General features: G+C 42.8%; 1 protein-coding gene across 3 annotated transcripts; it reads left to right on the forward strand.

The window, feature by feature from the left end:
- The first annotated feature begins 1395 nt into the window (after positions 1-1395).
- Positions 1396-59686, forward strand: frem2a (FRAS1 related extracellular matrix 2a). Of its 3 annotated transcripts, none has more exons than XM_071899318.2 (24): positions 1396-6370; positions 9285-9374; positions 22856-23002; positions 30138-30368; positions 34900-35025; positions 36554-36805; positions 42775-42924; positions 43088-43297; positions 44180-44377; positions 44709-44873; positions 45302-45484; positions 46516-46646; positions 48029-48187; positions 49806-50109; positions 51098-51229; positions 52060-52391; positions 55797-55989; positions 56105-56230; positions 57621-57748; positions 57899-58033; positions 58193-58319; positions 58447-58634; positions 58779-58925; positions 59138-59686. In XM_071899318.2, the coding sequence occupies exons 1-24, from the start codon at positions 1396-1398 to the stop codon at positions 59684-59686; spliced, it is 9378 nt and encodes a 3125-aa protein (XP_071755419.2). The 3 variants fall into 3 exon arrangements, with proteins under 3 accessions (XP_071755419.2, XP_071755420.2, XP_071755421.2); XM_071899319.2 differs by having other exon boundaries at positions 56105-56212; XM_071899320.2 differs by having other exon boundaries at positions 56105-56203; positions 57615-57748.
- Positions 59687-61123: the final 1437 nt, after the last annotated feature.

The following is a 61123-nucleotide window of genomic DNA, read 5'->3' on the forward strand; positions in this document are numbered from 1 at the left end:
AGATGAGGAAGAACATTAGAAAAGATCACAAAGGAAGGAAAGGGCAGGCCAATGATTGTGGCGCCCATTACCACATACTGTACATTTAGGGAATAAAACCTATAGGCTTAAAGAAGCATTTCACCACAAATTCATCTCAACTGTATTTTGTCCCTACCTTGGTCTTTTGTGCTTATGGTCTTTTGTTCATTAGATGTTTGGTTGTAATGCAATTTGATTTAAATTATTACAAAACCCTATTTGGTCATCTAGACCGATGTCACATATAATAGTTACTGCTATAGTCATAATAGTCACACAGTGTAATAGTCACTGAAACCTATGATTATTTTTCATCTGCATCATTCCCTGGATGACACTTTGTGGACAATGTAAGACTCAAAGCTGTCAAGAACTCAAGAAGTAAACGAAGTTGTGCAAAATTGGCTATAGATTCTTGTGTAAAATAATGTATGGAATATATGAGCTTGGACATGTAGGCAAAAGATTAAAAAGTGTCAGGTATTAAGAGCTATAAGAATTTATAGAAAATTGGGACAAACTAGCCTGACAGTTTTTCAGATGCAAACGCTGTCTATTCTTAATGTGCAAAAGTTGATTTTTTTTTTTTTATTGTTCAAAATAACTGAAAAAATAGTTTTGTTAAATTGTTGCAGATTCCTTCATTTATATTTCACCTCTAGTGAGGTAGGATACATCTTCAAATCAGCTGCACAACAGAAGGTGCAGAGTGGAAATTTTCCAGCATGAAAAATATTGACTTTCTACTAATTAAAAATAAAATGGGCTGTATAGCCCCGCCCGGGTTAAAATCTTGACCCTTCTCCCAATTATTTCAGTGTGTCTTTATGTCCTCAGATGACACACTGTGGGTCTGTGTTAAGGACACATGCACAAGAAAAAAAATCTTTGTCCTAAGGGCAGTAGATTATCTTTCAACATTTGTTACCGAATACATATTAAATCTTGCAAAGGTAGTAATAATTGGTGAAACTCACTAATTGCACTCTGTGTAATGAATCAAACCTGTGTAGTAATTCAGCACATCTTATCTAGTCCCCACCTCTCTGTGAATGTCAGCTTTCCCACCCACTGACAGCGCGGCTGGGGTAACAAGCCCTCAAAACCCTCCAATAATCAGCACAGATGGGCGGTGGTACTTTTACGCAGGCTCTCAAGTGCCTCAAGTTAAAACTCCGTGCGCGCTATTCTCTCTGAGCATGTCGCGGGTCCAGACGGATAGATGCATGGGAGTCACCGCTTAGGCATTCAGCTGACTCCCCTCTCTTTGGGGATTTTTTACCTTATCGACTAAAAAAAAGCCCGGATCATTCTCCAACATCACTTTGGTAGATTGACTGTTTTCGGATGTTTTGGATCACATCCGTTGCCACGATGTTTTTCTACAGACTTCTCCTGTGTTTTTCTGTAACAGGTATTGTTTCCTCACAGCCAGACAGCTCTGGATTATCTTACGCACTGAGATCTGAACTGTCAGAGGATGCAATTTTGGTGGCAAACAACGGAATACGCGTGCCTTTCGGGAGATCCGTCTTCATCGATCCCATCAATGATTTGGTGATTCAGACGCAGCCGGGGGACCGGTGCAGCATCACCGTGCTGGATAACGACCCGCTGTCACAGAGACCCGGACAACTCTCTCCCAAAAAGTTTCCGTGTGATTTCGGTCCCAATGAAGTGACATACTCCCACTTCGGGTCGAGGAGCCCGGCTAAAGACAGAGTGAGGCTGCAGCTCAGGTATGACGCGCAAACCGAAACCGTTATAATCCCGTTCATGATGGAGGTAGAGGTAGTTTTTACGCAGCTAGAGTTACTTACCAAAAACATGCCTCTCACTGTTGATAATCTCAAGGGGATCAGTAACCCTATTGACAAAAAGATTTTAGAGTTTACTTATGACAGAGACTCGCATACATGTGAGGTGATGTCCCTGTCTAGTGGCAGCGCGCTCCCCAGATATGGCAGACTCGTTGATGAGAGTAAACTTGCCCAAATGATGGACTGTGATGAATTCACCCAGGCTGACATCCGCTACGAGCACACATTTGACCGTAAGTCTCCAAACAGAGACTATGTTCCCATGGTTGTGGAGTTGCATGATAAGGAGGGAAATCTAGTCAAACAGGAGTATTTCCATCTAATGATTCGCATCAAAGAGGGAGAGGAGAACACTCCTCCCAAACCCAGCTTTGTGTCCATGATGATGATGGAGGTAAGCCAGTTTGTCATGACAGCTCTCACCCCTGATATGCTCGCCGCTGAGGATGCAGAGTCAGACCCAGACGAGCTTATATTCAACATCACCTCACCCTTATCTTACGAGGAGGGCTACATAGTCAGCACCGATGACAGAAACCTCCCCATCACATCCTTCTACCAGAGAGACTTACGGGATCTGAAAATAGTTTACAAGCCTCCCTCCCTGGATTCAGATACGGAGAGGATTTTCCAGCTGGAGTTTGAGGTGGTGGACACAGACGGGGCCGTCTCTGACCCCTTTGCGTTTATGATTGTTGTGAAGCCGATGAACTCTATGGCGCCGGTTGTGACGCGTAACACGGGTCAGCTGCTGTACGAGGGGCAGTCCCGGCCGCTCTTCACTGCCCACAACCTGGAGATCAGCGACGAGGACAACCTGGATGGGGTCAGTGTAACAGTTGTGGACGGGCTGCGCCACGGGGAACTCACGGTGCTGGGCTCCCACAGGAAATTCTTCACACCCGCTGACCTCACCGCAGGGGTTGTTGTGTACCAGCATGATGGAAGTGACACATACAGTGACAACATCATCTTCAAGATGACGGACGGAAAGAACGAGGTGGAATTCCTCTTTCCCATAACAGTCGTTCCTACTGACGATGAGCCGCCGATCATAAATGCCAACACTGGCCTGGTGCTATTCAAAAACCAGATGATGCCTATATCCCCCCTCATGCTTAGTGCAGCTGATATTGACTCTGAAGACTCAACTATTAAATTCACAATTGTCCCCCCCTTTTCTACAATTGGTGTGGTGCTTCTAAGGCAGTCGGATGCCCCGGAGGACCCCTCCTCTTGGAGGTTCAACGCTGAGGATGAAGTGTATGAGAAGGAGGTGACACAGTGGCTTCAGAAAGATATCACAGACGGGAAATTGTTTTACAAGCACACAGGCCCTCACAACACAGATACAGTCATGGATCAGTTTGTGTTCACGGTTCAGGATGACAATGATCCCCCTAATGAGTCAGGAGAGAGCGTTTTTATAATTAGGGTTTTACCGATAGATGACGTTCCCCCCGAGCTGTTCCCCGGCACCACCCTGCAGATGACCGTTCAAGAGTACAAGCTCACTCACTTTAGCAAAGAAGTTCTCCGCTACACTGATTTGGACTCAGAAGACCGCGATCTTAAATACACAGTTGTCCAGCCCCCGACAGACACCGATGAAAACAACCCGGCTGTGTTCGGTTCCTTGGTTCTGACAGAGAGTCCCGACTCGGAAATCAGTGAATTCACGCAAGCCCAAATCAATCATCACAAGATCTCCTACAGCCCGCCTGATATAGAGCTTGGAATTACAGCCCATGTAGTGCAGTTCCGCTATTCTGTAGAAGATACAGCTGGGAACAGTGTAGAGGGGGCGTTCACCATCTACCTCCAGCCCGTCAACAACAAACCCCCTCAAATTACCAACACCGGCTTTACTGTGTTTGAACGCGGCGTGCACGTCATCTCCACTGCTGAGCTAGACGCCACAGATCCGGACACAGATAGCAAACTGATTACCTTTACTCTCAGCCAGGCTCCTAAACATGGCAAGATCCAGGCAGTATTCACTGACCTAGAGAAAGATGGGGTTTTCAAACTGGAGGATATCTCAGAGGGGAAGATATCCTACATTCATAGTGGGGATGAGACGGTGAGCGATGAATTTCAATTGGATGTCAGTGATGGAATCCACGTAGTAACAGTGACAGTCAAAGTCATAGTAAAGCCTGTCGACGACGAGACTCCAACTGTCAGCCTGCCTGTGGGGACGATTGGCTCCCACATGGACGTGCTGGAAAACGGAGCCACGGAAATCACAACCAATGTCATTCAAGGCCATGATGATGACACCGATGACCTGCAGCTGACCTTTATTGTAGAAGACGCCCCGGTTATGGGAGAAATCCTGGTTAAAGGAATTCCCGCTACTAGGTTTACGCAGGCTGACATTATTAATGGCGTGGTCGTGTATGCACACACTGGTGGCGAGATAGGCCTCGCCTCTCAGCAGGACGGCTTCAATTTGACTCTCACAGACATGTCTGATGACTGGACAGTAGGTGGCAATAAGGTCAACGGAGTCCGTGTTCGAGTAACTATCCTCCCGGTTGACAGCCAGGCCCCTGAGGTCGGAGTTGGGGTTCAATTCAGTGTCATCGAAGGGGAGAAATATGCCATCGGCCCTCAGCACTTGAACGCTGATGATAATGACACTCCGACGGATGATATCCTCTGCACCATCATTGTCCAGCCTTCTGCCGGCTATGTGGAAAATATCTCACCTGCCCCAGGCTCAGAAAAGTCCAGGTCAGGAACAGCTATCAGTGCTTTTACCATCGGAGACATCAGGGAAGGAAATATCTACTATGTGCAGAGCATTCACAAAGGGGTAGAGCCAGTGGAGGACAGGTTCACGTTTCGTTGCTCTGATGGCATCAATTTCTCAGAGAACCATTTCTTCCCCATTGTTATCATCCCCACAAATGATGAGAAGCCAGAGATTTACATGAGGGAGATAGTTGTGATGGAGGGGATGAATATTGTAATCGACACTCCGATTCTGAATGGAGCCGACGCTGACATTCCACCTGAGGAGCTGATGTTCATCATTTCCAAACCCCCCAAACACGGGGCAATTCTCAACCAGCTCTCCACGGGCTCAGTTCTAGTGAGTAACTTCACTTTAGAGCAGATTAGAGAGGCTTCAAGTATTATTTATGAGCACGATGACTCAGAGACAACAGAAGACAGCTTTGATGTCATTCTCACAGATGGAAAGTACTCCATGGAGAAAACAGCCATGGTTATGATCATTGCCGTTGACGACGAGACCCCCAGAATGCTAATCAATGACGGTCTAGAAGTAGAGATTGGAGAGGCCAAAGAGATTAACAACAAAGTGCTCAGAGCCACAGATTTAGATTCGGATGATAGCTCACTCACCTATATCATCCGTTTTGCGCCTGGTCAGGGTCTCCTGCAGAGGAAAACTCCATCTGGGTCTCTGGAGAACATCACGTTAGGCATGAACTTCACACAAGCCGAGGTGGACGCAGGGCTTATTGTTTACACACACAATGGACAGGAGGGCATCCGAGACTTGGTCAAATTTGATGTCACCGACGGCATGAACCCATTGATCGACCGTTACTTCTACATCACCGTGGGCAGTATTGACATGGTCTTCCCTGATGTGGTCAGTAAGGGCGTGTCTCTGAAGGAAGGTGGCAGAGTGACTTTGACCACGGACCTTCTCAGCACCAGCGACCTCAACAGCCCCGATGAGAACTTGGTCTTCACCATCACCAGGGCTCCTGTCAGAGGCCACCTGGAGTGCACGGATACTCCTGGGATGCCCATCGTCTCCTTTACTCAGCTCCAACTCGCTGGCAGTAAGGTCTACTACATCCACACCTCGGACGACGAGGTCAAAATGGACAGTTTTGAATTTGAAGTTACCGATGGCTACAATCCTGTTTTCAGAACCTTCAGAGTCTCTATTGTGGATGTTGATAACAAGAAACCTGTTTTGACCGTAAATGGTCTAGTTGTTACAGAAGGGCAGAGTAAGCTGATTACACCGTTTGAGCTTACTGCTGAGGATCAGGACACAGCAGAGAAGCTGCTGAAATTCACTGTCACGCAGCTGCCGGTTCACGGCAAACTGCTCTATAACCAGTCCTCACCAGTCACCAGCTTCACCAAACAAGACCTCAATGAAAACCTCATCAGCTACAAACATGATGGAACTGAATCGTCAGAAGACTCCTTCTCCTTTACCATCACCGATGGCACACACACTGACTTTTATGTTTTCCCTGACACTGTTTTTGAGACCCGCCGACCCCAAACCATGAAGATCACCATTGTGGAGACTGACAACGGGGTCCCCCAGATTTTGGTGAATAAAGGTGCCCCCACATTGAAGATCCTGGCCACAGGTCACCTGGGTTATCCCATCAGCTCCAAAGTACTGAGGGCAGAGGACAGAGACAGCAGCGCAGCCTCCCTGCTGTTCCACATCACCACCCAACCCAAGCATGGTTACATCATCAACCTGGGACAAGGAAACGACTCCATCAACACCTTCAGCCAAGGTAAGACCTGAAAAAATATCCACCGATATTCAAATTGATTATTCCAGCATATCTGGTTGACAGAAGTAACTGAAAGTTTATTTTTCTCTATAAAGACAGTTTATTTTCAGTTTATTGCCACTAGAATTGCATTATTATCATCACCTACAGGCGTGATTAGCCCCTTTTCCAAGTGTGCAAAATTATATTTGTGTCTAAAAACTCAGTCAAAATGCCTTTTCCACATTACAACATTTTCCTGAATAATCAAAGAAGCAGTTACTTTTTACTTGATTACAGTATTTATTCAGTAACTGTAAGATATTATAGTTACCGGCTTTTGTAATCAGATGACTGTACTCCCAGAACATGTAATCTGATACTTAACTCTCGAGAAAGAGAAAGTTAGAAAAAAGTTAAGCATGCCTGCATTTCTCTAAGCTTTGATTACTTTTTCACACTGCATAACAACGATTTTAATTTATGGAGGAATAATTATTCATATGTGTGACAAGTGCTGGCTTGGGAATTTCAATAGTTAATTTGTGGGCCTGATTTAGATGTGTCTTGCTCATCAAATCATAATTAGCAGACCAAAGTAGAGGCTGCTGTTTCACGCAAATGTCTTGTAGACGGTTAAAGATGAATAATTTATTATCCCTGCATCTCAGGGGAGATGTTCACATCTGATGTTCTCTACAGTAGTTTGTTAAATGAAGCAGGACAGAAGTAGAGGATCATGTGAAAAGGTCAGTGTAGACCTTTTAGTGACAGGATGGCATTTGAGTTGCAGCAGACTGATCTTTGCTCAGTTCAGTTCAGTTCAATTCAAATCAATTTATTGCAGTTTGTGCATATTAAAAATACACATATAGGAAAATGTTTCTGAAACCTCTCAACAAAATGCATTTATACACACCACTGACATACCAAACACAAACTTTCAGTGAATACATTTGTAAACGTTTGTGCATGTGTGTACATGCTTGTGCGCAGTAATATACTGATGTTACAGAGTGAATCAGTGCAACAATGGAACTGATTGAGGCTTAAACGATGCAGTAAATGGCTTATTTCATATCATGCTGAGGTCATTATGCAAACAACTAAATATTTCACTCATGCTCATGCCGCAGATTGGCATAAACATGGACAGGGGCCAAGAACGCTAAGCGGAAAAAAAGAAAAACGCTCTTCTGTCCGCAGGAGACGGACACTTGTGACAGCCGCTGTGAGGCTGCGGTCTTTGAAAAGGGGGCACACATGAGAGAAGAGTGTGATGGAGAATGAGACACGAAGTGGCAGAAGAGGGGGCAGACAGAGCAAGTAAAGTGGAAGAAAGCGTAAAGCAAGTAGCAGAAAAGAGGGAAAGGGGGAGGAGCAGGTGGCATGAGAGAAATAAAGAATGAGAAAAGGGTCGTGGGAAGGAGAGAGAGAGAGAGGGCGAGAGAGAGAGAGAGAGAGAGAGAGAGAGAGCAAACAGGCTCGTCAGAGGAATCAGTCAGGTGAAAGAGACAATCCCTCGGTCTTTATTTACTCATCCTATTTCCAGGGCACATCCCATGAGGCATTCTCTTTAAATATTTGATGACCAGAGTGCCCCCGGTTCACGGTGTTGACTTTATATTTGCAAGGTCCTCTTGCCGGGTTCAAGGCTGCGTCGAAAACACTTCAGAGAAGATCGTCTACTTGTCTCCTCTCCCACATGAACAGGTCTTTACTCACTGATGTGAAATGACAGAAATGGGGAAAGCAAAACAATGCCTGACCATCATCACTATACATTTTCTTTCCTCAACGAGCCCTTGCTATGAGGGGAAGGAGGAGAGGCTGCAAGGAGAGGAAGCCACCTGAGAGGTTTGAGATGCGTCCCAGCCAGGAGTCAGGGGTTTATACTTTTATGAGCCTCCTTCCTCTGACATCTATTATTGAAGGATATGGTTCAGAGGGGCCAGGGCCTTTCACAGTCTTGATGATTTTTCTACACTGTAATAGACGTTTCTGGAGAATAGTGGAAAAATGCTGGCAGAGCCCTGTAATTCAGAGAAGTTAGGAAAACAGCTGTGGGAGACTAGGTGGCCGCTACAATCCTGTTTTTAACATTCTTGGCCCTGTCTGTCATTAAAAGATCCGCCGTCACCTGGTTAGGGCTATTGACACAGAGCCCCGGCAGGTTTTGGGGGGGTTTAGGATTTAAACGTTTTCTGTTGGTTTAGGTTGAGCCGTTTGGGATTTCAGGGTGTAGCTGTATCTTCCTGGATTACGGATGCATGACTTTCAGAATGCTTTCTCTGGTAGAAAATTGCTCATGCTGAGTGCTGATAAGGAATTGAATCAGTGTGATACTAGAGACCCGCTGATATGGTGCTGAAGCGGGACAGCTTCCATCTTTGAACAATTACTCGACAGAGAGAGTGTGTGAACAAGCCATAAAGCCATAATACAACTTCAAAGTGTGTTTGAGGATATTTTTGTAGCCAGCATGAAACTTCACATGAAAGTTTTTTTCTCTTAAAATGCAAAGCGGTTCATAAATATTATTTTAATCTTGACAAGGGCAAATCTCTTCGATATACATTTTTTTCAAAGTTAGAACAAGGTGATAGTTAAAAAGTTTCATTGTGCATCATCATGCATTGATGTGATAACATAACCCATCATTAGAAAATGCTACAATGTCCCTCATTTGCATTAATTTGCATTCTGTCATTTATCATATCAAAACATTTGTTGGTTGTTTGTTCATTTAGATTTTTTATTTGTTTTGAGGTGATAGGTTTTTAAAATCCCCTTGAAGGGTTTTATCTCACCTGCACAAATTTGTTTTTTTATCATTGAATTTTATTATAATTATTTTTTTTAGCACTTGTATTTTTTACCACTGCAAATTTGCTATACTAAACCAAACTAAGCTAAACTAAATTTCCTGTTCCAGCTGACATTAATGACCTGAACATCTGCTACGTGTTGCGGAACGAAGAAAACGCTACGTCCGACCTCTTCCATTTCTCCGTGGAGGATAATGGTAAGATGCCACCTTTTCATCTTTACATTTACATTTAGATTTATGGCATTTATCTGTTATGCAGAGCGACTTACAATGATTGAGCAGGTAGGTGTCGACCTCATGACATTTCAACAGGACAAATGGCTGTTGATGGATACAAATTGGCTGTTGTAAAGATCAAACCTGTGACCTTTTGGTTACAGTACAACCTCTCTAACCTTTACACTTACCTGTGCCTCCTCTCTCAGTGTGAGTAGAGACTATCTACTGTAGAGTTCTACTTTTCTCTCTGGGTTTCTTGGTCCGTAGTTGTCAGGCTTCTGAGAATTACTCATTACTCCAAACTCACAACTTAGGACTGTTACGAAAAACCACTCTCTGAGCTCAGCGGAGGACCTGAGAGTTAGTTGTCAAGTATCATATTCCTATTCTCAGAGAGTCAGTCTTGTAAATTGATCTTGGCATATTTTATAAGAGAGTGCAGTAAAGGATACTTTCATATTTCCATTGTTTTCAGTCATAATTAGCGGGCCAAATGCAAGCTTCCCCCCCCCATAAGATGACTGATACTCACGCTCACTTCATTAGATTTGGTGTTTGCCTATAAAGCAATATAAGAGTCATCAGAACTGGTGTAATTGTGGGTCAGAATATCAATATCTGGAAAAGTTTGCATAGTCCACCAGCGGCTTTCATTTTCAGCTGTCTGTAACTGTATGCTACAAATTATGTTGCGTCTTATTAACTTACTGTTGAGATGATGAGGCTTGAAGGTGTATCAAGGATGGAAAAAAAATGAATTTGGTTTTGAGATTTATCAAGTAATATTATATTCCATTTTGACGCAAGGCCAGTCTTGTGATTTCTTTGTCAACTCAGAGAAGGGAATTCGAAGATCATGTGTTTTGAAAAAATGAAAATACAAGCTGCCCAATATGTAGAATAACATATCAAACACTGAGTTGTCGAGTCTGCATGTTTGGCTACTAAATATCTAAACCGCAACCCTATGCATAATCTTGCTATGTAAATACTGCATCACATTTGCATTTTGCATGTTCATCTCTACCGCACTATAACATACATTATCAAAAGCTTGCTTCAAGTATTTCAACTCTTTGCATCTGGTAACAGGTTAGGACGCCTCTCAACCTCTTCTACATGCCCATAGAGATATGAGCACTTTCAGACTGGCATAATGATAATGTACTTTTAGTGTAAAAGCAGCAGTCCATTTGTGCCCCTCTCTGTTTTTGACCAATTTGAGATGCATAATAACTACCAGCCCTGTCATTCAGCTTCTTCAACTCATTTCCTTACTGTATGATCAGAAATGATGGTACTGTATTAAAAACTAGGCACTCTCAGAACAATGCATAGACCTGAAATCCTCCCACCATGGGGCTTTTGAAATTAATGGACTTAGCTGAGAAACTCGCAGACTCACATTCAGGAACGCAACGAAATAATAATAATAATAATAATAATCTTTATTTGTATAGCGCTTTTCAAAACAAAGTTACAAAGTGCTTTACAAAACATGATAAAAGAGTACAACATACTCAGGAGTCCAACATTGTCATAAATAAGATAAAAATAAATAAAACATGAAGCATAGACACCAAATAAAACAAAGTTTATAATAAAAGTAATAAGATAAAAGTGATAAAAATAAATGAAAAACAGACAGAAATACTGTAAATACTATGAAAAAGCCTTCCTGTAAAAGTGGGTTTTAAGAAGCGATTTAAAAGAATGCAATGACTTTGCTAGCCTAAGATCCTCAGGGAGGGAGTTCCACAGCTGCGGGGCTCGAACAGCAAATGCCCGATCTCCTTTTGTGACAAGGCGGGCTTTTGGAACATTCAGGAGGGTCAAACCTGAGGAACGCAGGCAGCGACTAGGCTCATATGGAGCTAATAAATCTAAAATGTAAGTAGGAGCAAGGCCATGTAAGGCTTTAAACGTAATCAGTAAAATCTTAAAATCACATCTATACCTAACAGGTAACCAGTGAAGAGAGGCGAGGATGGGTGTGATATGGTCTTGTCTCTTGGAATTTGTTAAAAGTCTGGCTGCTGCATTTTGTACGAGCTGGAGACGGGAGATGGCCTTTAGGCTGAGCCCAGAATACAGGGAATTACAATAATCCAGTCGCGATGAAATGAATGCATGGATGACTTTTTCAAGGTCCGTTTGAGACAGGAAAGTTCTGATTTTTGCAATGTTTCTAAGTTGGAGAAAGCATGATTGAACTACCTTAGTGATTTGTTTGTCAAAGCAGAGCTCGGAGTCAAAGATTACTCCCAAATTGCGGGCGGACTGTTTAACATTGGAGGATAAGCTCCCTAGGTTCTTTTGCCAGTCACAAATCGAGTTAGGAGAGCCAAATAGAATGACCTCAGATTTGGACTCATTAAGTCGGAGGAAGTTTTGTGACATCCAGCACTTGATATCCGAGAGACAAGCAGAAATGACATGGTGCTTCTCGGTGAGTCTCAGGACTACAGGACTGTGCCATCATCAAATGTCAAAACATCAAAAGAAAATGTAGAGAATATGGGTCATTTTTCAAGGTTACTTTGGAGTTTTGAGTCACCAGGGCTGAGTGCATTCATTAACAAGAATCGAATGATAAATGAAAGTTCTCTTTAATAGGTAATTTTCCCCTCCAATTGCGCTATGTATTACCACAGACATCCAGAATTGAATGTGGTTTCTACATTCACAGAAGGGCTGTTTTCAGGAAAACCTACTGCATATTTTCTGTCTAAAAACATGAACATATTGAACATGAAGACACGTTTCCGAGGTGTTTGCCATACTGTAGTTCTAATGCGCTTAGAAGAAGAGAAAAGTGCTAATGCACTAAAAGAAGGATTCTTTTATGCGCATGAAAGAAGAAACATTGACTAATTGATTGTCCACGGTCCTCTAGTATTCTTGGAGCTTCTTTATGCTCATGGTAATGGTCTTGTGTTAAAAATGGCCAGAGGCTTTTAAGTTTGCTGTATTGAATTACATGAGTTTATTTTATCAATACATGCGTTTACTTGATTTGATTACTTGATTGTTACTGTAAATCAGAGGAGGGACAAATATATGGAAAAACACATATGAGTCTATGATAGCAGCAGGTAGAAAGTAGTGTGAATCACCCTCCTCAATGTATTTTCTCTTTAAAAGACAAGAAGCCTCGACAAGCAGCCTCTTTGTCAAGAGGAAGTGAGCATCAGTGTTTTAATACGTGTTTGTGCGTGCATGTGGGGCATGTATATAATAAACGCTAACTTAAGTGAGAATTATTGCTTTTATAACACAGACATGTTCCCACACGCACGCAAATGCACACGCCCACACAAACAATCACACACGTGCACACACAGCAGGGCACAGAGAGTTAGCCGTAGGCTAAGGGGCGTCAGGCCTCCAGCACAAAGAGGTGTTTGATATTTAAGAGCCCAGGCAGTGCTGTGGGTAATGAGAGCCCTGGGCTCCTGAGCTGGGCAGAGCTCCGAGGCAGCCACTGGTAATTACTTGGCCCTATTACAGGCTCATCTACAGGGGAAGAGTGGCAGGAAGGACCTTCTGTCACAGGTAAAACCAGCTGGATCACTATAGTTAACTGTAATAGGCAGGAGCACAGCTTGTTTCCCATGCTTCATTTTGGCCATGTGATGTTCAGATGACAATGGTGGAACAGGAAAAAATAACATACATATATCAAACAATGAATAACAATAACAACATCAATAACAATAACATATATACAAGTCGAAGATTAAAAATGCAGAATTTTGCTCGCACTGTAATTTTATCTGAAATGACAGCAGTTCTGCACCTTTAAAAGACAATAGCTACATTGTCATATTCATGTAGCTACAAAGCAAGCGATTTTTAATACTTTCTGGTAGTAAGGAGCGTCTCTGATCTGTTTTAATTTAAAGTACCTGCCATCTCGTCTCCTCATCCCCTCTTTCTTCCTGTCTGTCTCTGCTCGTACTTCAGGAGGGATGGACTGTTACAATAGATTCCTTTCATCCTGCCCTCGCCCCTCCCTGCCTGGGAGCAGCCCCCGACATACCGATGATACGATGTATCCCCTTAAAACACCCCCTGCAGCATCTATCCCCCTTCTCACCCAAATTCCACTGCATACAATACATGTAGCGTGTGTTTCTTGGTCTCGATAAATCCCCCTGAAACATAACCTATTTGTGTTGTAGCATCACTTTTCCCTACTTGGTGTTATATGACAAATTATTACTGCAGAGTAGTACTGCAAGGGCACAAGTCCTTTGTCATCCATTTTGTGTGTGTGTGTGTGTGTGTGTGTGTGTGTGTGTGTGAGTGGGAGCATGTGTGTCTGTGGTGCCAGTGTGCTTTTTTCTCCTCTCTTCAAAAGGCCCTTTACACCAAAGCAGTGCCAACACTTAAGTTGAAATGACCTCCTCAGATTGTACTTTTCTCTGTTAAATGATAAGAGCAGCAAAGGCTAACGTGTATTTTAATGATTTCCAATGATGTATTTACACCCACACGTTCATTCATTTTATTTTTTTTTTGTCAGTCTAATGGCTAAGAATCTGCATCCAAAAGCTGCGCTTGTCATGATCACAAGGCCGCTTTTCAGTCTCAGTCGCTGCCCAAGTAGGACAAAAGAAACAAGTGAGGCTATTTTTAAGCTGTTTCTCTAATAACTTCTGAACTCTGTAAGGGCCGGTTCACATGCCGCGTCTTTTGCGCGCTCAAATCCATTCATTTCAATGGGGGCGCACGGCAGACGCGCACAAACGACCATGGCACACTGAGATAAAAACATCTCAACTTTTTGGAACGCGGCAAGCGCACCGCATGTCACACAGCCTGAAAGCGAAAGAGAGAGAGATGTATTCATGGAGAGATCTTTCTGCTCCACATGTAGATCAAGAAGTAAAGCTACTACGACAGTTTTACTGCGATGGTAATCCATTATTTCAGATAATTACTAACAAACCTGTGAAGTTGTTGTCTTTGGTTGCTTGGCAACGCCAGGCGCACCCATAGCGCAATCGTCCAAGCACACTTGATAAACGGTCTGTGTTCACTGTCCACTCAGCACGCCTCACGTTTTCCAAGCGTTTTAGAGCACTGCATGTGAATCGGCCCTAACATAGGCGAACACTTTGAGATGGGCAGTTGCAGTAGCCTCAACAGTTGAATGACTCAGAGTCAATTCTCTGTCAGCTCAGAAATGTGAATTCATGCAAACACATATTGAATGGGATAATCCAACTTCAGAACTGCAACTGATTCCCTGAACTTATGGTATTTAAATAGCTCTCGCCCCAGTCAAAACGCATTAGCAGTGCTATTGTTTTTGTTCCTCTATCTATTTGCCATATCTCACCTGCTTGGGTGGCTGAGTTTAGGCCTGACAGAGCTTAAGACAACAATTACTGGCCTAAACTTGCTGTTACCATGGCCACAAATGGGACAGGTTAACCCCTTGACCCCTTTTTGTTAACTTGTCCAGCAAAGTGTACCGACCAGGGCAAAGTTGCAAGCTAAAACGTCAGCATGCTACTACACATATACAGAGATACAAGACACAACACACACACACACACACACACGTCCCCTGGCTTTAGAGAGGCTTCTCTTTATCTGTCTGCATTCAGGAATTTACTGTCACTCACTTCTCCCAAGGCCCCACTCTCCTGTCTTTATCCTCTTCATCTCCCCCTTCTCACACTGTCAGTCTTAGATCTTGTTGGATGTGTTTTATTCATTTTCCATTCTTTTGCTCTACACAGCACCTCTGTTCATTATATATTTCCTTCTTTTGTGTTATTTTTGTCTGTCTCTCAGTCTATCAATGTTCTCTTTTTAAAATCTAATATTTTGCCCTTGCATGTCACATGAGTTTATTGTGCGAGTGTCTAATCTCTAAGCATGTGTTGGTTTACTGTGTGTGTGTCGACTCTCTCTTATGCATCAGGATTTGGATTTAATGTCACACCCTCCCCGTCTCTTCCGCTGTCTGTCCCCGCCCGCTGTGTTTGTTTGTGTGTGTGTAAGTGTGTGTGTGTGTGTGTGCGTCACTGTCAGTATTTGTGCTGATGGATCTCTCTGTTGTAGGATTACAGCACATTCTGCAGTTGTGAATGTCACTCGCCATGATCTGCATCTCATTAGAGTATTGAGATGTGTGGAGGGATGAGAGGATGAGACTTGTTGAGAGATGCAAAAGCATTTTCATCATTTTAATCATTTTTAGTACTTTATTTTTCTATGTTTGACAGCTGATGCATGAGCATGACACATAAACACGACCAAACAACCTCTAATCTCAGGAATAAGAACAAACAAAAGCAGAATTGGTTAAACTTATATTTTTCCTCGAATATGTTGTGATTTATTTGTTGATTATGTAAATGAATTACTTGCAAGTTTCACCCTGTCCCTACTCATTCTTATAGAATACATACACTTACCTCTTTTACACCTATATCACCATATCTCTGAATATAGGGATGATCTTGTTTGAAGTATGATTTTGACCAAAGAGACAGTTTTCCTTGTGTTTAAGTGGCAATTCTTTCAAGTTCTCATCCCCCCTTTTTACTATCTTTTTGCTTTCGACAATTTCATTTTTAATGGATCATAATGGATCTTTAATGCATATATTAATGATATACATATCTCAGCTCAAAGTGATACTTCATTTTGGCAGAACATGTACATTTTTCAGTGCAAGAGTACACAAAGACACGAACTTGGCTGCTCTGGAGAGCTGTTCCACTTTATTATTTTCATTTTCAAAACCACTCGTAAAAAACACACATCGAACACATAAACACTAGGAAAGTTCTACCTAATATTATTTCATCCTGTTCCCTTTGATCCTGATTTAACTTCTCTAGAAGTAGCTTTGCCTGTGTGAACTTATGAAGAAATTGAGATCTGGGGAAAAATCCTAAATCCTGAATGTATGAGGGTGTGCCTGCTGAAGTAAAGATGAACATTTTCGGGCAAAGTGAAATTTTGCTCCGAGGAGTCGGAAAAGATGGTGGAGGGAAGAAATGAGAGCAGAGAAAAAGTGAGAAGGAGAAACTGGAGATTTCAATAGCAGCTTATGCTTTCAGTGCTGGGATACACTCTGCTCTCAGGAGTGCCAGTAACCATCCCGGATACATTTAACTCATCCCTCCCCTAAATATTATATTGATGGCAAGGGGAGATTGGTGCTGGAGCTGGAGTCGTACTGTAGGTATGCTGCATGTCTGGAATGAGAGCTCTGCCTCTGTGAGCACAAAGAAATCCTGCAGGAGAAGAATAAATGCTTTTAGGGGTTATCATTCATCTGACACTCCAAACACACACAGGCATGCGCGCACACACACACACACACACACACGCACGCAGACGCACAAACATACACTCATACAGACACACACATTTACACCTTCAGGCAGCCATCATTTCTTTGTCCCTAAGCCTTCTCCCTTTAAGCGATGCCCAGGGTAGCATGGCTGTCTTTGTAGACATCAGTGGAAAACCTTACGGTTATTAAGTGTAGCACAAAAACTTCAAAGGAGTGAGGATTCTCTGCCCCAGATGTCAATTTCTTGTGGTTTCATATGCAAGGCCGCTTAAGGTGTTCCTGCACCGCTGTCATGCCCGGTGGATATTGGATATGGGAAGGAAACAATGCATTATTCTGTTGCATGCGACTTTTATCTCTCGAGGGGGTGGGGTGGGGGTGCCAGTGTACACACCTGACTTCTTCTCTCGCCCACAGGCACACACAGACACACACACATGCACACACACATATGACACTCACTGTTAACAGCAGTCCATGCACTGCAAAAAAGTAATTTAGTCTCATATTCAGTCTTCAAATCATATTTTTCTTAAAACGAGAGAAAATGTATGCGAATGGGGTGAGAAAACCCGTCAATACCTTGAAACAAGTCAGAATAAGGCAGATCACTGCACTACTATCAAGAAAATGACACTTGATTCTACAAAATTCTTGAAACGAGTTGAAATTATCTAACCCCATCGGCAGATTTATTCACTTGTTTTAAGAAAATTATGATTTTAGGACTTAATAATAGACTAAATCACTTGTTAAGATGGAGATTTTTTGCAGTGTGTGTCATTATTTCATTTGGTCCAATTGGAAGTCCTGGCAAGTTATGCATCAGAAGCAGTAGGGAGGGGACATAATTAACTACGGCCGTATTGAGCTGCTCACAGGACGCAGGGGCTGCAGTCCAGATGGTCACGATTCAGTTGACCATGACAAATTAACAAAACAAAGCAAAACAAAAACCCCTCACACACATTACGTTCCATTTGTCTTCCGGTTGAACAGGATTCTTAATACCTGTGTTTGCCTGGGGCCGTGAATTCCAGGCCAGCCCACTGATATCCCACCACACCTCTGGAGATATCGACCATCGGGCCCAGTGCCTTGGGCAAAGTGTAAATGCAGTGGGACACACACACACACACACACATACACACACACAAACTGAATTATTTGTAAGCTGCTACTGACAGACCCCCAAATGACCTTCCTAACATATGCATGGACACACACACACACACACTCTCTTCATTGAACAGTAGTGCCAAAGCCTCTACGCTGTGTAATCCTCTTTGCCACCAGTTGCTCACATGCCCAGCGCTCGCCCCACTTCATTCTGATGGCTGCTTCACACCTGTCAGGATAAACATCTGGTTCCATCCATTTCACAGAGTGAGCTAAAAAAGAACTGAAACGTCCTGAGGGGCGGCGAGATGTTTGTATTTTGTCAACCATCAAAATAATAGAGAGTGGCACTCCTGACGGATAGGTGCTGCGTGGGCTCTTCCAAAATAGTACTGTTATTTCAGTAGAACGGGCGTTGCAGTTCGGTGTGTTACCTGCTTTGTGAAAAGGAAAACATTGCCAACTGAATGAATAGCGGATACACTAATTATTTCCTAGTTCAATTTCTCGTTAAAGTTCTCCATGGTGAGAGATCATTGGGTTTGTTAGTTGTGCAGCTGTTTTGGTTTGCGATTGCACTGGGAGTTGGGGACTCATGCACAAAGGAGTACATAAGGTGGATGGAGAGGCCACACCGCCAGCAGCAGAATAGATGTGAGGTACAGCAGGAGGCACAGTGCTGCAATGCAAAATTTCCTTTGATTTTGGATTCTTTGTCTGAGACATAGGCGCACACACACACACACACACGCAACTACACAGCAACACTGATCCTTAATTAGCATCCACCATAATAACCTCAGCAACAAGGTCAGCATCAAACCTAAACCTTCTTCTGAATCTTTTGATATTCTCCTCCACACTCAACCACTGATGTCAAAGAATGTGATAAAAGTGTACATCAATATACGCAACAACAGTGGAAAAAGGTTAAGGAAGCACAGATTCTTAAGAGCGTAATCTCAAATTCAGTTTTTAATCAAAGATTAAATAAAGGAGAAGTTTTACATCCAAACATCTGGTAGCAATTATTCTAGTTTGAATGTCATTTTATTCTATTATATTTGGGCTCGCATGCTTTGTGGGTGTAATTGCTAAATGCACCAGCAGCCGCTTTTATCAAAAACATGAACAGTCTAGCACAAAGAGAGCGGACCTAATGCAGGGGGAGAGAAAGGGCAGAGGGCAGATTTGTATCCCCTCTCCACCCTTCACTACCTCCCTAACTACTGACAAGCACACACAGGCGCACACACACACACGGGAGACACACAGACACACATATTTCACGCACACACACCCAAAACATGCAAATGAGCATTTTCAGAGAAAGGAGGATTGTGCTCTATCCTTTTGGAAGAATACTCTCACAGCTTAGATTTGAAGAACTTTGAAGATTTACAAAAGAGTTCATGTGACCATATTGAGATCATAGTAGCTGTCAGGATGCACGTTGAATGTTGATGGCTACATCTACAGTTGCTATGTGTAGGTTATACTAAGTGGTTGTCATCGATGGACTAAAATAATGTTTTAAGCGTGTCAAACTGACAAGTTCAGCTTGGTTCCTTTATAGCCCCAAGAGGGAAATTCATTTTGAAGCCAGGTGACACACAGATGTATACAACAGAAACTAGATTAAAATACTCTGCACTCTGACATATAGTAGCCTGCAATCATAACAGAACTACAAATGCGACAATAGTGGTGGTTGTGGTGTTCGGTGGGTGGGTGTGATAATGGTGTTTCTGGCTTTGTGCTAAGAGAAACCCGCAATGCTGTTGGTCATTGGATGAGTGTCATTATCTAATCCAAGGCAAACAGGGACATGTCTAACCATATGACAATTCTAGATTTGTTTCTGTTTTAATCTAAGAAACAGCATTTAATGGCCAGTATTTCTGATGGTCTGACATATTTCTTGTTCCCTTGCCTGTTATTCAATGTTTCTTTTTTTCTCTCAACCGTCTTTTTCTCTCAACCGTTATGACTTTCAACTTGTTTGTTGATAACCTGACTACTATAGGACATTTGGGAGTGTATGGTAGTAGATAAAGTAATAAAGAACCAGATAAGCTTCATCAGTGTTCAGATATTGCAGACATCAGGAGGTCCCAGAACACAAGAGTCCCAGCGTTTTCCACAAACTTAGGGCCATGAGCTTTTTCAGAGCAGCCGACAGGACGAGGATTTTAATGAAAGAGAGTTCTTACTGTGTATTATGTGTACATGCCATTTGATTTTTGTACTTTGTCATTATAAACAACTGGCTCTGCTGACTTTAAACGAGAAATTTCGCATGGACTTCACTCATCCGATCACACATCACTTATCACTTATTGTAGGATGTGAAGAAAAACAGATTTAAGTAAAACAGAATAGAGTCTCCGTTGTGAGTGGACAGCTGTCGATGAGTATCCTGTGGAGTGGTGATTTCTACATCACAAGCCAGCATCAAAACTCCAGCATCAAAGTTTCTCTCTGCAGATTCCTCGGCGTACCCTGATCCTTGAAATTTGCCGTACAGAAACTATGATCCTTAATTGGTTCAAAAAAATCTTGTAGTGACTTTTTGTGGAGGAAAGCCTTTGAGAAAGGCTGTGAAGTGAATTTAGCTCTATTGAGGATGATTTCAAAGCTGCTTTTCTGTATGGTCAGCACATGTGAGAGGTCTTTTATCCTTCCTAAAGGCTGCAGGAATAAGACGGTTTGAAGCACACTGACTCTGAGCGCTTTTGTCTGAGCACAGCTCTTCACCGCCAGCGTGAGGTCATATAGTGGGACTGATACACACACAAACACACACACACACACACACTCACACACACACACACAAACACAGACACACACTGAGATTCCATGCTGCTTATGCTGCATTTACCGTCAGAGACTTGAGATGAAAGTCAAGGTTGCAGAAAAGTTGAAATTGAAGATTTGAGTTGTGCGTTTGTACGTGTGTGTAGCTATGTGTGTGTTTTTTTGTATTTGTACCCACTAAGTAGGGCTTGAACTTGGCCTTCGGGCTTTCTGAGGGTACATGAGTGCTGATTTATTTATATTAGCTGTCTCCCCACCTCAACATGTTGTAGCTATGTCTGCCTAGGTGGAAAGCGCTTTCACACTGAACTTTTCACCTCTGCTGCGTTTTAGCACCACGCTGGCATAACACATTAGAGGTTCATCCTCATAGAGGGCTTGGAAGTGAATGTGTGTGTGTGTGTGTGTGTGTTTGTGTGTGTGTGTCAGCCCTACTATGCGTACTTTATGGATGGCCGTAGGGAAATTCTTTTTTCCCCTGTTGTCAGAGTGTCAGAGTGGAGGGTCAGCTGCAGAAAAGCGGGGGAATCAAGGACAGTTTTCCACCCTGCCGCCCTATGTGACTTCTGTGATGTTGGAGGTGAAGTGCTGCACTTAGTCAAAGCAGCTCCGAGTCAATGTGCTTTTATCAGTCTTATTGCTACAGCCTCTAAGAAGGAGAAAAACCTTCACGTGCTGACGAGACAAAAATAAAATAAACATCTTTGAAATTTTCCTCCATAGAGCTGAATGAGACTTATTTTGTGATAGCCTTCACATAACACTTGCACAAGCAATCCCAGCTCTGTCTTTCCCTCTGTTAACGTGACACACACCATCACATATGGCACACAAATACACACATACACACACAGACCTGCACAGACACACCCATGTGCTCAGGCACGTCTAGTTTAACTCTCACAGGAATTCCAGGCATAGCTGGGCATTGTTCATCACCTCAAAAGCAACAAGAAAACAGCCCCCTCCTCCACTCCTTTTATTCTGGTTTTTCACAATGTTTTCTCTCTCATTATTTCCATTCATGGCTGCATCACTCCATCCTTCTCTCCCGCTGTAGGTGGGTAATTTAGCCACACAAAGCAGCATCCTTCCTGTCTGCTTGTTGAAGTGACAGCTATAGAGCGGTCCTATTAGCCCAGCGCCAACACGACCATTTACTCTGCAAACCCTTCCTCGATAATACTCATTGGTTGTCAGGCTCAGATCCTCAGGATGCTGTTCTATTTTTGTAGAGGCAGGGAGAAGAGAAAGAAAAATTGAATCTGATCATAGAGTGTCCATGGGTTGATTGTTAGATATGGGAAGGTAGCGTGAGCGTTTTTTTTCTTCTGAATACATACATATTCTGTAGCAGATGTTGTGTGGACTTTTGGACTGCTTACTGAAAATAATTAAAACACTTTTTTTTCCATTACAGTTTTAATTGCCCCCTTGGGTCACAGAATTTCTCTTCCGTATTTTCCTTTCCAGTTTTTATAGAACATTAACTGTGGGATTTGGTAGTGAAATCGTAGAAATAAATAGACACAGACCCACCCCAACACATGCATATTTCCACAGAGATCTTAGATGTTAGGCAGTATGCCCTCACTTGCATAGAATTATTTAAGCAGCACTAAATTAATTTATTTAGAGAGGCCAGTGTGTACTTGAAATACTAAACCGCTGGTAAGAGACTTTTGATTTAATGAAACCATCTCACATGAAAACAACATGAGTGCTAAAGTAAAAATGCTGCAAAGAATCCTTTTATCAGTCACACTGAAAAGAAAAAAAACTTTTTCACCTTTTCAGCTCATTCTAATCATCATACCATACACCTCTGATAATTTATGCTAAAAGAAAAAAAAAATGTGAAGAAAAAAATTTTCTTGAATTTTTCTAGCAAAATGTCATTACTGTCACTTCCTGGAAAACAGAAAATATAAAATACATAAGACATAAAAATTCCAACCAATCCCACCCTTCCGCCTTTCCCATCAAATAAAAACTGGCTTTCCCTCCCTAACTGATTTCCCATTGGTTTACACTTTTTAATGATCCCGCCCTGCGTTATGTCCCGCCCCAACATCCCGTTTCAACTGGAAATACATCACATTAAGGAAGCAAGATGCTCTCAAAACGCTGTTTCATTGCGACTTTACTAATACCGCTCCATTTGGTCATCGTGTGTGTTCCTGTGTATTTTGTCCAGGTGGGAACAAGCTGAAGGGGCAGCAGTTCCGTCTGGACTGGGCCTGGATCTCGCTGGAGAGGGAGTACTATGTGGTGGACGAGGAGGACAAGTTCCTGGAGGTGGTGCTCCGACGCAGAGGCTACCTGGGAGAGACCTCTTTCATTGGTCAGTCCGCCTGTCAATCAGTCAGTCTGTCTGTCTGTCTGTCTGTCTGTCTGTTTGTCTTCTTGGGGTTGTTCAGAAACAAAGGGGGCTACCTGGGAGAGATCTCTCTGTTTTCTATCAGTTTTTCTCTGTCAAACTGTCAATCGTCCTTTCTCTGTGTTTGCCTCACTGTCTCCTTTGTACGATGAATTTCTTTGCTTTCATTCCTTTACAGTACTATTAACTTTTGGGTTTTTTTTCTCTCATTTGTATCTTTAGCATACAAAAAGTACAAAGGCACAGAAAATAATGTTGTCAATAGGCATGAAAGTTAAGCCGCTGTACTTTTTTTTGTTTGGCCTTGAGCTATTTTAGTTGTGTATTTTTACTGTAAGTGTGAAGAGGCAAGATGAGATGGCTGTAAGGTGCTAAGAGTATGCTGCCCTCTGCATAGCTGTAACTCTTTCATGTACCAGCACAATGCAGGAAAACACAGTCAATGAAAAGCATTTTTGCCGCACACTTAATCACCCACAGACCCATGTGTTTCAATTGCTTACGCTTTCATTTTTCATAATGCAAGTAAAAACATTGGGGCAGCTTGCCGCTTTCATCATCGCCTCGTCATGTTTGCTCTGGGAGAAGAAATGGCTGTAAGCAGCTTTTACTCTCTCTCATCATCATCATTCTGATCCCTATTAATCGCTGGCTCCGGTGTTAGCGTCACTCCATAGCAGTGTCTGCTGTAAGCCCCCCGACTTATCTACCTGTGTGTGTGTGTGTGTGTGTGTGTGTGTGTGTGTGTGTGAGTTCCCTCACGGGAAGGTTTTGAGTGCATCTCTGGGGCACACATGAAAGCTTGTGCCCTGACTCTCATCTCTCTGCACAGTTGGTGTGTGAGCACCTGGTTATCTCTGACCACACACACACACACACACACACTCACACACACACTCACACAGGATAACCAACATGTCTTTTATGCATATAGATACATGGTTTAGAGGAAGAGCAAGGTGGAGGAATCTCGACTTGTTACCTTTAAGAAAAAATAGGATCTTGCTCCATTGTGGCAGACTTACAATACCTTGTATCTTCACACGCATACACAAACGTGTGTGTGTGTGTGTGTGTGTGTGTGTGTATACGTATGTGTCAGGCTATAATGATGAAACTTGATCTCAGTGTAGAGTAACAAAGGATAACAGCAGAACCAGACACTGATGAAAGACTAATCGCTTTCATTGATTTCAAATTGCTGGGCTGATGAATGGTAAAATAGAGTGAAAGAACCAGTAATAAATAGATAGAGAGATAGATAGATAGATAGATAGATAGATCCGGGTCCTTAAAAACGTAAACATTTGTAAGTTGAATTATCTTAATTTAATGCCTTCAAAAGTAATAGAATGTGTTAAATACAGTTATTAGAGGGCTTTTCAGGTTAATTTTTTTAATTAAGCTTAATTTTTCTGCAAACATGAAATTGAAGTTGAGTTCTGTTCTATCTGACATCTAGTAGAGGCAGATTTGGAAAGCAAATTTCATGAATTGTGTAGTTTAATTAAAAGATATGACTGGTAGGAGTGTTGGCTTTATTTTGTAATGTGTCGCCTATTACATTACTTGCACTTAGTAAGTCTGAACCATTTGCATGTTCAGTCTTAATTCAGAACAGGGTTAATACATACAAAATATTTATGATCTTTGGTAATAGGATGAGGATGATGATAGGGTGATCAGGACCACGATGGGAAGTGGAGCGATAACACCTTGCTAGGCTGGACATCATGTCCCTAAACATTTAATTTTATAAACACTGTGCGTTTATAGTTTCAGAACTTTAATTGGCTATGTTGGATCAGAAAGAGGCTGGTTGTGACATATTTATGTTAACATTAAAACCATTAAAAAGGTCTTAAAAAGTCTTACATTTAGCTTTCTGAAACCAGCAGATTCCCTGTAGATATGAATGAATGAATGAATGAATGAATGAATGGAGTATAGAAGGATAGATACTGAGATACTGTCAGAAGCTCACTCCAGTTGCGAGGGTTAGAGCTGATGAAAGCTGGTCTGGTGCCAGGCAACAGTGGTGGAGAGCTGTTCTACATGCTCCATCACAACAGGCCGTTCAGGCAGAGCGGGGTGGGGGGGTGGGGGTGGAGGGCGACAACAGCCAGGTTCAAAGATGCCCCCGCAACGCAGAGTTCAGAAGAAACGGCCTCGCATATACGAGCCCGGGAATTAGATTGGATTCTGATGTTACTGTTTTTCAAGCTTTCTTCACTTTCTCACTTTTTGCAAACTCTTCTTTTTTAAAAAAAGAAAAAAAAATCATACCCTTGCAGCTATGAGACTGAGATATCGTCCTTAAACTTGATTCTTCATGGGTGAGTGCCCTCTTCCTCACCTGCTGTTTCTTTTCTAATCCTCTTCTGTACTCTGTCACTTGCCTAGCTCTTCTCTGACTTTTTGGTTTCTGCTGTTTTTTTCTTCTTCTCAGAATGTCTCCTGTGACACCATCCCACTGACTTGTCATCCACTTAACCCTTCTCACTTTCTTTTTCTTTCATCCGCAATCTTTCCACACCTTTTCCCCCGAAGAGTGTTTGGTCCTTTTTGCTCCTACCTTGCTTCTCCTCTTCAAAGATGGCGGCTCTCTTCTTCTCTCCCCTGCTCCCTTACTGCCTCGTAGCCCTGGATCTGCCATAGGGCGCGACTCGTATTCTTCCTCCACCCACCCTCCAGTTGTCAGTCATCTTATACCCACCTTCTCCTTCTGCTCTCTTCTCTGTCTCACTCTGATGCAGCTTTCATTCACTATGTTTGTTCTTTCGCTGTCTTTATTTTCTCACTTCCCGGTGCGCATCCTGTATTTGGTTCCTACTCCTCGCCACGCATCTCTCTCCTGTTTCCCCTCCATCGTTCTCGTGCTTTGTCACACCTTCCACCCATGCTGTTCTCTCCTCTCCTCTCCTCTCCTCTCCTCTCCTCTCCTCTCCTCTCCTCTTTTCCTTTTTCTCCTTTCCTTTTTCTCCTCTCCCTTTTCTCCTCTCCTCTCCTTGTTTCCTTTCCTTTCCTCTTTGTCCTCTCACTTCCTTTCCTTTCCGTTCCTTTCCTTTCCTTTTTCTCCTCTCCTCTCCTCTCCTCTCCTCTCTTCTCTTCTCTTCTCTTCTCTTCTCCTCTGCTCTCCTCTCCTCTCCTTTCCTTGCTTTCCTTTCCTTTTTCTTCTCTCCCTTTTCTCCTCTCCTCTCCTCTTGTTTCCTTTCCCTTCCTCTTTGTCCTCTCACTTCCTCTCCTTTCCTTTCCTTTCCTTTCCCTCCTCTCCTCTCCTCTCCTCTCCTCTCCTCCTTGCTGTATATGAGTAATACGTATGAGAAACCCCATGGGAAAGCAAGATGTGATTGAATTGTCGTTCTTCTTTCTTATTCCTTGCATAAGTCAAGGCCCTCTCTTTGAATAGTCTTTTTTCCCCCTTCTGTTTGCTTTCATTCATTGCGTTGTGTTTTCCTCCTTCATTCATCGCCGTGCCTTTTCCTCGTCTGTCCTTGCTCTGAGAGATAGATGGAGGATTGCTAACAAGGCGTAGTTTTTTGCCAAGTTACAGTTTTTTACGATCGCTAGCAAGCGTTTTTCAATACTTATAATACTTTTTCTAAACTCCTCACGCACCAACTCACCTACAACACACAGTTGGCAAAACAGTTAATTGTATGCTCAAAATCACATATTGTAAACTAAACACCAACACTATTTTTCAAAATGCAAGAATACCTTGTCAAAATACACTAACTCTACCAAAACACTGCAAACATGTCTCAAAATCAAATAATTCTTTCAAAACACTAGCACATGTTTTCTTCCAACAGGAACATTTAGTCAATCACAGCACAATGACATACAAAATACTAACAGTAGATGGTATTACATTACTTTACATGTGTCAGTTCTACCCTTATACAATAGACAGTATATTGATAGTCAATTGTTTTTCGCACTGCAGTTTCTTTTGAAGTCACTCTACATTTTTCTTTTGTTGAGTGTAGTAAATGTACGCATTTTTTCTTCTTTTTTGCAAACATTCTATATCAGAAGTGAATGACTCATCTTTACTTTATAGAATGTACAGTATATGAAAAAGGAATAAGTCACAGAATTGCTGCAGTAAAGGCTTTATTTGCTATAGGAAATTACTGCAAGAGATCAACAAAAATCTGCAATATAGCTGCTGGTTACAGTTGTGTAAAAATAAAATATACAAACAGAAAAAGGCACAGAAGAAAAAAAAGAAAAATACACAGTCCTTTTCTAATCTACCCGGTCTTCTGCATTTGGCCACATGTTCTCGTCCACATCACTCCTTATATTTTCTCTGGCTATGCACCTTGGGAAGTATCGTTTGGCGTGCCTTATCCATCCCTGGCAGTGTTCAGCTGTGATTGGTCTATTTGCATAACTTCAATCAGCTGTTTCTCAATAGCAATAAAAAAATATAGGACATATATTTGTGTTTCAATATATAATATACAATATATATATATATATATATATATACAATGTGAACTGCTGTTCACTTCAACTTTAGCCTATAAGTTAGGTTTAGAACATGAGGTTATCTGTTCTGACATACAGTGTGAAAGCATTTGTAAATTTGGCAGTCAAAATCCATAGTTTTGGTCTTGGTTGAGCTTGTGTGTAAAAGAAATTCAAGAGTTTTTAAAATGTGTTCACTGAATGCATTTTGTGTCAAAGGAACAAGAAATGTGTTAATGGTATGGCCCGCAATAGACCGATGTTGTGCTAACTGTGTTAAGAGTTATGAAAATGTGACTACAGAACTGATAAAAGGTTGCTAGCAATCGTAAAAAACTGTAAGAGAAATCATCTCCTGTGGGCTGTACGCCAGGCTCATTACAGCTGTTCACCAGCTGAGTAGATGCGGAAATAATCTTCTGAGGCCAGGAGAGAACAGAAAGTTGTAGCGCTGAGCCTCTCTTGTACAGCTGCCTTCACATAAGTTGACCCCTGTGGTATAATTAGCATGGACTCAACTGCAGTCACTGTTACATTCAACAACCTTCTATGAAGTGTACTGTATGCTATTCTAGAGCATATTTTACATCCAGCCAAACTCGGCTTACTGCAGTATTTCCATTTAATAGTGAGCTAAAGCAGATAAAGTACAAAAAGGAGGATGTTTGCAGCTATAAACAGATTGTGTATGTACTGTAGGTGTGTGTGTGTGTGTGTGTGCGCCCCTTTGTATCTGTGAGTTTGTGTGTTTGTGATTGTGTGTGTGTGTGTGTTATGGAGGCACAAGAAGGGCCTGTAGCGCTGCTGGAACAGTACTACAAAGATCAAAAGCCCTTGGGTGGGTGTATCTCTTCCCCCCTGCTAAGACGGGACCCGGTGCGACCCCTGGCAGGGCGTGTCTCCTCCCTCCAGGGAGTCCAGCAAAGGGAGCGCACAGCAAGACTTCACCCTTTAAAGATCACCACTTCCTTTCTTATGGAGGTGTTTGTGTGTGTGTGTGTGTGTGTGTGTGTGTGTGTATGTTTGTGCATCTGTGTGTATGAGGACCACATGTAAGATGAGGAAAATTCTCCAAAGTGAGGACATTTTTCTGGTCCTCACTTCTTTAAGGGGCTTGGGTTCAGGGTTAAGGTTAGAATTACACAGAAAAATCAGGTTGTTCAAATGACAAACATGCCATCAAAAAGGGCGTTACATTTCACAACGATGACAGATCCGCAAAGATGCAAGGCTGCATTGCATGATGGTCTGTTGTCGGTGAAGAAACTGGTGTCTCTGCCTCTTGTACGATGGATTTCTCCCTGTATTATTGTTGAACATCGGTGCAAAATGGCGAGTCTAGAGAGAGAAGCCCTCGCTCTTTGATTCTGAGGGACTGACACCAAAACCTGATGTGTACCATTGATGTTTTACCCAGCTGAATGTTTTTTTCTGCGATCAAACTCCATTGTAGCTGTGCTGGGAATATCTTGTCATGACGTCAGGTCCTCTGTGTTTGGTTACTTATCCATGGGAATAAGAAAAATAAACTACCAAACAACAAAATGGGCCCAGGAATGCAAGGAGTATTCAAGTGTTAGGATTTTCCCTTTAAGGTTAGGGTTAGGGGGATGAATGTAGTCAATGAAGGTCCTCACAAGTATAGTAATGTAAACATGAGTGAGTGTGAGTGTCTGATTAAGAGTGTATTTCTGTGTGTGTGTGTGTGTGTGTGTGTGTGTGTGTGGGATCATGTCGGTGTGTGTGTGTCTCATTGTTTTCAGCTTACATTTTTGCACGGCATTCTCCCCTCTCTCAGCTTTGTTTGTGTGTGATCTGCTGTATCTGGTATCATCTGCATGTGTTTGTCACCTTCTTCTTCATCTCTGTTTGCACAGGCCTTTTCAGTACCTTACTCTAGAAAAGGAAACAAATCCTTTTTTATTTACAGCCACATAACATCAACCTGGCACGACGCTATTAGCCTTGTTCTCATGTGGCACTGTGAATTCAAACAAAGGAATATGAATAGCATATTTCAGAATGTAATATATTATTGTATGGCTTAAGCCACTTGGGTTTCCTTGATGTGTCTTTGATGTGAAACCCAGTGGTAACAGTAAGCTCTCCTGCTTTGAAGAGGTGTATCGATGAGTATGAATGTTAGATGGATCACTGTTAAGTGGATTCACATGAAAGAGCTATTATAAATGAAATAGGAGACATTCGAGGAGGAGATAGAGGAGGCAACACACACACACACACACACACACACAGACAGACACACACGCACCTAACCCTAGGGAAACAACCATGGTAGCTAATCCATCTCAGTAAGGTGGAATATGCTTATTTAAACGCTTCAGACGCAAATTCATTTCACACATTCCTGAGGCTCTGTGAGTGTTCAGTGAAGAAAAATAGATGCGACGCTCCTTTTCTCACCACTCTCTGAACCGCATTAACGCGTGTGAATATCTAATCTGTTTTCATCTGTTTCCCTCTCCTGCCTGTCACCTTTTCCTGGTCGCTCTCTGTTGTTTCTTTTCTCCACCTCCATCTTCCTGTCTGTCTGTCTCTCTGTCTGCTCTCCCTCCCCTCTCTCTCTCTCTCTCTCTCTCTCTCTGTCTGTGTCTCTCAGGCATCGGTACCCAGGATGGCAGCGCAGAGAAGGATCAGGATTTCAAGGGGAAGTCCCAGAGGCAGGTGCAGTTCAACCCGGGACAGACCGGGGCCACGTGGCGGGTGAGGATCCTGACCGACGGGACGTACGAGCAGTCGGAGACCTTCCAGATCCTGCTGTCTGAACCCGTTATGGGAGCGCTGGAATTCCCAGCCACAGCCACAGTGGAGATCCTCGACCCCAGTGACGGTTAGAACTGGTCATCGACACATAACGGCACACACACACACACACACACACACACACACACACACACACACAGATACTAGGGATCGACTGATTTATCGAGCAGATATTGGCCTTTTATTGAATATCGGATACTGGCCCAGTCATGTAATGCACTGCCGATATGATGGAGGTTGTTTCCTGACTACAACTACATAAAAACAGATTTGATTTTCTTTGCACATTTCATTCATTCATTTAATTGTTCAATTATGCTTTTTGTTAATTAATTCTTCATTTAAAAGCATAATGTATCCCACAGTTTTGCTGCCAGTGAATAGAAGTGGTGGGTCTCCCTGCTGCCTTAAAGAGCTGCTAACCCTCCTAAAAGAATTTCATCAGTATTGATTTCAATGGAGAGTTTTAATGTCAACTGATGTCTCAGTGGTGTTTCAGTGGTTTTTCCACCCTGGGGGGAAACACTGAATACTTTTTTGGCATGAAAATGCTCAAATGTAAAGATATTGAATACCGGCACAAACTCTAAAAATATCGGTATCGTTATTGGCCTTTGAAAATTGGCTGAACCCTAATGGATACGCTTGGATGTAGTAATTGTCCCACACATAGATACACACAGGAACACACACACACACACACACACACACAACTTCACTCTTTCACTTTCTCTCTTAAATAGATCCTAATCTACCATTTTCACTCTCCTTTGTTCTTTGTGTCCTTTCCTCTAAATTGAACAGTTAATGGAATATTTAGTAATGCAACAAGCTAGCTGCTCTGCTCCATCAAGAGTATATTTACTCTTCAGCTTTTAAATAGCTTTCATTCTGGGGTTGTTTTTTTTTTTCATGGGCTTTTTGTATTCATTACTGGCTGCCTCAGTAGAACTTTTAAGTAATTATGTGCAACAAAGATGGAAACACTGAGGCTTCCATTAAAGTGACGTACAACAGCGACTCTCATCTCTCTCTCTCTCTCTCTCTCATCTCAGTCTCTGCCCCCTACTCTTTTCTCTTTCTCCCTCTCTTCCTCTATTTCTTGATCTCTCACTCTCTCTCTCTTTTTCTCTCTATCTACCTCTCTCTCTCTCCCTCCTCAGTCTATCCTCCCCTGTGGGTTAATTATGGTGTGTGTGTGGAGGGCAGGGGCTGGTTTGTTTTCTGTCATCTCCTGGGATTGTCTAATGTGACAGAGATGTGCCACTCTGTACTCTAATGGGCCAGAGAAGCTTTAGCTGTGTCTGTGGCGTTAGCTGTACACTAGCTTCTCTCTCTAATGATGAAAACTGGCTTTGTCTGGTCTTCTGTTTAGCCCGGAGATTCCCTCCCCAGAGGATAGGTCAGCGAGGCTAATATCAACTTTAGAGGCGGGGGGGGAGGGGGGGGGCCAACGCAGAAAGTGTCCCCAGAATTAAGGAAAGCATAACAAGCTAAGTTTGTTCTGGACACACTCTGTTTGTCTGTGTGGACGCCTGAAGCTGTTCTGTATTGTTTTGTTTTTGTTTTCATTTTTCATTTTTCCTTCAGTCGTTAGGACGCGTACCCAGCACCACCCCTCTGTATTAGCCTACTGCTACTTTGATTAATAATGAAGAGTGGGTTTGTCCTTCAGCGTGTTCGCCTGTGGTTAGCCCACTCTTTATGCTACAGCAGACAAACTCCGTTTAATTACAAGACCACTATGCGTGATAGCTTGGCTCCCGCACATTTTGAAGAGTCTCTTTCATATATAAAGCATGCAAAATACGGACAAATGATGAAGGAGGTGGCAGCCTGTTATTTGACTGACTATTTGCCGCCAGCAGCTCCGGGGTCTAGCTTTAGTCAGTGATATTTTTCTTGTTTCTTCCACGGCGAGGACACTATATATTGGCGTAGCTGTTGCTGTAATGCATTTTGTGCCAAGGTCATTCCACAAAATGATGAAGAACAGTTTTCTCTCTGAGTGTTTTTCTCCGGAGCCACAAGGCCCGTTCCAGTCAAGCACAGTCCTCTGTAATTATGAGCGCTCCGTCTCCGTTAGGTTGTAAACTCTCTAGCCTAATATAAGGGCAGGTCGATTCAGACCGAGTGCCTATCTGCTCTGCGGTTGCTGTTGTGGTGAACTGTGACACTGTGTGATGTTGTGGTTAGTAGACGCGTTGTGAAGATTGCCTTGTGGATACTAAAAAGGTTATGCAGAGTGCCACCCACTTCAATCAAGAGTGCTATCTCTAGAAGCTGTTTTCTGCTTTTGCATATGCATTTACAGTTAGCATTTACAGTTAGGCATTTAGCTGACGCTCATATCCAGACTTCACCAGCATTATAAGCAACCGGTAATGAGTGAAATGCACAAAACAATAAAAACAACAACCAGACAGTAGATGTAAAAAAAAGATATATCCCTCTGACCATTCAATATTCATGAATCATCAATAATAGAGAGGTGCTAGGCATAGAAATAAAAGCCAAACCGATTTTTATTTTTTTGGCAAGACAGGATCAAGATTAGGTGCAAGTAGTTGCTGTTTTTACACCATCTGTAAACGAATGTGTTTTTTCCCATGAATGTTTAAAATGACTGTTTTCTTCCGGGAGGTGAACTTGACCCACTTGGCTGAAAGTTTGCTTTTCTAAATCTTGAGTGGATTGAGAAGAGTACAGAAGAGTGAAGTGTCAGGAGAAAAGTGAGAGAACTGTGAGGAAACGAGGTGTGGTATATGTGTGGAGAGAGAGAGAAGAGAAGAGAAGAAAATCAGGGTGTATAGCGGTAGGAAGTAGAAAGGAGTCGTGTGTGTGTGTGTGTGTGTGTGTGTGTGTGTGTGTGTGTGTGTGTGTGTGTGTGCCTGTGTGGAATAGGCTAGCAGCTGACCCTCATCCCATGCTGCGAGTCCCTGTACCCCCCTGGGGAGTGACAGATTGTGGCCAGCGACAGAAAAGAGAAATGGAGGAGAGGAAAGAAGATTGGAGGAGAGAGAACGATTTAGGGAGAGTTACTGTAAGAGGAGGGAATGTTTGAACCCCCTGCGGTGCGTAAGATTGTCTTATGGTGATGACTTCATACTGAAGAGTCAGCTCAGGTGCTGATCTCTTTTGACGCTCGATGTTGAATTAAAGATCTGGTCTGGTTTCTGCTGATTTTTCACGCTCTAGCTCTCTTTCACGCAACTCTCGAACTTGCCATATTTCTTATTCTCTTGCTCACTCACTCATTCACTCATTCGCACACTCACTCGCTCACTCACTCACTCACTCACTCATTCACACAGTCACTCACTTGCTCACACCACTCACTCACTCGCTCACTCACTCATTCACTCGCTCACTCACTCATTTACTCACTCATTCACTCACTCACTAACTTACTCACTCATTCACTCACACACTCACGCACACACTCGTTCACTCTCACTCACTCACTCACACACACACTCACACACTCACTCTCTCACACACTCATTCACTCACTCACTCACTCGCTCACTCACTCATTTACTCACACACTCATTCACACACTCACTCACACACTCACTCACACACTCATTCACTCACTCACTCATTCACACACTCACTCGCTCACTCACTCACTCACTCATTCACTCGCTCACTCACTCATTTACTCACTCACACACTCATTCACACACTCACTTACACACTCATTCACCCGCTCACTCACTCACTCACTCGCTCACTCACTCACTCACTCACTCACACAGTCACTCACTCATTCACGCACACGCTCACTCACTAGGTCACTCCCTCACCCGCTCATTCACTCATTCACACACTCACTCACTCATTCACTCACTCAGAGAGAGAGAGAGAGGGGGGGGGGGATGAGAGTGAGAGAAAGACAGAGACAGAGAGAGAGAGGGATCTGGGACGAAGTAATACTCAGTCCACTCTGTTAGTATTTTTATTGGTCCCCATGCGTCTGTGGAAAATAGCTCCAACATTTATTGTTTCTATAACGCCACTGAGTTCTTAGCTTTGATAGATGATGCTTTCACTGGCTCTAACCCTCTCTCTCAATCACAAACTCCTCTCAGAGACAGAGAGAGAGAGAGAGAGAGGGACAGAGAGAGAAAGAGAGAAACAAGAGGAATGAGGGAGATGGGCCGGGCGTTGACACCCACACTGACCCCTGTGTGTCTAGAGGAGTCGATGTGTGAAACTCCCAGCTGACTCACTCTGCGGGCTGAACCGAGAGGCTGGCGTGTGTAATTGCCTGCGCCACACCATGCAGCAAGAAAATCTTTGAGAGGGGTCTCTTTGAAGAGCACCTCCGATTGCGTCAAATGAAAAAAAAAAAACTATGATGGAGGGTTATTTTTGAATATGAATAAGCCCACCGCAGGACCACCACAACAAATCCGAGGGGAAAAAAAAGAAAAAGAAAAGAAATGTTAGCTGCGGTACATTAATGCAGAGCCGGAACAAAAGCCTCAAGTCCTTGATGGGCTAATGGCTTTTTTTCTGTACTGTTTTTTTTGCAGATTGCTATACATATCGTAACCTTTTTTCCCCCCACTTTTCTCTTCTCTCCCAACCAGAGTCGACAGTGTTCTTCCCTCAGCAGAGCTTCTCGGTGGAGGAGGATGTGGGAGAGCTGTTCGTCCCGGTGCACAGGAGCGGAGACGCCAGCCAGGAGCTCATGGTGGTCTGCTACACACAGCAGGGTACTGACTGGCCTTTTTTCACTGAATAATCCTCATCCGCCTGCCTGCTGGCTTTGCCGCTGGTCATATTGTAGATGTTATTTAATCGCCGCCCACGCAATGAACTGGGTCAAGGTTAGGGTTTTTCGTCCCTCCATCTGTCAAACTTTTTATTTTTTTTAAACCATTTATTTTTTTAGGTTTTCAACATAAATTATCATAATTAAATAATTGCGCTTATGCCAATAGCGTGAGCATCAATGCAAAAAACCCCACAACAAAAAACAAAGATATACACATAGTAAAAAAACAAAAGAAATCATGAAAAATGACATGTCGATAAGGTCAGTCTGTACTGCCGATACAATCTCAATGTATTGGACAAGACTTCAGTCTCACGGTACAAATGGAAATGAAAGTTTTATTCAGGTATGGTGTCAAAATTATTTTGGTTTTTTTTATGGATATTTGTTTGAGAAGCCCTTTAGTGTGTACCTGATTTTCTCATCATCTGTCAAACATGATATCTCCGGTCATATCTCAGACATCACTAGTATAATTATGACAAAACTTGGAGGGATGCGGCATCTTCTCACTGTGTTCCAGCGTATAAAAAATTCTACTAATTGCCGCTATAGTTAAAGGTCAAACATTTTCCCTCAAATGTGATCTCTCAGACATCGCTCGTCCAGTTTTGACGGAACCTGGAAGGATGATGCGTTTTGACGCCGGCTTCTGGCATTTAAAGAATTACAGTGATTGGCCTAATGAGGGCGCTATAATTAAAGGTCAAGATTTTCAAACTTTGAAAGGCCATAACGGCTACAGCACTGGTCCAAATTGCCAAAACTTGGAGGGACGATGCATTTTGGCACTGCGTTCTGGTGTTTAAAGAAGTACAGTGTTTGGCCTGGTGAGGGCGCTGTAATCAAATTTTAACCTGAAACATGATATTTCACAAATCATTGGTGCGATTTTGACGAAACTCAGTGGGATGATTTTCGACTCTGTTTTGGCTCTGTGTTTCAAACTTTTAAATGTCTGATTTTGATTAAACTTGGAGGGATGATGCATCTTGTTACCGATTGTCCCAAAGGCTGTCTGCGTCATTCGTGGGAAACGACATGTTTACTTGTTTCAGATTTGATGTGTTCAACCCACTCACACTCCAAATTGTCTACACTCTTCATCACACCGCTTTTCCCATCAAATTCTGCCACTCAGACAATTATAACCACCGCTCTGCTCAACTGAACATGAATATATTTCTACTCCAAATGCAGCATATCTATTTTGAGAGAAAAAACAAAAATCTGAAGTGGATCATTCAGTATTATTAATAAAAAAGGATCCTGTCTGAAAATCTACTTTTATCTCCTGCCACTCTTTAAAAGCACACCCAGATTTGCTTTAATGCCGTGCTATCAGTCATTTTGAAAGAGAGTAGGTGTCACTTTTTTTCAAACGGTGGATGTCTTTCGATTATTCATCAAACTCTTCACACCTTCTTCACTGTCCCCGCCTCTCCTCCTCGCCGGCTCTCCTGCAGGTTCGGCCACTGGGACGGTTCCCACCACGGTCCTGTCTTACTCGGACTTCATCTCCCGTCCCGAGGAACACGGCAGCGTCCTTCGCTTCGACAAGGGGGAGAGGGAGAAGCAGTGCCGCGTGGTGATCATCGACGACTCTCTGTACGAGGAGGAGGAGAGCTTCAACGTCACGCTGTCGCTGCCCATCGGGGGCCGTCTGGGAGCGCACTACCCCACCGCCAAAGTCAACATCTTGGCCGATATGGACGATGGTGAGGCATCCTGCAGCTCTACTGGGAATGTTTATTGATGTTATGTACGTATGTATCAGAGGTGGAGCCTCGAGTCATATGACTTGGACTCGAGTGAGACTCAAGTCAGTTTTGCTAGCTCGAGACTTGAATTGATGCATGAAGAGAAGACTTGAGACTGGATTTGACTTGGGTTCTGGTGACTTGGGACTCAACTTTGACTTTTACTTTGATGACATGAAAAGGTTTCTAAAGTCTTGACAAAAGATCTTGTGTTAGTATGTAAATGACTTAGATTGAAAGTTATGAGTTTTGTTCCAACAGACAACTGAATTTAAATTGTTTTCTGAATTTGAGTGGAATGATTGAATTTATTGAAGTTGACACTGATTAAAGAAATCAAACTCATGATGCTCTTACCAAGTTTTTATCCTATTAATACGATACTTAATACTGCATTGAAAAGTCCTAGATGTTTTGTTTTCTTTAAGATGTTAAATTGATACTGAACTCTTTCACTTGTTCTATATTTAGACTTGAGACTTGGCATTAATGACATGGACTTGACTTGGACTTGGTAATCTACATTTAGCCTTGGGACTTGATTTGAGACTTGTGCCTCAAGACTTGAGACTGACTTGGGAATCGCACAAAGTTGACTTGGTCACACCTCTGATATGTATCTGTCTGTCTGTCTGTATATCTGTCTGTATATCTGTCTGTATGTCTGTTGGTCATTTGGTCAGTCTGGTCTCTCTTGTTTGTTGTTTACTGTTTACTTCAAGTTTCCAGTGGTCTTTCTGTGGAAGTTGTGATTATTTAGAACAGAAGACCTTAACATCCAGCTCTCGCTCAACAAGTTTCCAACCTAATGTGATGCACAAATCACACGTATGAAAGCTGAAAGTGAACTTTGCGAAAGGTTCTTTGTCTTAGAAGAGAGGCTGAGGGGATTTAATTATTTTCTAGTCGGTGTGTGTATGCGTGTGTGTGTGTGTATGTGTGTGTGTAGTGCGTATATGCTCACATGTATGTGTGCATATGTGTCCTTTATCTGTAAGGCAACCTGGGACTGCATGAGTTCAAGAGTGTGGATGTGTATTTATAGTGCTATAGACATTCTGATGTGTTGGATTGTCATAAGGGCTTTTATATCATGTAAGTTTTCTTAATTAGGCCTTAGTAATGTTTGCAAACTTATTGAGCATGGGGAATAAGAGTCTGACACAGACCCTGCACCCACAGCTGACAGATGAAATCAAGTTCCTGTCTCTGTGTTATGAAGACAGTTTTTAATTACAGTCGAGTATCACACAGGAGTCCGGTGGGACGGCATATCACACACGTCCCTGGTCTGCTTTCATCACGTTACAACATCATATGAACATGCTTGCAAAGTAGATTACATCTTATTATTACATGCCATCGCTGCCAGTCTGAAAGGCATGGAGGATTTGTCCTGGGACAGACAGGCCTGCTGGGAAATAACAATACCTATTACAATCTACAGGCATTCTCCACAATCTCACTGTTCTGCATTGATTCTCTGTATTGACTTAGTGAGATTGAACGGCTCTGTTCAAGGTTATGCTTTGTTAAATGTCACGCTGTCATTATATCAAATTGTTAAAAGTCGTGTATGCTTTGTTTTTTTCTTCTTATACATGAGGGAGCATCAGAATAGCGAATACAGAATCTTGACTTCCATTCTTGTGATTGCGTACACTTGGCACTCACACTCGTTGTATTGTGTTACATGGCAAGCCCCGCCCACCCATCTGGCATCTAAGTAGAAGGCATAAAAATATTTTCAAATGCCGCTTCGCCCTGGTTGGAGCTGAATGTCCTTTTTTTTACAGAGTGCTGGCAAGATTTCCTATGCCAATTAGGCACCACAGTCCCAGCCAACATTTTAAGATCAATGTGTTCTGAGAAAGATGTAACAACAAATAACTATGACTAAAATAACCACTTTATGAATTTTTAATTTCTGATCATCTAGATTTCTGCAGGATAGCCTAATTGGCCGAGGTCTAATCAAATCCAGTCAAAAGGTTTGTTTTGATTAGCTACAATGAACCAGATTCATAAAGATTACTAAGACCTGGATTGCCTTTATTCGTCCCTCCCAAGCCATCCCACAGTCCAACGCATGTCTAACATGTAGAGTAAGAATTGACCTTTGAATGGCTTGCACATTATGCCATCCCAAACAATTTAAGAGGATCAGGGTGACAATAGGGCAATACAGTATGTGTATCTTCAACTTTCAGTATATTTTAGTATCTTCAACCTGAAAGTGTTTTTTGGAGAATGCAATTACACTGCAGTGCCTAATTGAAATCCCGGGGTGTGTGTCCAGCCTAGGGTTAAGGTTAAATCTTTGGAAATGAGACTTGATGATGGACACACTGGACAGCTGTCACTTTAGACGGCCATGCAGCTTCCTCTTTGATAGATCCTTCATTTTTTTTTATAAATTGTGTCAGATTGAACGGTGTGTCAGCGAGGACTTGTCGTGCCATTGCCAGTGCCAGACAGGGATAAATAAGACAATGATGACTTACAACTGAGAACTCCTTTAGGGGTACAGGGTACAAACAATTGTGCCAAATTGAATGTATGTGTGTGTGTGTGTGTGTGTGTGTGTGTGTGTATGTGGAGACGGCAGGGGGCTAGTTAACAGGGAAAACATGACACACTGTCTGTTAGTAAATTGTCAGAAGACTTCAGTAAGTTCAAAGGAATGGAAATGTGTTTGTGAAAGCCCAGCTCCTGCGAGAGATGATGTGTCATTTTTAGCGTCCCAGAGGATTAAACACCGTCAGACAGTAGCTACTCTAATACCTGCAGCCAGGCAGCCGACATGCAGCCTGGCTCTCTCTGGAAAGACCTGACCTCGCTAAGGAAAATAGCAAAACAAGAGTTTTGATGTTCTGTATTTGCTTGTGTGTGTGCGTGCTTGCGCCTGCGTGTCTGTGTGTGTGTGTGTTTGTGTGTGTGTGTCTGTGTGTGTGTGTGTGTGTGTGTGTGTGTGTGTGTGTGTGCCTGCCCCACGCGCGCGAAGTTAACGCCAGGCCACAAATTCTGCATCAAAGGTAAATGGTGAGAAAAGCACTTGAAAAACTCCAAGTGTGACTGCTAGTGCTCTCTCTCTCTCTCTCTCTCTCTCGCCCCATTTTTCCTTCCCCCAGGTCAAAGTCAAGTTCAGTCTGTCGTTCTCCTTCCATCTATTTCTTCCATCCCCCTTCGCTTTCACCCTCTCTCTCTCTCTCTATTTCTCTCTCTCCCTCCCTCTCTCTCGCTTTCGCTGAAAAAAAAAAAAAAAAAAAAAAGGGCCCAGGGGTGTCTGCTAGATTTAGTACTTTATCAGATTAAACTCTACAGTACCTGTCTCCCCGAGTGTTGCTCTCCGCATGGCTGAACACTCAGACTCAAACTGAGTGTTGTCATCTCCTTGTACCCTGCCAAGGAGAGAGAGACACTCTCGCGCTCTCACAGTCGGGTGCATATGGACACAGCTGAGTTTGTAGAATTGTAGATTAGCTCACAGCGTTTTCTTGGAAGCCCGTTCCTTCATTTCAATATTGGGGCAGCCTTACTTTTTTCGGTCACACTCCCAAAGCACCGGAATCGCTGGTTCGTTCAGACTTTATGCGCTGCGGTTAAAAAAAAAATAAATAAAAAAAAAGTGGGGTTATTTTGCACCGTGGGTGGTAGGTTGCTTTGGGCGCAGAGCTGGAGGGATTTCATTTCACCTGTCGTCATTATCGGGTAACACACAACCCCTTGAAGTGGCTTTGTTTGGGACAGCTGAGAATGTCCTATAAACTGTATTTAAAGGCAGCGAAACACACAAATGACTGCTAACGCACACACACACACACACACACATAGTAATTATCACAATTTGGCTTTACACCTTCCCCAGTCCTCACACGCTGCCGAGTGATAAACCACAGGCTCTCAGACCCAGAGGGGGGGAGAGAGAGAGAGAGAGAGGGAGAGAGAGAGAGAGAGAGAGAGAGAGAGAGAGAGAGAGAGAGAGAGAGAGAGAGAGAGAGAGAGAGAGAGAGGATGCGGTTCTCACTCATCACTCATCGCTCAGCTCCCTGTCATCGTGTCAGGAAATTGTCCTCCCCAGGCGCAGTCAGGACATGTGTGAATGCAGACATGTATATTAGCGCTCATGCAGCCGTTTCCTCTCCCAGCACGCAGGAATGTATGCCAGACCGCTTACACACTGTTTACAGATCCGCCGTGATCCCCCTACCGCTGTTGAGACACGCATGGCCGTGTATACATTAACGTAATCATCGCCCAGAATACACACTTACTGGCCCGTGCAGTGTTTGCCGATGCATTTGGTGAGATTTGTTTTGTTTTTCCTTTTCATCCGCACAATCTATTTTTTCCTCCTATCCTTCCATTGTTTGCCAATTACATGCGCAAAAAAAACCATGAACTGTATTTGCATTGTAAACCAAAGCCACATCTGTTAGGTGAAGTGTGAGCGCGTGGGAGGATAAGGCACGAGAGAAAGACAGATGCAGGGGAGGAAAGGAGTCTTCAGATGGAGGAGAAGAGGTGGGGGGGGGGGGCGTTGATGTGTGTTTCTCGCTGGATATTGTTGCCTTGGGCTGTCGCTTAGTCTGTCAAGTTGAGAATTATAATATAACTGCAGCAAATTCTCCCAATCCCTTAGTTGTGTACACTACGCTTGGCTTTTGTTATCTGGCCCAGTTAAAGTATATAAATAAAATATGGAAGTTTATAAATCAGTAAAGCAATATTCAGGGAAAAAAAAAAAAAGAAATCTCTGGACTGCTGAAGTGTTTGATCATGACAAAAAAAAAAAAAAATGCTTACTATTTTTGGATTATATGCCACAATATAAGAAAGGGCCTGAGTGGAAGAGTGTGGCAGCTTAAAATGGAGACAGAAGAACTTTTATTCCTGTCAGTTGTTTGGAGTTGACGTGTGTGTGTGTGTGTGTGTGTGTGTGTGTGTGTGTGTGTGTAAGAGAGAGATGAAGCTGTCAAATACACATTGGACTGCCTCCACTTTGCTGCCTCAGGAAACAATGCCAGTTCAAACAAGCCTTTGAGCAGTCTAGGGGGCCTCTTTCTCTCTGACTCACTATCTCACTATACCAGATTCAGAGAGACACACACACACACAAACACACACACACACACACACATCCACAAACACACATAGAGGCCTTGTTTTTCAGACCTAACAGGATCTTTCCTTTTTTTTTTTTTTTTTTGTTGTTGAAAGTACTCAGTGAAGTTTCTGTCAGGGGAATGGTAACAATGAGGTGGAGGTGGGGGGTGAAAGGTCACGCTTCACTGTGGTTTACCTTCAGACCGGCGGGTCGAGGCTGTTTGACCCCTGCGTCCGCTTTCTGCCTTTACAAATGAATCATGTCAGACGACGGGCGGCTGCTGACAGGTCTAGGTTACCACAGGTGCACACACACACACACACACACACACACACACACACACACACACACACACACACACACAGGTGTTAGGTGACAAATGCTTAACAGGTGCACACATGCATATTGAGTATGTTATTCATCTTTGTTTCTTTGTTTCTGTCTTTCTGTCTTTCTTTCTGTCTATCTTTGTTTCTGTCTTGCTTTCTTTCTTTCTGTCTATCTTTGTTTCTGTCTTGCTTTCTTTCTTTCTGTCTCTTTGTTTCTGTCTTGCTTTCTTTCTTGCTTTCTGTCTGTCTTGCTTTCTTTCTTGCTTTCTCTCTGTCTTTCTTTCTGTCTTTCTTTCTGTTTTTTTGTCTGTCTTTCTTTCTGTCTTGACTTCTTTCTTGCTTTCTGTCTGTCTGTCTTTCTGTCTGTCTGTCTTTCTTTCTGTCTTTCTTTCTTTCTTTCTTTCTGTTTTTCTGTTTTTCTGTCTTTCTTTCTGTTTTTCTGTCTGTCTCTGTCTTTCTTTCTTCCTCTTCTTTCTCTCTTCGCTCCCCAGCTCCAGTGTTCTACTTTGGAGAAGTGGAGTACCACGTCGATGAGAGTGACGGACATGTGGAGGTCAAGGTGTGGAGGACGGGAACTGATCTGTCCAAAACCGCCACAGTCACCGTCCGCTCGCGCAAAGCCGAGCCCGTCTCCGCCGAGGGTAATTTCCCAGTCATATGATCAAGTGTGAATGAGGTTTCTGAATCACCGGCGTACGATTAGAAATTAACCTCGCTAATCATTTTTACAATCTTCTGCCTGCTGTGTCTCTTACTGCATGTCTCATCGACTCCTGTCACCATCTCTCTGTCTCCTCCCTCCAGCTGGTATCGACTACGTAGGAATCAGCCGTAACCTGGACTTCGCCCCGGGGGTCAGCATGCAGACGTTCAGGGTCACCGTCCTGGACGACCTGGGGCGACCGGAGCTGGAGGGGACAGAGGTGTTCGAGCTGGTCCTCCGCATGCCGGTGAACGGCATCCTGGGAGAACCTGGCAAGGCTACCGTCTTCATCAATGACTCCGTGTCTGACTGTAAGTGATGAGATAATATATACTGTAGGTGAATTTAACCGCACCTGCACCTGAAAAAGGGCTTAAGTTATCCAAAGTTAATGCAAGAACCGCCGAATTTTATGTACCTCCTAAAACCGCCACAACATAATTTTTACCTTGCGCAATTTAGAGACTATTTAATTGGAAAATAAAAAGGCTGTTGGGGAATTATTGGTCATTTCCAAAAGAAATTGAACAAAATCGATGAAATAACATTTTATATCCTCCATTTATTAAATGTATTAATGTTACCTCATTAGTTGTACTTGGTATAATTCAGAATTGTTGCAATTTGCTCATGAACAATGTAAAGTTAATGCATATAGGTCTAATGTAAGCACAAACACCTACAAACATATATAAATCACATTTCATGTTTTAATGATATCATTTGTAATGATTTAAGGCCTTAAAAAAGTATGAAAATGTTTTAAATACACCATGCAATGACAGGATTCTTTGCGCTGCATGTCGATTAGATTAATACAGAACAGGTTTAATAGTAAAGTATGCAAAACATGTTTTTTTCATTGTATCTGCTTCACTTAACACAATTGGACATCATGTACCTCAACAATTAATTTCCTGTTGTCATTTTTCTGACACTGTCCATTTATAGTTTTAGAACTTTAATTTGCTATGTTCAGTTGGAAATAGGCTTTTTTTGACAGCTTTGTTTCTTTATTTTGGCTTTTAAATCAGTCCTAATTTCAATCCAGGCAGCCTTCAAAAGGTCTTAAAGAGCCTTAACTTTGTCTTTCTCAAACCTGCCGATGCCCTGCTGTTATTTTTCCCTCAGTCATGATCCCTCCAGGCTTTAAGTATCATGTGTGATGGTTTTTCTGCCCCGCTGACTGACAGTGCCAAAGGTCCAGTTCCGTGACCCGGTGTACACCGGAGAGGAGAGTGACGGTCAGATCTCAGCCACAGTTTACCGCAGCGGAGACATCAGACACAAATCCACTGTGCGCTGTTACACCCGGCAGGGTTCGGCGCAGGTGGCCACCGACTTCGCCGAACGACCCAACACCGACGCCTCTATCATCACCTTCTTACCAGGTACTTTAAATCACACAAGTCTTAATAAACAGCTCCTCTAGGAATTTGCTGTTTTGTAATCACACCATTTTCGTTTTGCAAAATCAACAGTTCCCTGCGAATATCGCAAAGGCTTGCAAGTTTCCCACACATTTACTGCATTTGCTGTGACACACTAACAGTTCTTGTCACTCCTGGCACTTTTACAGCATATAAGCAAAAAGCTGCCATAAAACCCCGGAGGAACTGAATAAAAAAAAAGAAAAAGAATTATTATAACACTTCTTCTACCCTTTCTTCCACCTCAATTCCTTGACATCTGCCATCGCCGCCATGTTGCTGTGCGCTCTAGGCGAGGCTGAGAAGCCGTGCGTTCTGTCGCTGGTTGACGACACGCTGCACGAGGAAGGAGAGGAGCTGCGGTTGGTGCTGGGGAACCCAAAGAGCGACTCGCCGTTTGGCGCATCGGTGGGAGCTCTGAATGAGACCCTGGTGAAAATAACAGACACGGCTGACAGTAAGTGGAAAGAACAGAGCGAGATGAAGAGCGGGTGACAGAGGAAGAGAAGCGAGGGAGGGAAGTCAGAGGGAAGCAGTAAGGGCAGGGAGCAGTGGAAGGTAAAGCCACCTCAAGTCAGTTCACCAAGCTTTTTATTTGCAAAACCTGCCTTTATTGGCTGACATAAATCTGAGACATACATTCACAGTATACATCAGAGTGTCAAACTGATGTAAGTTATGTGAGGATAGGGTCTTAAAATATAGATTAATGATTTTCTGAAAGTATGACTTGTTTATAATGGTCATTGGTTGTCAAGTTCATAGTTTACCCACCTTTTTATTTTTCACTGCATCACCGATTTAGGGTCATTTTTCAAAGTTTTCATTTCATAACTGAACAATCCGTAACAGTCTCTCATGCTGCTTTCTCCCTCTGTACCTCAGAATCCATTATTCGTTTTGCGGAAACCAAGTTCAGCGTCAGTGAGCCCAAGGAGGCCGGAGCCGTCACCACGGTGAAGGTTCCCGTGGTGCGACTGGGAGACACGTCCAAGGTGTCGGTGGTGCGGGTTCACACCAAAGACGGGTCAGCCGTCTCAGGAGAGGACTACTACCCCGTGTCTCAAGGTGATCATTTGTTATTGTTTATCTGTCCTGTGCTCACTCTGTCGCCCGTAGACATCCATCTGTTTTTCTTCATGTGTGCGGCGGCCGATAGAAGAGTTAGAAGAGAAAGTTTCGAAAACTGCGAAACCAGTCTCCCTAAAGGAGTGTTTGCAAAATTTATGGAAATGGGCATAGGGATTTTTTTTCTTTTTTGGGAAGGGTCATTGATTTTTAATTTCTGCCCAGAAGTGGGAAAGGTAATTTCTGCAATAGTCCAGCGGAGGGTCATGTAATTTTTAATTGAATTTCAATATTCTTCATGCTTTGTCAGCAGGGTGAAATCCTCCTCTCCCCCACACTCCATCTTGTGAAGCTGTCTCGGCTTTAGAGTGCACCTCTCTCAGCTTAATCAAGGCTTGAAATATATATGAATATATTCACTCTATTCAAATTATACCTGCCCCTCCGCTGTTCAAATAGTGCAAATTTCCCACTTGGTTTTGAATCATGCAGCATTGAATTTCTCATTTTGCACAATATTTTCTCTGTGCAGCCCATTTCTAATGCACAACTATATTACTTACTCGCAGGAGGATAGACCACCTTTGGCACTATGCAAAGAGAAACCTGGGATGCTTTTTAGCTAAGTGGTGTATTCCTTTGAAGTAATAAAACATGAATTGGGCTAACCTGTTCTACAATTCAATTCCGAGGAAACTAAATCTAGCAAGAAAGTGAGAGCGAAGCCTGGCCTTGTTATTCAGCCTCGTTTATTGTTTTCTTTGTTTACAAAGTAGTAGGCAATTTATTTGTCTGGAGCTATAACATTTTGTCCTGGATCAACAAATGAGAGTCATTGCTTTTTTTGACGTTTTTTTTTTTTTTTTTTTTTTTTAAAACCTACAGGGATTGCTCAGAAAAGTTTCTCAGTATCTTTTTCCACAAAACCCAAAATTCCACCATATGCAACACACTATTAACACAAGAAATCACCAAGCATGTTTCTGCCAATGTGTGTGTGTGTGTGTGTGTGTGTGCGTGTGTGTGTCCAGACATTGAGTTCAAACAGGGGGAGAAGGAACATGTGGTGGAGGTGGAGGTGCTGTTTGATGGAGTCAGAGAGATGAGGGAAGCCTTTACTCTCCACCTGAAGCCTGATGAAAACATGGTGGCTGAAACTCAGGTCAGGAATACGCTCGCACCTAACTATCACACAACCATCCCAGGAAATAATATGAACTGACAGTTTTGAAATTTCAGCTTGATAACAAAGTGAACAGATAACCCATATTTATCCAGGTCAGTCCCATCGAGATCAAGAATCTCTTTTGCGAGGGCGACCTGGCCCACAGAACAGCAGCACTTTACTGTAGCTGCAGACAAAAACCCGATGAAAACATTTCACGATAAATAATAGATCATCTCAGAAACAAAAGTGAGAGGAGGGATAGCAGCAGAGTGAGAGAGAGGTACAAGAGAGAGGGTGAGAAAAAGAGAGAAGCCATGAATCATGACAAGCAGGAGATTTTCATCAACATGATCACATCCATTTCAGCAGAGAGTTCTATGATTTGTTTACTAATCATCTTTTTGATATTAATTCATGGCTTGTGTGCAGATTCCACAACAACGGTGTGTCAGTAGTTCTACAAAACATCATCTTTTAAATCAATCCTAAAAACATACTTTTATTAGAGAGCTTACCTTTAATCCTGCTCTGATTTTAGCCAAGTTGCCTCATTTATTATTGAATTTTTAATTTCCTATAAGATTTTGTGTTAGTTATTGTCATTTGTTTGTCCTTTATTTTATTTGTCATTTGTCTTTTTATCTCTTTGCTATGCTTATTTTATCAGTACCTTTCAGTTTTTGGTTTTTTTTTTCTTGTTCCTTATTGTGAAGCACTTTGTAACTTAGATATAGGGGTGCTCAGCTATGGAACAGTTATATTCAAATTGCATTTCAGTCTACTTCTCTCAAGAATTTCAAATATAGGCTTAGGACCTGTCTAATGAACCAAACTTAACTATCCGAACTGATCATTTCTGACTATCTATCTTTGACTATCTTTCTCTCTCTCTTTTGTAAGGAGTTGTCTGAACACAAGTGTGCTTCAGTACGCGCGCGCTCACACTCACATGCACACGCACACGCCCACGCCCACAAATACACACACACTCACACATACGCCAAAGCACCCACACCCTCATTACATTATTTTTATGATTTTATGTCTTTGCTTGTTTTATCCTGCCTACTTTATGTTTGCTTTTTGATCTAATGGTTGCTTGTTTGCTTATTTTTGTTGGATTACATGACTTTTGTATTTACTTATAATGCGTATTGAGGTGGGATTCCTTCTATAAGCCTCTAGGGGTTTTCTAAATCTCACCTGCACAATTTGCTTCTTCTCTTTTGTTGTTGTGTTTTTGCTGCTTTGTTTTATTGTGCAAAATAAATAAATAAAAAAAAAAAAAATAAAAAAATAAAACTTGAAATTAACTATAAATAAAGTTTATTATTATTCTAACATCAATCTGTCTTCACCCTCTTTGGCCGGAACAGGTAACTAAGGTGATTGTGTACATCGAGGAGACCAACAGCATGGCTGATGTCACCTTCCCCTCCCTGCCTCATGTGGTGTCGCTGCTCCACTACGACGATGTGGCCCGGACACCGGGCAACCTGCACCCGCCGGCTGGCTACCCCGTCATCTGTGTCACGGTGAGTCAATCTGATCCCCGAGGACGGATATGAATGACAAGGGGCTGAGACCCAAGAAAAAAACACAATGGTGGGGTACACACTAGTTTTAGATTACCTGTGAACCAAATCTGGTATATTTTTTGTATATAGTGTATTTTGTGTTTTCTTTGGTCTGTCGCCAGATCATAAAATGTTAAGAAGTACTGACTTTGTAATGCTGATAGGCATTAAAGGATAATACCAGTGTTTTTGTGCCAATCGTCTATGTTGCCCGTCTCCTTTACATTATTCCTGATGGCGTCTGCACACAGCCAAGGCTCATTTTCCTGCCTTCAGAAGATGCCATTTCAGTTCATTGTAGCTGAGTTGAGTGTTTCCACATCAGCTCTTGCATTCAGAGAGCTCTAATTGGGCCAGAGAATATGTCAGGCTCTTTGATTGGGCCGTGCATGTCTCAGTGTAAACACAGGATGTAGACAAAGCTTTTCACCAATCACTGAGATCCTTTGTGATTACATTACGCTCTGCTTACTGTCAATCACCTGACACCCACAGGGCGGAATGTTAGTCTTTGCCAGGAAATAATCCCTAAGAAACATGCCGCCTTACAAACTCTATTTTCACATCTATGTCAGAAGTAAATAAGTAAAGTAAAATAAATTCGAAATGACAGCAGTATTCTTCTTTTAAGAGGAACTGGCAGCATCGCTAGTAAGGTATTTGGACTTCGCAAGTTTCTAGATGGCCTGAGTTGATGAATAAAATAGAATAGAATAGAATAGAATAGAATAGTTCACTCCACAAAAATAGCAACATACTGGGAACTGTCACCATGACGGAGCACAATACGCAGGCTGTCGGCTCTTTCTGTAATGAGCCAGCAAGAGCTAATCAGAACTAATCATCCTGTGGGAGCGGAGGAGACATCGTTATCCCCCAGGACCCGTACCTTCCCGCGGACGAAGTTAAACTGTCCTTGTGCGGACAGCCGATCTGTCCTTAGAAGACACATTACGCAGTTTAGTAGGCCAGAGTCCTCGTGCTATTATACACAGGAGAATAGCTTCCACTCTCGAATCAAGGCTCAGTAAGATACTTAAATGGATTTTCGTGATGTGTTAAGTCCTTTGCTTCTCGGGTGACTGCTGTGTGTGACTAGGATTCTGTGTGTGTGTGTGTGTGTGTGTGTGTGTTTAAATGTGGATCGGTGTCTCTGCTTTGCGGTCAGTTCAGTAGACGCTTCCCTGTGGAACTGAAATTAAGTCGTCCTGTCAGAAATGAGGTGTTGAGTGCTGCAGAAAGGCACCGGGAGATGCGGTGTCAACAGGTTTACAGGGATATCCATAGAAATGCTCACAGCTTACCTCTCTCTCTCTCTCTCTCGCTCTCTCTCTCTCTCTATCTCTCACTCTCTCTCTGTCTCTCTCATTCTCTACTGTTTTTTTAAACCAATTTAAGAGGGTGACAAATGTAAAATACTGAAACATTTGAATTTCCTTGGCAACAAGCATTTACTCTTCTGTATTCTGTACCTCCTGTGTCTCTCTCCCTTCCTTCCTCCTGTATCTTTCCCATCTCTCCTCTCCTCTCCTCTCCCCACCCACCAACTCCCTCTGTATTCCTTCTCAACCCGCAGGCTTGCAACTCCAAATACCCCGACTACGACAAGACGGGCTCTATCTGCGTCAGTGAGCACATCAACGACACCCTGACCCGCTACCGCTGGCTCATCAGCGCCCCGGCCGGCCCCGACGGCGTCACCAGTCCCATGAGGGAGGCGGACTTTGACACCTTCTTCACGTCCTCCAAGATGATCACGTTGGACTCTGTCTACTTCCAGGCGGGCTCCAGGGTCCAGTGTGCTGCCAGGGCCGTCAACTCTAATGGAGATGAGGGTTTGGAGCTCAGCAGTCCCATCGTCACCGTAAGCCAGGAGGAAGGTGAGGAGAGAGGGATGAATGTCCGTCTCAATGTCTCGCGTTCCTGCCAATTTTCTACAAGAGGAATATAATGGGAATTCTGCTCTGTGCTGCAGTGAGAATCGGCTTTGCTTTATTCACCAAGCATCATAAATGTACAGAAGTAGTGCTTTCGAATGTACAATATAATGGGGGAACATACAGCATCTTGACACAGTGTGTGACAGCTGTATAAAAGTCACATCTTCAAGACCACATTAAAGGAAAAATCCACCCTAAAACACTTTTAACGCTGTTAAAAACAGCTATTGATGATGTTCCATGCATTTCTGGTCCCATTTTTTTCGTTTGATGGTGTATTTTTCTTATTGCCGCGGGTAACAAGTCAGACATAGACAACGTGACATCATGATGAGATATTTCCAGCGCAGCTACAATGGAGTATAACAGCGGAAACGTTTTCAACTATCTAAAACATCAATGCTAAACGTCAAGTTTTGGTGTCAGAACCTCAGAATCAAAGAGCGAGGGCTTCTTATAGACTCACCATTTTGCAACGACGTTCAGCAATCATACAGGGAGAAATCAATCATAGAAGAGGAAGAGATACCAATTTCTCTACTGACAGTATAGCATTAATAGACATGCACTTTGAGTAAGGGGCACGACTCCCACTCTTTTTTTCTCGAATGGAAAAACTCGCTCTCTTGCTGTCACTGTGCTATCTCTATCGCTATTGCTCTCTCCACCTACATGTACTGAATGCAACACATTCAGTCATGTTCTCTAGGGGTTGTCAAAAGGCATTCTGGGAAATGTAGGAAATCACTAACTGAAGTAGAAGTAGATGAGGCAGGTTTAGGGAACAGTGTATATAACAGCGTAAGAGTGGATTTTTCCATAAATGATGAAACTGAGACTCAGCCGGAGCAAACTTTCCACAGCGTCGATTTCCAGTCTGTCCCCTGTCCAATACTTGTCTCTTCTTCTTCTCCCCTATCATCTAAAGGTATGTGCCAGCCACGTAAGATGGGGACAGTTGGCGCCGAGCCGTTCTCCGCCAAGCTGCGCTACACCGGAGCAGATGACCCGAAACACCCCAACCTCATCAAACTTACTGTCACCATGCCTCACATGGACGGTGGGTAGGAGCTGGAGGCAGGACTCCAACCGCAGATGAAGTGAAGTGTAATGTAGTGTGTGTAATATTCACGTCTCGGGATCCTCAGGAGCGTGACAGCCAGAATATAGATCATGCTGTGTTGTATCGAACCTCGCAGAAGAAACCCTCCAGCACACAAGCTACTTAACATTCCCTCCTTGATTTTTAATCAGTTTCCTTCTGCCTCGTCTCCTCCCGGTTTCCTTCCTCTCCCTCGCCTCTTTTCTGTTGCTCTCCTTCACTTCTTTTCACCACTTTTCCCCTCTCCTCTCACCTATTGCTCTCCTCTAAAGTTTAATTGAAGTGGCAAAATGATTGAAGTAATAATTTTGACTGGTAGGTAAAACAAAGATATACCATAGACTGTAAAAAAAAAGATGGACGTAGTGAGTGTGACGTCACCCACAGGTTTCTGAAGGGCCGTTTTGAAGCCTAAAGATTGGGTTTACGATTGCCGCCATGTTGACTAGGAAAACAACCCCTTTTTATATCCTTTATATCCCGTTAATGACACAGTTATTTTGAAAATTGCCATAAGGACACAGATTAGAATAAGTGAAATTAGATACTGAGTCCATAACCTCTTGTCAAAAAAATGTATTGACTTATTTTGAGTATATTTTGAGTGAGAAGTTGGGTTGTTGTCCCACTGACTTGCATGGAGTTGGGCTGGGTTTGGAGTCTTTTTGGAGCCAGCCCCTAGAGGACATTAGAGGAATTATCGCCTTCCTTATTCAAAATTCACCCAAGGTTTTGGCTGCTTGAGATACACGCAGTCGGACATCACACCATCCCTCTCTGTCTTGCAGGCATGCTTCCAGTGATCTCCACCCGCCCTCTCATGAACTTTGAACTGACCCTCAGTCCCGACGGAACCCGCGTCGGCAACCACCGCTGCTCCAACCTGCTGGACTACAGCGAGGTCACCACAGGTCACGGCTTCATCACTGCTGCGACGCGCAGCCCCGAGAGCGTGGGCGACACCGCGCCCTACCAGTACAGCAGCGCTCTGCGGGGGAACAGCACACTGCGCTTCTACAGGAACCTCAACCTGGAAGCCTGTCTGTGGGAGTTCACCAGCTACTACGACATGTCGGAGCTTCTCACTGACTGTGGAGGCACCATAGGGACTGACGGACAGGTGTGTGTGTGTGTGTGTGTGTGTGTGTGTGTGCATTTGTCCACAACGTATAAATTCCAATCTGGAGTTTGTATGTACATCTGTTTGCCTCTTAGCCTTTGTGTGTGTTTGCGTCTGTGTGTTCAGTCAGTTTACCGCCTCCTGACTGACAGGGTCACACAGACAGAACGGCACCGTCTCTGTTTGCCTGCATTTCATGTCTTATTCTCTGCGTCTTTGTGTGTGTGTGTTTACCTGCTCTGTATCCCAGCATGTCACTGACAACTTCTATTGTTTTTATAAACACACTTGCACGCACGCACACCCACCAACCCACACACACAGGAGGGCCACCTGTCAATCACTCCCCACTATCACTCACCACATGGTGCATTAAAGCGATTCGATTCAGTGGAAACTTGTGGAAGTAGAATCACTTTAGTTGGAGTTGTATTACTTGAGTACGCAGGCAGCTGTGAAGGTTATAGTAGTAGAAATCTTAGCTGCCCATTAGCTCTCTTTTCCTCAGTTTCTCCTTTACTTGCGGGTTTGACAGTGATTTAAGGAGTTGCAGCTCACTAGAGAAGTCATCATCGCTGTAAGATGTTAGCGTTATGGTCGGCTGTCATCAGTATCTTAACAAACCTCCAGAAGCTGTGTATGGTTGTTGCATCATTGTAGTGAATGTTGCAATTGCTGTTTGTGTTGGATGCCAAACAAAGCAGCAGTATTCTCCTGGTTCTTGTTGTTATTGTGGATTAGGAGACAGACCCCTTGCTCCCCTGCTCCTGTCCTGCTGCTCTTTTGTGTTCCCCCAGCCTTTGATCTGGGAGCTTCTTGTTGCTGATCAGACTGCTGAGTGTGTGTGTGTGTGTGTGAGAGAGAGAGAGAGAGAGAGAGAGAGAGAGAGAGAGAGAGAGAGAGAGAGAGAGAGATTTATTTATTTATTTATTTATTTATTTATCATTTATTTATGTATTTATTTTTGTTATTTAATACTTTTATTGATGATTAATCTCTTGTTACATGCTTTGGCAATATTGTTTGTTTGTGAACTGTCATGCCAATAAAGCACCTTGAATTGAATTGAATTGAATTGAGAGAAAGTGTGGGAGAGAGAGAGAGAGAGAGAGAGAGAGAGAGAAAGTGTGGGAGAGAGAGAGAGAGAGAGAGAAATTAATTTCCTTATCCTCAGTCACAGCGAAAACCAGTGGCATGCATAGTTAAAGATGACTCCAGTTGTCCATTCTTGTCAAGACCTCAGGTCCACTTCATTAAGGGAGATCACTGTCACCAGCACTACTATGGTGGTATTTTTTTCCAAGGAGTACAAAAAAAAAAAAAAACAGTCGCAACCTTGCAGCTCCACCAGGGTGCATGAATCAAAGAGAAGTGAAAAAATTAAAGAATTCAGCCACCTTTGGAGAACAAAAGACAAAGCTTTAATTTAAAAAACCAATGCATTTTGGCTGTAATAACCTTGATGAGTGTTACGTTACAGCCAAAAGGTGTTAGTTTTTCATTGAAGCTCTGTATTTTGTTCTGCAAGAGCAGCTGAGAATTATTTCCCTTCTCTTAGGAGTACAAAACATGCACTTTTAAATTGAAAAAATCTGATTCACAGGAAAGACATTCAGGACCACGATATGTCAAGACAATTGATAATACCCATTCCTACTTTGAATCTCAATGTGCAATCTTTTATTCCGTTTCAGATGGCATGCATTTATTTTAGGAGGTTACGTTAATAAAATAGTGGCACTGTAAAAGCCTAGAGCTACATGGTTTGTCTCTCCAGTTAACCATCTTCAAATATTTCTAACATGGATCCTGATACAGTGGTTTCACTACTTACCCTTCTGAGACTTACTGCGGTGGATTAGGTGGCATACCCGATCGAATGACATTTGAGCCTTCTCACAGTACATTATTTCAACTATTTTTACAGTGAATACTTCTAATGTAATGGTATGTTCTGTTTAAATGTTGGTATAAAAATAAGATTGGGTGGCCCAATGTTGAAAATAATTCTAGTCAAGTGCTGAAAATAAGGTCTGGACGGCCAAATGTTGTCTGAAGGATGGTTGATCAATAGTGAATGTCAGAGAAGAGAGAGCAATAAAGGGATTAGGACTCTGATTCATTTATTTTACCAAAATTGTCCTCTGCCAAATTGCTTTTCTTGGTTTCTCTTGCCAGCTAAAGATAATGTCCTGCCCAGTATTCAGTTTGATAATTGACTTTGAAAATTGACACATTTTTTCAGCTTCAGGTCAAACAAAGATATTGTAGTGGATTTTAATCAGTTTCTATGACAAAGTCTGGCTTTGTCAAACTTGTGTGGGCACTTAGTCACTCGAGTCACTCAAGTCTCTCAAGATTGTTGAAGTAATGTGGATTAACAGAGACACCTAGTGGATGCTCCACTAGGTGCACTTATATGGAAATACACCCATTGTACCCCTTAGGGTACATGTTGCATGGGTTTCAAATAAAATAGAATATTTCCCACAAAAAGTGTTGGGTAGAACTGCAACTGTTTGTTTTAGCTTACAAAAATAAACTGTAGGATGTAAATAACTGTAAATAAAATGTAGGATATTTTTCAAAACGTGTATTGTAATCTTTGTCAGGATTATAGCTATATGTGCTTCATTAATGATCAATATGATAATTAAATAACTAAAGATAGTTTTCAGAATTTGAAAGAACAGAGACCCACATGGCTTCCCACTCTGATTCCCTGCATGCAGCACAAGAGGGCTTTTGTGTATCTTTAGACAGGGTTGAGTAGGCGTGAAAGGAATCCAAGCACCTTGTGGAGGAGAACAATGTGCTCATCTGTTAGATCTTCTCAGAACTCATTACAATTGTTTGAGCGACCGACAGACACCGTGAATCAAACAGAATAATGCAGCTCTTTTGTCATACATGCTGAGGATTTCTCGTTTTTGGTGGTTACCTTCAACCATGTACGGTATATCGAGTGAATAAAATGACGGCGTACGGGAAACGCAATGAATTTAATTCTTAGAGAGCATTATCAACCGGAGAAGTCAGAACGTTTTTTGATTCAACAATGACTGCATACTTTGATTGTTCCCTAAGGCGCCTATTTGACTTTTTGCAAATCTCAACTCCTCAAGTTCAAGTTTGTTTAATTATATATCCCTTTATCACATGCATGTCTCAAAGGACTTTACAGAGAATGAGCCTAACTAACAACAACCATAGAACACAATGATATAGGACGAACATCAGGAAGAGCACAAGACACACAAAAGCAGATTTTAGCAAGACATAACAGCCTACCTATTCTGCATAGCCTAACCTACCCAGAACCACCAGCCTTAGACCCTCAATGCATACAAGGAAAAACAAGAAAAAACTTAACTTAACCTATTACTCATTTAAACATCCTAACAGGTGCTGAACCTGGTCCAGTCCTACGTGACCCTGCGCGTTCCTCTTCATGTGTCCTATGTGTTCCACTCCCCCGTGGGCACCGGTGGCTGGCAGCACTTTGACTTGCAGTCGGAGCTGCGCCTCACCTTTGTATACGACACAGCCATTCTCTGGAGGGACGGCATCGGCAGCCCCCCGCAGGCCGAGCTGCAGGGTGAGGCACAAAGAGAGGGAGAATATTACGTGTGTCTGGACTGAATGTCAAAAGAGCATGTACCGCCTGGAACAGCTTTCTCAGAACCCAGTGTGTGTGTGTTTTTTTTTTCCAGGTGCATTGTACCCGACCAGCATGCGTATCAATGAGCAGGGACGTTTGGTCGTGAACTTCCGCACCAAGGCCCGTTTCAGGGGTCTGTTTGTGGAGTCTCATTCAGGAGGCAGGATCAAGAGGGCTGGTGAGACCGACAGATCACTGACACCGTATCAGTTTTACTCTTCCTCAATAACATCAACATGGCTAAAGATGAGACAGTGATTGGGTTTACAGTTTTTTACGATCGCTAGCAAGCGTTTTTCAATACTTATAATACTTTTTCTAAACTCTTCACACACCAACTCACCTACAACACACAGTTGGCAAAACAGTTAATTTTATGCTCAAAATCACATATTGTAAACTAAACACCAACACTAATTTTCTAAATGCAAGAATACTTTGTCAAAATACACTAACTCTACCAAAACACTGCAAACATGTCTCAAAATCAAATAATTCTTTCAAAACTCTAGCACATGTTTTCTTCCAACAGGAACATTTAGTCAATCATAGCACAATGACATACAAAATACTAACAGTAGATGGTATTACATTACTTTACATGTGTCAGTTCTACCCTTATACAATAGACAGTATATTGATAGTCAATTGTTTTTCGCACTGCAGTTTCTTTTGAAGTCACTCTACATTTTTCTTTTGTTGAGTGTAGTAAATGTACGCATTTTTTCTTCTTTTTTGCAAACATTCTATATCAAAAGTGAATGACTCATCTTTACTTTATAGAATGTACAGTATATGAAAAAGGAATAAGTCACAGAATTGCTGCAGTAAAGGCTTTACAGTATTTGCAATAGGAAATTACTTCAAGAGATCAACAAAAATCTGCAATATAGCTGCTGGTTACAGTTGTGTAAAAATAAAATATACAAAAAGAGAAAGGCACAGAAGAAAAAAAAAAAAATACACAGTCCTTTTCTAATCTACCCGGTCTTCTGCATTTGGCCACATGTTCTCGTCCACATCACTCCTTATATTTTCTCTGGCTATGCACCTTGGGAAGTATCTTTTGGCGTGCCTTATCCACCCCTGGCAGTGTTCAGCTGTGATTGGTCTATTTGCATAACTTCAATCAGCTGTTTCTTACGTAATAGCAATAAAAAAAATATAGGACATATATTTGTGTTTCAATATACAATGTGAACTGCTGTTCACTTCAATTTTAGCCTATAAGTTAGGTTTAGAACATGAGGTTATCTGTTCTGACATACAGTGTGAAAGCATTTGTAAATTTGGCAGTAAAAATCCATAGTTTTGGTCTTGGGTGAGCTTGTGTGTAAAAGAAATTCAAGAGTTTTTAAAATGTGTTCACTGAATGCATTTTGTGTCAAAGGAACAAGAAATGTGTTAATGGTATGGCCCGCAACAGACCGATGTTGTGCTAACTGTGTTAAGAGTTATGAAAATGTGACTACAGAACTGATAAAAGGTTGCTAGCAATCGTAAAAAACTGTAATAGGTATCACCATTTGACTCTGATGAGCTCCTCCTCTCCACCGTCCTTTACCCAGCGACCTCCATGTCGTCCATGGTGATGTGCGCGGACCACCCCGGCCTAACCTTTAACCTCAGCTTGGTGAGGAGCGAGCCCACCTACAACCAGCCCGTTCAGCAGTGGACCTTCACCTCTGACTTTGCCGTGAGTACAACTGCATGAAATTAGTCTGCCCCCTGGTGCACAACCTGAAACATCCACAATGTGAACCTGTGTGCCCGAGCAGGTGGAAGGATACAGATACAGTCTGACACTTAATTAATTTTCCCCACCGCTGCCCTCTGCTCTGTACAGGTGAGAGACTACTCTGGCACCTACACAGTGAAGCTGATCCCCTGTACCACGGCCCAGAATATGGAATACACCGTCCCACCTGTCTGCCACCCCAGAGAACCAATCACCTTCGACCTGGACATCCGATTCCAGCAAGTACGTCTCCATCCAGAATCATTGATCTTTAGATCCAAAAGTGGAGAGTGTCTTCAGTCTAGGACGATAATGTCAAGATTCTTGTTCATCATTTCTCTCTTTCTCTCTCGCTTCATCACACTCTCTCCTCCTATCTCCGTCCATCTCTCTCTTCTCTAGGTGAGTGACCCAGTGGCGGTGGAATTCAGTCTGAACACTCAGATGTTCCTGCTGTCCAAGAGGAGCTTGTGGCTGTCCGATGGCTCCATGGGTTTCGGTCAGGAGAGTGACGCAGCCTTCTCTGAGGGTAAACACTCTTACAAGTCTGAAATTCAGTTGCAGTGGTTTATTTAATCTTCTATCCTCCTTGGATTTATAATGGTGACTCATGGTGTAGGTTTTAGGAATAATATATCCCTTCCCCTCTATCCCAGGTGATACGATCTACGGTCGAGTCATGGTGGATCCTGTGCAGAACCTGGGAGACTCTTTCTTCTGTAATATTGAGAAGGTGTACCTCTGCACTGGCGCTGATGGTTATGTACCCAAGTACAACCCTACCAAGTTTGAGTTTGGCTGCCTGGCTGACTCCCCTTCACTGCTCTATAGGTTCAAGATTATTGTAAGTATATTTGCGATTTTAATGTTGCAATTGTAGTATGCAGAACAATGCAAAATAACACATTACAAGCAACATAAAGATCAGTTCCTTACTACCTTTTTTCCCCCTGTTTTCCCCACTAATCAATCCAACACACCTCACCAGGACAAGGCTCAGCCAGAGACTCAGGCCCGTGTGTTTGGGGACGTTGGTTTTAATGCTTTTCTGGCAGTCGATGATCCCTCAGCCATGTCTCTGGTCAGACAGCCAGGGTCAGACGGCTTCAGACTGGACTCTACAGCAATGTTCCAGGTATGCTACATCTCGCTGTACCTGTTTCTTAGAATTATGCATTCATTTTGGGCACTTAACTGACTCTGTTTGTGTTAAATTATGTGCCAAGTTTCAGCCCTTTTGTCTTTTGTGTTATATCTTCCTTATGATTATGAGCAGAAAATGTATTTCCACATCAATTTAAATTGAACAGAATCCTAAGAATCCTAATTCTTTTGTGTTTTCCTCAGGTGGCTGCTGGTCGCGAGTGGTACATTCACACCATTTACACAGTCCGCTCCAAAGGGAACGCCAACAGAGGCATTGGAAAGCGCAGCCTGGAGTACCACTCCTTGGTTTCCACAAGCAACGATCTCGCCTTGACCCCATCAAACGGCAAAAGTCATCGCTCCAGAAGGTCGGCTGGCAGTGAAGTCCCAGAGGTCGCCGAGGATATTGGCGCCGACAACAACCGCGGTACCAATATCATGCACATCGCCTTGGACCGCACCAAGCGGCGGGCGGCGGGGGTGGACGAAGTGTACGCGGGTGGGGTGCAGCCCAGTGAGCTGAACGCAGAGGAGGGAGAGGAGGGCCTGGTGACTGTGGTGGGGGCGCTGGTGGGGATGCTGCTGACCGTCCTCATCATCGTCACCCTCATACTGGTGCTGAGATCCAGACAGAAGGGAGAGAAGGAGGGAGGGCGGGAGGGGATGAGGGAGGTGGTGAAAGGGTCGATCAGCACGGAGCCCATGTTGGTGGTGAGGATGCAGGACTGCCACAACAGCTCAGAGGTCTGAGCGATGGACGCATGGATGGACAGATGGACAACGGGATAGAGTATGTGGGGCTTTTATAAAGTTTTTGGATTTTTTTTTAACTGGTATTAAATTACTTTCATAACACCAAAAATCTGAGGTTGATAGTCTGTGGGTGGGTTGTTGTGTGTGTGTCCGTTGGTGGGGTGAGCAAGGGAGTGGGGGTTGAATTTCTACTGAAACCATTAAACACCCTGATCACTGCAACACAAACACAGTACTGGTGTCCCGCATCCTGTCTTCACTCAGCATTCCAGTTTGTGCTGCTCATAGCGTGGTATTTCACCTCTCTCTTACCGTTTTTTCATGGCCGGCTTTATGGTGTTAAAGTGCCTCAAGCAGCTATATCCCTTGAGGACAGTCCCAAATGCTGAGAGCACTTTTCTCATAAAGCTGGTGTCACACAGGCCAAGTCAGAGATTTAGCGGTGCACCCTGGGTAAAGCGGGCTCGATGATATCAATGTTCACACTTAAAGGAATAGTTCACCCCACAATGAAAATTCAGTTGTTATCTACTCACCGCTATGTTAGTCGAAACTCCATTGAGGTCAGGCTTTCTTTGTGTTTACTAATCAGCCAAACACTTCACTCACTCACTGTGTCTGTGGTTCTTTACATTGTTTACAGCGTGATGAGGAATGTCTTCTTAAGAGATCCCAGATTTATTGAGAATTTCTGTTGCTGCTGGCTTGAGTTCAAACTGTTTTTCTAATATTATTTGTATTTTTGTATTTACTCCATCATGTGTTTACAGCTCATCACTGCTTCTGCTACCACCCAGTTTACTGCTGTCTGTCCATGTGATATTGTTATTGTTATTATTGTCATATTTATTCAAAATACAATGGGTATCATGATTTTTTTTTTTTAATTAACACTGGATAGGTTATGTGTGAAGACACTCATCTCAGGAGTTCTTTCCTTTACGGATTACGGACTGTGTGTTGTAACACAATCTTACTGTTGTTTACTCAAGAGAATCTCTACAGAACCACTTTTCACTTGTGTGTTCGACTGCTAATAATTGTGGTGCTGTGAACATGCCTATACTGTATCCATAATCAATGATTTTGCCCCTACATTATGTTTCTGTAAGCTTTATTTTTGTCACTAGCACAGTGGAGGATTTGAGTGTGCCAACTCTACGTTTTGATCAAATGATTTAAACAGCTGCTTATAGACCAATATGTCACCACTGAAATATCATGTTGAGACTTTTGTTGCAAAACTCCTGTCTCCTGTTGATGTCACTAGTGAAATATCTTGTTTACACGTGTTGTTAAACTTCTCTAATGAGATCAGTGTTCCTAAATATTTGTCTTATTCTGGTGTCGTCAATCATCACTGTATAAATTATTTCCAGTATTTATCACGAGTTGCTGATGTGATGAACATGTACCGGAAATCAGCCGAGTTGT

Source organism: Centroberyx gerrardi, chromosome 11, assembly GCF_048128805.1.
Source record: "Centroberyx gerrardi isolate f3 chromosome 11, fCenGer3.hap1.cur.20231027, whole genome shotgun sequence".
In the NCBI taxonomy this organism is placed as follows: Eukaryota; Metazoa; Chordata; class Actinopteri; order Beryciformes; family Berycidae; genus Centroberyx; species Centroberyx gerrardi.

What these genes read in the sequence shown, in the direction of transcription:
- frem2a (XM_071899318.2), top strand. Translation starts at nt 1,396, where the DNA reads ATGTTTTTCTACAGACTTCTCCTGTGTTTTTCTGTAACAGGTATTGTT. An exon ending in AGGCAGGATCAAGAGGGCTG is followed by an intron (nt 56,231 to 57,620) that starts GTGAGACCGACA and finishes TCCTTTACCCAG; the next exon opens with CGACCTCCATGTCGTCCATG. An exon ending in CCTTCACCTCTGACTTTGCC is followed by an intron (nt 57,749 to 57,898) that starts GTGAGTACAACT and finishes TGCTCTGTACAG; the next exon opens with GTGAGAGACTACTCTGGCAC.